The sequence below is a fragment of the Tympanuchus pallidicinctus genome, unplaced genomic scaffold (genome assembly GCF_026119805.1).
Source record: "Tympanuchus pallidicinctus isolate F22 unplaced genomic scaffold, pur_lepc_1.0 scaffold26, whole genome shotgun sequence".
Classification (NCBI taxonomy): domain Eukaryota; kingdom Metazoa; phylum Chordata; class Aves; order Galliformes; family Phasianidae; genus Tympanuchus; species Tympanuchus pallidicinctus.
Genome location: NW_026294743.1, coordinates 5248329 through 5320417, shown reverse-complemented (window position 1 = coordinate 5320417; position 72089 = coordinate 5248329). Strand labels below are relative to the sequence as shown.

The 72089-nt window shown below is 39.9% G+C and overlaps 1 protein-coding gene and 2 long non-coding RNA genes across 5 annotated transcripts in view; 1 reads left to right on the top strand and 2 right to left on the bottom strand.

Moving 5' to 3' along the window:
* PCDH18 (protocadherin 18) overlaps positions 1–7660 on the bottom strand; it is a 9898-nt gene extending 2238 nt beyond the window's left edge. The window contains exons 1-3 of one of the 2 annotated variants that reach the window (XM_052690135.1): positions 4932–7660; positions 4002–4090; positions 3710–3873 (exon numbers count right to left, since the gene is read on the bottom strand). In XM_052690135.1, coding sequence (XP_052546095.1) covers positions 3710–3873; positions 4002–4090; positions 4932–7436 — 2758 coding nt within the window. In that variant the 5' untranslated portion in view covers positions 7437–7660. The remainder of the gene's footprint in view (positions 1–3709; positions 3874–4001; positions 4091–4931) is intronic. The other variant, XM_052690136.1, reaches the window with a different exon arrangement.
* A 12985-nt stretch (positions 7661–20645) lies between these two features.
* LOC128084240 (uncharacterized) lies at positions 20646–63580 on the bottom strand. Of its 2 annotated transcripts, none has more exons than XR_008208403.1 (3): positions 63401–63580; positions 30867–30974; positions 20646–23210 (listed from the first exon to the last, which is right to left on the bottom strand). It is a non-coding gene; the product is annotated as an uncharacterized LOC128084240 (long non-coding RNA). The 2 variants fall into 2 exon arrangements; XR_008208402.1 differs by lacking the exon at positions 63401–63580 and adding an exon at positions 39678–39808.
* LOC128084239 (uncharacterized) lies at positions 59231–62213 on the top strand. The gene is made up of 2 exons (XR_008208401.1): positions 59231–59649; positions 61914–62213. It is a non-coding gene; the product is annotated as an uncharacterized LOC128084239 (long non-coding RNA).
* Positions 63581–72089: the final 8509 nt, after the last annotated feature.

Genomic DNA, 72089 nt, shown 5'->3' with positions numbered 1-72089 from the left:
CTGACTCTTTATGACACAAAGCCTCAGAACAGGCTGGAGGCTGTCTGGGTAACTGGCAGTCCTTCTGCAAAAGCCCAAGTACTGCAGAAGCCACTAACTTGAATCTGAGCCACATACTTCAAAGAAAGTTCTTAACAATGCCAGGCTTCACATTATGCATATTTTTACTGTAATTTTCCCCTAATCCCCCATGGACTACTGGTTACATTATCCCATACAGTATGTAATTTCTTTTTCTCTCTACATTTATATATTAAAGACGGAAGAAATGCCACTCCTGAAACTAAATGTCTTCAGTCATGCCCTGTAGACTTTCCTCATTTTCTCATCATGCTTCCCATTTGGCTCTGGATCCACACACTTTATCAAAAGTTCTTTTTGCAGTAGTGTAAGCAGAAGTGAATAGTGTATTTCAGCTTTGAACATACCCATGATTGATAAAGTGCTACTGTAAAACTGTCAGCGTTATTTATCTCTACGCCTTACACAGCCTATCACGCTGTTTGCTTTCCTAATGCCCTTCCCATTCCTTCAAGTACAAACTTTCTCTGCTCCTTACACAAGGGAGCATCAATTTCTTCAAGAGCACGGGTTCACGCTGCAGGCCGGATATTGCAGAAGGTATTGCAAATGGCCTACTGATCAGCATGCTTCCAACAGTAAATAATGAAAAGAACCCAGAAAATAACAGTGGTTGACATCTTGGTATGAGTGACTGCAACGCCTTAGTGCGCTTTGTTCCCATGCATGAAAAGCATACTTGTGCTGTCTTAACAGGAAATGCCTAAGAGTTAGAAAGTAAAAAAGATATCTCAGTGATCCGTTGTGCCTGGACCAGCTCTCAACTTATCCCAGGATAAGGATGAGGTCAAGATTACTCCCCTAATTAAGAAAATTCCTGTAAATTAACGGGAGACTCTCAACAGTTTAGCATTTCATTAGCAGTGGCCAAGAAGGCCAATGGCATCCTGGCTTGCATCAGAAATAGTGTTGCCAGCAGCACGAGGGAGGTGATTGCCCCTCTGTACTCAGCTCTGATGTGGCCACACCTCGAGTACTGTGCTCTGGTTTGGGCCCCAGGAGCAGCTGAGTGAACTGGGATTGTTCGGTCTGGAGAGAAGGAGGCTCAGGAGAGATCTTAGAGCTGTCTCCAACTGCCTGAAAAGAAGTTGTGGTAAAGTAGGGGTTGGCTTCATTTCACGGATAACAGCATTAAGGTAAGAGGGAATGGCCTCAAGATGCGCCAGGGGAAGTTCAGGTTGGATATTAGGAAAAATTTCTGCTCAGAAAGAGTGGTGAGGCATTGGCACAGGCTGCCCAGGGAGGTGGTGGAGTCACCATCCCTGGAGGTGTTTAAAGAAAGGGTAGATGTAGTATTTAGGGATGTGATCTGATGGGGAATATTGGTGGTAGGTGAACAGTTGGACGAGGTGATCTTAGAGATCTTTTCCAACCTTCTTGATTCCATCATTATCTCATTGTGAGTTTTGCTACTGATCTTACCGTGTTTGGTTTTGGTAAAAAAATCGTAAGTATGGACACTGTTGAGCGGAAAATCAAAAGATACTCTGAGAAAAATGAATGGTCTCACAATCTGCCCTTAAATCACCAATTTAAAAAAAAAGAAAAAGAAAAAAAGAAAAAAAAAGCACAAATTTCTTCCCTGGAACTTAAAACTTACCAGAGAAGACTAAAAAGTGACAGAAAAAACAAGTCTTTTGAGGGCACTTATTGAAACTTCCCGATCCTGATATTTTTGAAGTTTCGAAGGCTTCATTCCTTTCCAGTTCCACCTTAAAAGAACAGATTGCAAAGGCTTTCTCACAGCATTATGCCTGTGTCCAGACTTACAATGCAGAAACCTTTCAAAATGGAGAGCAGGAAACCTCCAGGAAGTTTTCTTTTCTTTCCTTTTTTTTTTTTTTTTTTTTTTTTTTGTCTGTTTGGATTATACAGCTGACTCAAAGAAGTTCACATCTCATCTAAATGAGTCGAGCACACTTATCTACTTATCTGATGGACTAATACTACACATTGTGCTAAGTGGGCATCTGGCTGAGATTAAATGCACTACACTACTTTACAGCTAAACTGAGTTGCATCTGTACGCAGCAGGAGACCTTTCCTTACTCTGAATTCAATTAGCGTTAGGGGAAGGCCAGGCACTTTTGGAAACTCTGCCCTTAGGCTTCCTGTTTAGAGAGAGAATTGCAGGAGCTGAAGACGCATAACAGCATTTCAGCTAGCCCAGAGCGTAGCACTCCTGCCTGCTGGCAGCCCTCAATCGCCTAGCAGGAAGAGGACAGCTATGCCTTGGCAGCAGCAGGGCCGGACGCCAGTGCAAACACCACTGCATTTCAAGTTCCCCTGGCAACTGAGAGCTGCAGCAGATCCCTCTAGGGGATCTGCTAACCACGGAAGACAGGGAGACATGCCTCATGCTGGATGGTGGGGGGATAAGTAATAGGAACTGGGGGGAGATTAGGATGAAAAAGGCATTAGGACACTAGATTTTGATTAAAGATTCTGGAAAAACAGTACATTTTAAAGGCCTCTGGTTTCGAAATATTGGGTACCGAAGAGTAGATTGAGGAGATAGCTGAATGTCTGGATAGGCAATACAAGACCTGGTTCCAAACCCTTGCCACGGGCAGAGATAAGCCCACTGTTGTTTTCTCTGGCAGCAGAGGGAAGGAGCTAGAACACTGCAGCCCCTCTGCTCCAGCTCTGGGCAATGTCTTGGGGTCACTGCAGGAAGGAACACACGCTGTGCCAACCTACAAAGCAATACTGCCTTGTACGTAGAATGACTTGATTAATCAGTCTTGACGTAAACTTAAACAATACTGAAGTTATCCAGCCCTGCCACTTGGACAGAGAGAACTAAATACGAGCTGAAATGGGTACAAGATTGAGGGTACGACCAGTGGCTATGTAATTACCAAAGTCATTTTAAAATTCTTATGTCTGTATGCAGCAGGATTTCCTGTATCCTCCTGTTTCCAACTTAAAACTGGACAGAAATTCACAAATTGTAACTCCATATACAAGTGTGTGTTTAGCTTGCTTTTACTCATCTTTTTCTAAAGTATCTCTCCTCTGCCCTCTACCTGAGCTGTTTCTCTTAAGCTCCTTCTTCTGTAAGTCAGGATTGCAAGATTTAGATCTGGCACATGTTAAGATGCTTCCCTTACTACTTGAACTCATTTTTCGGTGGGAAGAATACTTACTTTCGCCATCCATATTTCTTGACCAACTTCACAATTCATTTCTGAACTGTGCTAGTCTGTATCGTATCCTATGGATCAAACCCACTGTGGAAAATGTGTCCCCTTAATTATAGTTCCGTGTATTTTTAACAAACCACAACTGCCTGGCTTTAAAAACAAACATCCACCCAGTCATTAGAAGTCTAAGGATGTAGAGGAGATGATGCTTTTTGCTGGGGAATTTGGAGCCCGCTCAAGATGATGCAAATAAAAGAAAAAAAAGTATGAGTTGCTCTGGGCAGATTTTTCAGTTGCATCTGAGTTTTCATTTGCCTAGATACGGGAATGCTTCAGCTCAGTATTTGTCAAGAGGCAGAGGAGACAGAAGGAAACACAAGACTTGAAAGCTAAAGAATTTTTGCTTTCTCAGTAGTAGCTTTATCAAAGTGACAGCTAGGCAGCACTGTAAATAAACCGTTCAGCTTCCATTGTGCTCATACCTGCAGGAATTCTCCCATCTGTAAGGAAAAGGTCACTGAATCCTTCCCCAAGAAGTCTGTCAATTGGAGACTCTCTACCCAAATCATAATCGCTGTCTCCAGCTTCGCTATCACCCCGGCCACTGTCTTTCAGGCTGAATTTATCCATATCTTGAAGGGCATATCTGTAAAGAGAATGGTGGTAATGGTGGAATCAAAATATCTCCTGCGCAACTTGGATTAAAAAGAAAAACAAAAAAACAGTAGTATACTGCCTGATACAGACATACAGCACAATAGTCCAGATCCTTACCTATAGCTTCTGGAATACTTGTTTCCTCGAAAACTCGGCCTTGGTTGATACTGGCCCTGGTGAAGCATGGAGAGGAGTTGAGAAACCTGCTAAAGAGAAGGTGAAAAGAATGATTCCTCGAAATAAAAGCTCGAACTCCTAGCTCTAAAAGTACTAATTTGCTTCAAGTTGTTGTGTTTTTTTTTCCTTTTCAAGTTTAATTAAATCAAATTCCTACATAATGCAGTACAACTGACTATTAGCGTAGAGACTGCCACAGAAAATAACTGGAGACGTTTCAGAATGAGGAAATGCACTGCTGTTTTTTAGCCAGGGAATTCATTAACAAGTAAAACAACTAATTAAGCACAGGTTGAATTTTGCTTTGTTTTAATATATTACAGCCACCTCTTTGCCATTCCATAGTCATAAATCACTAGGAATAATGAGGCATGGCACTCATTTAAGGCCATTACACCAAAGCTGCAGGAAAAAGTGAAATGGGTGCTCCCAAAGTTGGGGACACTGTGTGCCATGTATCAGACACACACTGCCTTACAATATATGCACCTAACTGTGTCAGTATTTGAGCTTGGAGTTTTCCACCCCTATTAATAACTTTCCTCTGTTCTTCCGGACTCATTCTAAAACAGCTATGAGGAGGGAAAGGGAAGGCAAGGAAGGAGGAAGCTTCGTAAACCAGAGCAGATTCCTGTGTATGTTGCACTGCATTGTTTCAGCCTTACAGGGAAGAACCAAGAACTAACACTATTAATAACAGATGTAACCCTGTGGTAATGGGTCCAGTTGCTTTTGGAGTACAGCTGCAAAGCTGTAACATTTAAAGGGAAATCTGTAACACGTGGGACTTGCATCTAACTGCCTGTTGCACGAAAAGTACCCCCATACTCCCAAGAGGACCTGCGAATGCAAAACGAGGTAGGATCTTACCTCAACAGCTGGAGTAGCGTGGGTGAGCTCCAGTGAGAAGTTCTCAGGCACGTGGTTGGAGGAGATTGTCACCAGGCTGTTCAACGATTGGTGGCTGTGGTGGCTCTGCCGGCTGCTCATCTGTCCCCTCTCCAGGGTCGGGGATGAGGACGGGGAAGCTCTGTGGTGAGATCGGATGGGTAGCGTGCCGTTAACTGTTGGCACCAGTGTGATGTCCCCTTTGTGGATCTGTCTGGAGGGCCGCTTCGGGTGGTGCTGGTAGGTCGATTCTGCCACCCGGCAGTTGTAGGACCTGGTGTCCTTTTTCTCTCGATTACATCTCGTAGCAAAGATAACCATGATGACCAGCAACACGGCACATATCGATCCTAAGGATATAATTGTTATCATCGAGACATCCAGAGAGGGCTGGCTTACCAAAGTAGCTTCTGTGCTTGAAAATGAATAAACATACTCAAAAACTGTACACTTCAGAAGTGCTTTAGTACTCAGCTGAGGACTGCCTTTATCCTGGACTATGACAAAAAACTCCCAGTGCTTAGTTGGAACCGATTCTACACTCACATTGATGGAGATGTCACAAGTTTTGGGATCCATCACAAAGATGCTGTTTTCCTTGTCGGCTGCTATGGAGCAGCTGAGCTCAGAGTTCATACCGGAGTCCCGATCCGTAGCCCTTATCCTCGTGACAAGAAAGCCAATCCCAGCATCTTTAGGGATTGAGATTTCCGCCGTGCTGTTGCGCAGTGCTGGGCCCACGATGACAGGAGCGTTGTCATTTTCATCAATGATGGTTAGCACCACTGTAGTGTTACTAACAAGTTGCTGGCTCCCTCCATCCCTAGCTTGAACCATAAAGGCAATCTGATTTACCTCTTCATGGTCAAAAGTTCTCAAGGCATAGATCGCCCCGTTGGAGGGATCAATGGTCACATACGTGGTTATAGAACTTCCCAAAACAGAATTCTCCAGTATAGTGTAGGTCACCTGTCCGTTGTCCCCTAGATCTGGGTCTGTGGCTGTGACGGATGTGATGTATGCTCCCGGAGAGTTATTCTCTAAGATAACTACTTCGTATCTGTTAGTCTGGAAGCGGGGTGGGTTGTCATTTTCATCACTGATTTGGACAGTAAAGTGTTTTACTGTTGAGAGACTTGGCGTTCCCTTGTCCTCTGCTATTACAGTCAAGCTGTATTCAGATCTCTTTTCTCTATCTAGACTGGCATTAGTCAAGATTAAATAGTTATTTTCATAAGTCTTTTGCAGTTTAAAGTGGCCATGACCATGGAGCTTGCAGACCACCTCTCCGTTTACACCCGAATCCTTGTCCTGTACCCTGACCAGGGCGACAAACGTGTCCAGGGGGGACCCCTCAGAAACATAAGCCATTTCTTCTTTTTCCGGGGACATCAAATTTAAGCTGATTTCCGGTCTGTTGTCATTCACATCCACAACTTTAATTATAATTTTGCAGTGAGCTGGAATGGAATTTGGTCCCATGTCTTGAGCCTGAGCATCAATTTCATAGGACTTGGTCATTTCATAGTCCACTTGTTTCAGGAGGGTCAGATGGCCTTTTTCTGAATCTATCCTGAAAGTCTCCATAATTTTGGGAGACACATGACTGCTGAAGGAGTACACGACCTTCCCGTTAGCGCCCTCATCTGGGTCGGTCGCATTGAGGTCTATGAGCAAAGTCCCGACTGGGGAGTTTTCCAGGAGTTGAATTATATAGGACTGCTGCTCAAAAGCTGGGCTGTTGTCGTTGGAGTCGGAAATGCTGATTTTCAGGAGGGAAGACCCAGACCTCTGCGGCACCCCCTTATCAGATGCAGTGAGCTGGAGCTCGTAACTCGACTTCAGCTCCCTGTCCAGCTCCTTCACCACGATAAGCTCTGCATACTTGGCACCGTCAGTCCTCGTCCTCACCTCGATGCTGAAAAAATCATTGTCGGAAAGGGAGTAAGTGTGGAGGGAGTTGTCCCCCACATCTGGGTCAAAAGCACTGTCCAGGGGGATGCGGGTACCCACGGCAGCGCTCTCAGATATTTCGATGGGGATGAGAGCCCTGGAAAACTGAGGGGAGTTGTCGTTGATGTCCAGCACCTCCACTTCCACATGGAAGAGCTGCAGATGCTCGGTGGGCAGAGTGATCACGTCGAACTCGATGGAGCAGTTCAAGTTTTTCTGGCAGAGTTGCTCCCGGTCGATCTTAGCGCCGATGCTGATCTCCCCGTTATCCTCTCGGACGACGAGAAGCGGGGAGTTCCCCCTCTGCATGGCTCGGAAGCGGACCGAGGCGGGGTTGGGGATTTTCAATAGGACATCGGCCACGTCCTCCGCCAGCCTGGCGATGACCGAGCCGACCCGCTGCTCCTCGTAAATCCGGTACTTCAGGTTCTTGCCCAGCACAGCCTTATCGAGACACGCAACCGCCAGTGCAAAAAGGAACATAAAGTGCATTCTGCTGCCAGCCCGCCGCGTTTGTAAGTTTCTGCAATTCATTTCTCCCAGCGAGTTAAGAAGCAATTACTCAAACTTCCTCCGGTACCTCAAACCCCGCGCACATCTGCTCCTTCCAGCCGCCTCTCACAACCAGCCCGGCACGGACAGCGCAGCAGACGAGAAAACTTTTCCATACACACCGTGCCGGGACATCCAGGGACGAGCCGCCGCAGCCGCTCTCCGCGCTCCCCGCCTGCGCTCCCGCGCCTCCGCCCTTCCCGCAGCTCAGCCGCTCTCCATGTGCCGCCGGCGGCCCCGAGCTCGGCGGCGTCTCCGGGCACGCCCCTCCCTCCCTGGGCGGCGCAGCGAACGCGGGCGGCGCCGACTCCGGCCGCAGCTCCGCGTAACTTCACTCGGACAAAGCCGCAGCGCGGCCCGGCGCCGGCAGCCAATCAGTCGGGGGAGGCGTGGGCGGCGCCGCCGGCCCGCTCATCCCGCCCGAGGAGGGGGGGCAGCGCCGGAGGCGTCGCGCCCGTCGCGTTCCGAGGGGTCTCGGTCCCGGTCCCGGTCCCGCTGGCACGATGCCGTCCTCCCGTTTAGTTAAGTGCTTCGCGAGCGTCTCGGTGCCGCTCGTCTCCCTGTCAGCTGCCGCTCCGCAGTGCCCGTTGGTGCGCGGAGAGCTCCTCTCGCTCCTCGGAGTCTCCGCTGCCCGCTCAGCGACGCTGCCCGCAGCACTTCTGCCCCCGGCGCGTGTGCTGTGCTGGGTGCCGTTGCGCGGTTCCTCAGATCCGTCTCCTCCCGGCGGGTGCCACGCTCGGGCTGTGCTCGTGCCAGGCGTCTGAAAGAAGGGGCCGTGGGGCAAACGGAGCTCTCCGAAAGTGATCGTTCCCCTCAGCCTCCTTTAGTGTTCTCTTGTTTACGTGGCAGCTTGCACCGAAAAATAAAATCAGATATCGGAGGGCTGTGTCCCAGAAACCGCGCAGATGGCTGCACGAGCTCCGCGCTGCAGCCAGGTCTCCCAAGCAGACATCTCGTGTATCTGCTCATGACGTGATCCGTATTTCCCCTTTAGTTTATCATTTTAGCTTACTTCAGCCCCCCATTGTTTCCCTGCTAACTTCTCCCACTTGTTTATTGCTGTTTCACATAATCTCACCATCACTCTCTTTTACTGCTTCTTTTTTTTTCCCTCAGATATTCCCCCCACCATGTCCACAAACGTAAAAAGTAAATCTCCGATTCTTCCAATTTACTTGCTCTCTGCAGAGCTCAGCCAAAGTCACTAAGGAGGTTCTTGTTGAAAGAGAAAGCAGAGGAGGCTCAGCGTGAACTCTCCTTCTTTTTAAGCATTCAAAAGCATTTTATAAGCCATTGTCTCTTTTTTTTTTTCACAAACCAGCGCCGTGTGGCAAATTGTGCAGAATAGAAATGCCTATAATGAATGTATTTAGTACTGGGTCACGCCGATGAACATTCTGCCCCCATGAATAATACTGTTTTACAAGTTTGCAGCCCTTTCAAATCGCTGATCCCCAAACCCTATAGGCAAACTAGAAAAGCTAACACAAGCAACTGGGACTTTAGAAACCCATAGCCATCTGGCCTAAATCTCTAACAATCCGAGCCAATAATTATATCAATTCAGGCTTTAGTGAACCCCTTTGCAAACACCAAAAGAGCAAAGAAAGGAATTAGTGGCCATTCTAAGTTTTGGTGAAGAAAATTCCAAGATAATCTAATTCTATTAGTTCACGGGCAGCTTTTTTTGCAGCTCTGATAAATCTTCCCATAACATTTTTCCAAAATGCCAGTGTAAACTCTTTTCTGACGATAACTGGGGAAATGGGTTCAGTGAAATGCAGTTCTGAGTGCCAATAAAAAGTATTTTGTTGATAAAAGAAGTCACTGCCCCATTACACGACTACAGAAGATGAATAATTCATAGAAAAATAATTTCCCTGCTGAAATGCTAACACGTTTTATATATATGTATATAATATATTTAAATGATAACGTGTTCCTGTGAGTAACTGTTGGGTACATTTAGCTATGCAGAATTCACTTCATAGTGCAGTTCTTATCACTTTCCAAATAGTAATTCCATTTCATCACCTTGATCTTTCTCCGAGACACCCTCTGAGATACTCTCTCATTAATATCTGTATTAACAGATAGCAGGATGCCTATAGATGGGAAAAGCAGCGTCTCTTTTCCTTTTTTTCTTTTTTTCTTTTGGCAAGTTCCCCATCAGGTTATTTATAACGTTGTCACACAAGTCCACACTGTCATGCCACCGAGCATTAACACTTACAATGAAGATAAAGATGTCACTGGCACAGCCCTTATCAGGATTCTGAACTAAAGCAATGGGGAAGCATTCCTCTGCTTTTCTTTTTTTCCAGCATCCGCTTGAACCTCTGAGCTTGGAGAAGACCCTCCTCGCTCTGTTGGTGCAGAGGCAGCGGCGTTGGAGTGAGTGGCGCTTGGGAACAATCACAGCAGTCTCAGGGCTGATTCTTCACTCAGGCAGTGAAAGAGTCCTGTCTGAAAGTCTCTTAAACTCCCGTCCACCTTTGACATGGCAGACTTCCCTTACAAAGGGAAGGGAGAGTCCCACGTGCAGCCCGCAGACATTTCTTATGGAGTGTGGTATTTGAGTGCTGCTAGGCACGTGAGCGGAGTGCTGCTGGCCTCCTGGCTATTCCTACCCCATACCTATCTACTGACTGCAAAATCTCATCCAGAGTTGCATTCAGAATTGCCCAGCAATGCACCTGTGGAAAGAAAAGAAAGCATCTCCCAATCGGACTTCCTTTTGCCTACACTGCTGCTCCAGAAGCCACAGCTGCACAGCAGCTTAAGTAATTTTTCACTTAGCTGAAAATAGGTTTACTTCTCTGGCAGAGATGCTTTAAAGTCCGTCTTGTTTCTCAAAGGAGTTTTATTGAGCTTGGAAGCATATATCTCCTTCTAAAAGTTACCAATCCCCTAGGTGCATGGTATGTATCCAAAACTTAGGTGACAAAGAATTTTACTTGGAGGAACTGCTTTGAGAAACACTTCCTCGCCAGGGACAGGGGAGAAAGAAAATGATTTTCCTGACAATGACAGAAGCACGGTGAAATTAGCACAGTGCCATTTGGTTCATCCACCCCACCCCCAAAAAAGAAATGAGATTTTATTCACTTTCAGTATGATTTATTGCCTTATGTTGCAACATGTTACAAAATGTCATATGCACTATGCTCCAGTGCACAAGACATAGCAAGACAAAATTTGATTTGACACCTGTGTAATGAATGTGAAAGACAAGTCTTCCTAAGTCAGAAGTGTATTTTAAAAGAACATTTCCATCACAATGAATGACAAAACTGTGGGGCTGTTCTCTCCCTCTTCTCTTTCTTGTTCCTCTCCCTCTGTCTGTCCCTCTTTCCTTCCTTCTCTCCCCGTTCCTCTTCAGTGTGCTTGCTGCCCGAAGTAAAACCAAAACCAGGTCTCTCTCTCATCTTTTCACCTTACATTTCCATCTGATGCAACAGAATTGGCAAAGGGTACCCATGTAGGAAGATGAGTGTTTTACCACTTCAGACTCACTTTTGGAGCCACGTAGGAATTGGTAGAGGCCTGAAAGGCGTGAAAGGAGGCTGACATTTCTGCCTGATTTTTTGGCACGGACAACCACATTATAGAACTTATCACAGAGTAGTGCTGTATTTGTCCAATCTGTTCGCTGTCTCACCAGACATGCTAGTACCTGATACCTCTTCCAGTACTGGGATGCATTAGAGGTTGGATTGCTCTAAGAGACATTGAAGGTTGAGTGGACCACTGCATTATCAAATAGCACCTCCTGTGTATCACAGTCTTCTTAAGTAAGCCCAATGAGATTAGATGGGGCATTTATTTTAATCTTTATTTGTCCCTCAGTCGGGCATCAGTTTTGCAGCAGAGCACTGACCATCCCAACTGGGGACAGAGGCTGCTGATAGATAAATTAGAAAGGCCAAAACTCCTCTTGACACTATCAATCCTGACTTCCCATAAATCTGCACCTTAAATTACCATAACCCTGAGAGCTCTGCCCCTGTTGTGCCCCTTCTTCCCAACAGGAGCATCCTCAGTGACTGCTGTCACCTCTGAGACACCTGTAAACACAACAGCTTTATCAGAAAAATGTCTTCTTGGCCTCAGTAGAAAAACGTCCTGCCCATGATTGGAAGGATGGGGTGACCAGAGAGTTAGGTTTAGGGTTAGCCATTGAAACAGAAAAGAGGAGGGGTGAACACAGAAGTTTAGTTCATGCTCCTGATCTACGCTTTTCGCCATTTCAGGTTTCTTTGAGAAATCTAATCATTCATTAAAATACATCAAACCACAAAATTTTATACATTTGCTGATGGTTGAGAACTTTTTTTTTTTTTTTTTTTTTTTTTTTTTAAATAAGCGAGTTCAAAATTAGATCTTACATTATCATCAATCATTGTGGCAAAGGGCAGGGGAGCAGATTTTCTGCTACACGAGTAAATTTTCATGGCAGTTTTGCAATGCAGCATTGTGTATATAAATAGCAAGTTAAACTTGTACATGGTTCATGCATGGTAAGTACTGTACCAAGATATTTGGTCTCTTTCTGAACCAATAAGACATTTATCTCTCATTGTTTTACCAAGTGCAAAAATGAAAAATGCCTGAGACTCACAGCTTACTGAATCTTGATTACGAAGAAATACCCATAACACATTACAGGTTACTTTTGAATTAATACCAGCAGTCATTAACAGACAGGCACAGAATACTATGAAAATTCTGTGGTCTGATCCCTTTAAATGCATCTGACATTGTGTTTATCATTCTGTTTATTTGTAAGCTATGACGTAGAATATCTCTGCTAGCCTTTTACCTCAAATTGCCCTTAAGAGCGAAGTATGCACCTCAGTAAAACGAGGTTTTCAGCATTGTTTATGCCTGGGACATTACCAAAGGCACCTTTAAAAATATGGTACTCTTCCTTCCCTCCACACCTCAAGAAACCACATAACACTTTCTCACAAATGCCACGTTAACCCAACCGTGGCTGAGGTTGAACACAACTGCCTGTTTGCTAATGCATCATTTTTTCTGTCACCGGAACCAGATGCTCCAGAGGACAGTGGCTATAACACTTGGTCCGTGCCCAGTGAGACTGGAGAAACACTGACATAGTTGAAGACCCCGGACCCCACCTCCCCATAAGGAAAATACTGTCAAGAGCTGGGACATTCTTGAGGTGCATAATGTTTTCAGCCTTATGCACTAATATAACTGCATTGAATGTCCTATGTCTGCTTTTATTCCAGTTGTTAACAAATTGATATACTATATATATATATATATACCTATGTGTACACATATTGATATACTACCTATAATTGATGTGATGCATGTCATTGACATACTTGAGCTTGAAATAAATTTGAAATGCTTTCCACCACAGTGCTGCAGTTCTCTAGGGATGAACACCTTGCCCTAGCAGCCTAAAAACACTAGTTAGTAAAACACTAACTTGTGATGATACCTTCAGGGCCATTCTCACATTTTACAGGGCAGAAGGGCACGACATTTGTGATTCTTCACAAGGATGAGGATTTGTAAAGGAAGAGGTTGAAGTTTGGTGCAGATGTGAATTTAGCCAGGGCTACAATGCACACTTGGTTAAATTACCTGCTCAAACCAAGCTTTTTAAGCACCTTTAACTTTCTCCACTACCCCTGGGAGTTTAAAAAAGGAACATAATTGCTGCTTCAAGTGTCTCCAGTCCACACAAAGCATGTCTTCAATCTTCCCACGACAGCCTAAGCCAAACAGTCCAGATCCACTCATCTGCACCCCCTGCCAGCAGCTGCCTGCTACCAACTCACCTCGAGGACACCTCGTATTCTGAGCCTCAGAGGGCTCAAATTCTGATGACAATGGAAGACACTTGGTAAGACTTGTTCAGAAACAGATATTCTTGGGAATAGATTTCCTGCAAGAATCTCAACCTGTCCACGTGGCAGCATTTAGCAATCGTGTGTTACACACCACGGCCAGTAAGAGAACCTGGTGCTGGTGGCCTTCCCCTCTTCAAAACCTCAGGCACAGCTTACCAGCCACCCTGCTCCAAGGGTCTGGACCAAATATGCAGTTTGTTTTATTTCACAATAAATATTTATACAGCACTGTACATGGGTATCTGCATTCTATGTTCTTGATTTTGCTGGGAAAAAAAGAAAAAGAAAAAAGAAAAAAAGGAATAAAGAAATGTTCCACGCTTTTATGTCATGGGAAAACATGTGGAAATGTAAACCTCCTGTAGGAAGCAGGCACAGTGGGAGCTGTAATGGGAAAAAGGCAAGCATAGTTTATCAGCGGAATATGTAACATATACTGAACATCCGGCTTCCCAAGTAAGTTGTTAACAGTGCTCAATACAACTGTTTCTCTTTAAAGAATCAGATGTTCCTTTTTTTTTTTTTCTTTTTTTTCCCCCCCAATAGATGCAGTATGGTAAAACTGGTGCCATAAAGTCATTGCTAGAGACAGCAAACAACTTTGTTATCATAATAGGCTTTTTTTTTCCCCCTTTATTAAACAATGGCTCTGGCAGGTGGCATGTGGCTGGGACCGTGTCTATCACCATCTCCAGGGTGCCAAGACGTCCCTTAAAGTTTCTGTGGGAGGAATTTGTTGGTGGGATTTGGATTGTAAAGGCACGTGAGCATCTGCTGCCTGCTCAGTCTCATTACCATTGCCACAATTAGCTCCTGCAGCTCCTGACCTGGCAGCCAGAGCCGGGACTCAATTTTCCTGCCTCCCTGACAATGCTCACTGCCATTCAACGGAGCGCTCAGGCTCCTCTTCTCCCAATCCGGGCCAAGGGACTGTGAAAACAGTTTGCACAGAGACACACTCAGAGTTGGAAGCAAAGTGACATAACAGCCTACAATCAATGGCCTTACTACAGCATCACTGATATACTTCCAGCATTCATAGTGAACTTTTTTAGTAAAGCATAAATCACCGTAATACAAAAATAGCCTTATTTGTTTTTAGACTTTGGTACGCTTTTGGTAAGTACCTTATAAGCTTTTTCAGAAGACATTACAGAATGCTACTGCTCTTATTCCATAATCCCAGCCAGATTCAAAGTTGTGACAAACTTCTGTGGTTTTTTTCCATTATGAACAAAGTCTACTTTCTGATTTTGAGTTAACTTGGAAAACAGACTAAAAAAGAGACTTTTACTCTTTAGAATACAGGAAAAGTCAGAGTTAATTGACATCTTCCTCTGATGGCCATAGACTAAACAAAATGTTAACAAGTATCTGCAGATAAAGCCTTCGCGTTCCTTTAAGTGTCATCACCCCACATAAAACTGCAATTATTTTTCATTTTCCTACAATAGATGCTGCCTGATTCCTCCCTGCTGGCCCCATGTCCTTTTATTGCTTCAAAGAACCCCTTGCCCATAAATGGAAAATTAGAGAAGTCGCAGTTTTTTTAAATAAATCACTCAGCTAAAAGCAGGGAGGCGGGGAAGGAGAAAGAGAATGAGAATTTAAGCTGATCTACCTCCTGAATAGAAGTCAAGGATCTCTCTCAGTCTTTGAACAAAGAAAACAGAAGGGCTTCAAGACCCGAATGCGCAGTAATCTCATAGTTTTTGAATGCTGCATAGATAACAAGTTGTGACCTCACTGAAAAATCCTAGGTTTAAGCAGAAATACATTTACCACCACACGTCTTTCCTGAGCCTCTGTCTCGCTCTTTGTAACACCAGAGGATGGAAAATGTCACGCAGAGCTGGGGATGAGGTGAGGGCATGACATTTATTTTCAGATGTTTTTAAAACTCAGGGCAGTGTTATTGTTTCCATAAATCATTACTACAGGTTTATTTTCCTCAGCCCCCTCGCTGTCTTGTTAGGCAAAACGCAAGCTGGGCATTGCCACCCCACAGAGCTAAAATGAAAGAAACGGTGGCGTTTTGGTGAGCTTCTCAAAATGATGGCTGGTTCCAGGCACCTCTGCGGTTGTGCAAACCCGGAGCCCGGAGGAGAGGAGGGCCAAGGGCACCTCTCTTGCTGATACTCAGAGCGTATGCTTGTTTGCAGAACTGCCCCAGTTCTTGAGGCTTTGTCATGGAAATGCGAACCCTGAAAGAACAGTCTATTATGTCAAATTACAAATTATATTATAGGGTTTTAAGTAATTGTTTGCTTACTGTTGTCACGCACATGTGGTTTATTGAAAGTTGATGTAATCATTTTGGCAAATTTCCACTGGCGAGAATCAGGCGGGGTGAGCTCTGAAATCAGCTGTCGTGGGGGCTCGCACCAGGCAGTTAATGGATGAAAGGCTGCCACAGACACCCTTCAGAGTTAATTTGCGCAGACCCATTTTAGAAATAGTGCTCTACAGCCCAACTGTATGAAATGCATTGTGTGTGTATTAGTGTTCATAAAATTCATTAGAACCCCATTAGTTCAAGTGAAAGAGTTCTGTTGCTTTTGTACTGTAAAAATGAAATGCTTTGTGGCCAACAAAAAGATACGAAGTGTACAGAAAACATATCAAAAATGCGTTTTGATTTTCTTGAGACGTTTCAGTCTGACACAGCTTTCATCTGACAGGAAGATTTCTGCTTCAATCAGATGTCAATTCAATTAAATACGCAAGACTATTCCAAAATAACCTTAACTTAATGGAATGCATTCTCTCACCAGGCTGCATAAACATGGGTACACCCACATTTTTTTTCTCTTTCTGTGGTCCAAAACATCTATGTCAGACCCTGGAACACTTCATTATGATGCAATGAGGCAGCTGGCATTTCTTTTAACACAAAGTTTCTAAATTAGAAAATAGTAATAACTGGACTGGTTACTGAAGCAAGGTCCCCTTAACTCATAGACTTATTTTCCAAACTTAACTGTGTAGACCTTTTAATGGAGCAAGCTGCAGGTGTTATAAACACATATATATGGTATGTATTTATGTACACGTAAAATTTTTACAGAAACAAGGTGTTTAGTGAAAAGATCTTTGTAATGAATCTCCAGAAGCTACTTTTGCAATTTTCAGCTATTTGTAATCGTTGTTCAAGAGTGTCTTTTCTTTAGGGTGTCCATATTAGTAAGATGTTGGCTTATTTCAGTGGAAAACGTTTAATCATATGATTATTATTTTCATTAGGGATCACATCAGTTGATTTAGGGATGCCAAAGAATACTTCCCTCAGCTGACTGTAACACTAGCTTTTGTTTATAGCTGACAATAAGCTCCATCTTCTTTGTTGGTGGGAGCATAAGGAAGGAGCCTGTTGACTGAGGTATCCATGAGCATAGATGAGTTAATGGTTTAATTTCAGCCAAAGTGTATATTACTGAATCTAGATCAAATCTGAAAACCCCTCAGTGGAAACTCCTATATGGAAACTCCTAGATCACAGGCACGTCTCCCATTCACAGCTAATAGTATCTTAAGCGTTTAATTTTTGAAGTTATATCTTTCTAACTAAAACCTGTTCACATTCAGCTTCCAATTTCCACCCGGGTCAAACAGCCCTCAGCCGTGACAAGCAGCTGACTCGTTAGTAATTCAACATGGTTATGGTCCATAACTAGGACTTCAAGCGGACACTGTTCTCGTAACTGCGCTTCGAGCTTCATTTCAGTACATTAATATCTGACAGATCAGGATGGTTTGATTTGTTTGTACCATTAGGGAATGTGCTGCACTCTCTTTGGCACCAGTAGGCAGAAAGGGACATAGGAAGTACTGTACTCGTGGGCTCACCTGGAATGGATACATTAACTGAATTGATTGCATCTGTGAAGTCCACCTCACAAAATCCACTGGGACAAATTCTGCTGTCACCAATGAATGCATAGGGAACGCAAGTCCTCGCTTTAATAGGATTAAGCGAATGAGACAAACCATTTCTCAGTGTATGGCTCATGATGTGTGCCAGATTTATGTATCATTTGCCAGAACCGAATGTAACTGAGGGGAAATAATTTTTATAAATTGATTTGTTTCCCTGAAATACAATAGAGGTGTTTGCACTATAATTGCAACAACTCAGAGGGATTCATCTTTTTTCGGAAAGAAAAAAAGGAATATCTATCTGTCTATCTACCTACCTATCTATCTATGTATCTGTATGAGCCTGAGCCTTATCCATGTGGAAATGAGACCACAATTATTGATTTATATTCTCAACCAAGCTATACACATCGTCTAGTGATCTGTACATTTATGAAATGAGAAGGAGTCTTCATAGTCCCTTTGACAAATCTGATCGTTGTTACTACTTCTCCAGTTACTGAGTTTAATTTATGGTGCCCCCAGATCACAACAGAAAACTGGCTATTTTTCACAGATCTTCTGCAATGCATGAATTGTGAAATTAGTTTATTGGAGCTGAGCACCCTGGAAATTGTCAGGTTTCCATGATATGTATACACAGCTAGACGGGTGAGTAAGAGAGAGGAGGGAGAGAAAAGATGTCTCTGACACCTCATTGTTAGTGTTAGCATTTTGCAGGACGACCAACCTACCGCCAAATCTACTTGCAAAATATGTGGGGTTTTTACCTAATGTTGTAAAACCATGAAAGCCATATTTTCAATGAAAAATTAAAAATAATAACTACTCCAAAAGGAAAAGATACATATATATAATAAACTGAAAGTGAGCCTGAAAGTGAAGACCTATATAAATTTGCACGTGAATCCTACAAAGTCAGCATGACTTTGTGAACAGACAAGTGTTAGTAGGTATCTTTGTTCCAGACTTCGTAACAAAAATTGCACCAAGTTACTTCTTGTTGAAAATTGAAAAAAAATACTAATTCATGGTAGTTTTCAGTTCTCAGGCTCCCAGTTGGTCGGTATGCCTGCCTTGCTATGTGGCATATATCATTTCTAACAGCTGCCTTTGTGTCATTATGCAAAATTGCTTTCACGGTATTTTGGACTGCCCAGACAATAACCACCATCTCCCTACAAGCAATGAATTTTTCTGATGACCACAGCAACTGAGTATGCAATCATGAGCACTGTGCATACAAATAACAGAAGTAGATACATACCACACTATTGTGCTGAAACCCAGCATTCCCAAACTGAAAGTATATATATACATTAACTTCCACATATGCATTAAAAATAACAGCAGCAGCAGCAGAAAAAACAAAACAAACAAGCAAACACCAGAGGGGAAGGGGAGAGATGCACATTAAAAATACACAGGAAAATCTAAATGATGCATAACATTAAAAAAAAATGATTAAAATGAGAATGAGGGAAACACAGAAACAGCACTAGAATGTATCGATTTTTGACTGAGATCAAAGCAAAAAGCCAAAATCTTAGGTAAACAAAAGTTAATAACAATCTTGTTTTGCATGTTTACATGCCAGAATAATATGAGATTGGAAATGATTGGAATCCACAGTTGCTAGAAATCTGACCACAAGTAGGACCTTGGGACAGAAGTGAAGAAAGAGGGATCTTTGGAAAGAGGATGGTCCAGTATTTGAACATCAGCATAAAGGTGGTGAAGTGCAAAGAGAAATATCTGGGAAATAACAAGTGATGAACCCTGTGCATAGTGATGGCAACATCTTAATTTCCATATTAGGAAAATAAATGTAGAAGGGAGGCAGAAACAAGGAATGAGGAAAGAAAGCGAGAGATGCATCAATGCCATTCCTCTTTTGATTATACTTAACAAAAATTAGTAAACAAAAAAAAAACAAAAAACCAAACACCAAAAAAACAAAAAACAAAGATCACTTGGAAAGGACAATGTGTAAAAGGAATACAAGATTATATTAATACTTTTCTAGTTCTGTTTTAATGAGTTTGCACAGATTATACTTGCAACTAGAAGAATAGGAAGGAAGAAATGCAAGCAGTATTTGCTTCAGCTTTAGTAGGGGGATTTAAAAACTCAGGAGAAATTCTCACATGCACTCCTGACTACAATAACTTCTCAGAAAACTAACAAGTTTTTGCATAAACTCTGGTTAGAAAAACATGAGCATTTAAAACCATTTCTGTGCTTCTGAATCCCTGAAAGTCTACACATTAAAATATTGAAAGCCCAAGAGAAATTCACTCTACCCAGCAGCCTGGACACGTACGTTAATAAGAAAAATAAAGCCTTAAATCTAAGAGCAAATACCTCTGTACAAACTGTGAGAAAGAAAAGTCAAACATTTTTTTCTTGATATATCTGCAATAGCCTTCTTTTTATCATCTTACAGATTTATAGTTATTAGCATATCCACTATTGTAGTTGAAGGGATTTTATGATGCTCTCATCACAGAGCAGGCTCAGTCGTTGTCTTTCCACTTTCTGATGAGAAATAATTTTACTTCAGCATTATGCAGTCTTCATGCTTGTTACCTAGAATAATCAGGATTTCACCAATGTTTTTTTCTCAGTGTATCAGAATGAAAAGTCAATGAGTGGCTGTCCTGAGTGTCAGAGGGAAGAAATTCAGTTCTTCTGCAAACGGTGAAAGAAGCTCAAGAAATCAAATATATATCCCAGCTAACTATGCATAATGATAATCCTTAACTCCTTCTAACATTTTATGAGAAGAATATATAGATCTAAATGAAATAATTATTTAATAAAAGCTATATATTTAGGTACGAGATACAGCAAGCTTGCTTCCATCTCTGTCTGAATAACTTGGTTTTTGCAAGGCTGCATTTGTAGGGATTGACAAACAAATGCAAGCCTGAAAACATACAGCCCTAAAGTTATCTCTCAGTCCCAAATATTTTCCTTGAAGGGACCTTGCTTCTGAACGCTGTATACTTCACAAAGCAAGTGTAGTGCACATATTTTACAGCCGATACAATCTGAATTTGCTTCCAAAATTGATGGCTGAGGCAGTTCTCTCAGCTGTTTTGGGTTTTTTGTTTGTTTTTTTTTTGCTATATCAAGTTAATACTCAAAGTGTCTGATACACTCTGTTATCCCATAAGATCAAAGAGAATTACCCTTAAGGTACGCATTTTTTGTAACTGATCGAATCTAGAAAGAAATAGGATTGCATTTGTTAGTTTGGCATCTGGTTTGTGCTGGTTAAACAGATCCCAAGAAGGAATACTTCTTTCCCAATTAGCTTAACATTTTTTTCCTACCCAGTATGAATTTCACCATACAGTTTTAATTGCAAAAATATATATATATATTAATTAAAACCATTGACCATCCCCCGTAGCCAATCTGCTTTTTCTAAATTACTTTATTGAATCACAGAGCTTCGTGTAGCTTATAACATTGTTATGGCATACAAATGCTAAGAGCAACTTCTGTAGAAGAAAGAGAGAATACCTACATAGCTAGATATGAATTTCTACCTCAGCATGGAAAATACGTATGAAAACTCTACATAACAGTACTCTTTTTGAGATTTCAGGGATTGTTTTTCTTCTTCTTTTACCATGGCATTTCATCTAGATATCTTAGATACCTTTTGCTTTATCAAATGAGTCGCTTTTGCTGTTTCTCTACTGTTGAGATGGTTTCTGAAATGGCTTCAAAGAAGTTTATAAATGTGCATATATAGACATGTACACATACAAACTTCAAAATAGATTATTGTCTGTTTCTATACATTATTGTAAACCTCTCTGGTCAGGAACCACCTTCCGCCAAATCTCTGCCATTCACAATGGGTGCCACATTTGTGACTTTATCCTTTGTAATCGTGCTGGTGAAAAGGAAAGTAGATTCTCTGGAACAATCAAGAAGTTCCTGCGGATAGTTTTTATCAGGCCTAAAACTTCAGCCTTGGCATCATATTTCATGAGAATCCAAGAGAGATCGGAGCACTACAGTGCTATTTTGTCTGCTGTCTTCATAACCACGCAGGAGATTTGCAGTGTGTCATAAATTCAGTTTTGAATTTAGGGGGTCATCTGACCAGCAAATAAAGTCCTCAGAGTGTAAACAAAAAAAAAGAAAAAGATTTCAAAAAAGTACTGGGCAAGACTGACATTTTTCATGACTCTGTGCAGAGCAGGAGACTTGTTCTGCTGTTGCAGTCTGGCTGGCGCTGGGAGCCAAGACATGTGGGGCTCATTAAGTTCCAAACAAGTTACGAAAGTTTTAAGCAGGAAAGAGCTCAGTTTGAGGAATGAAACATTTGCTAGGAGCCTCCAAGTCGAGAAAATGTTTTGTTCTGCAGCTCTTTGCTTTGCCACTTAGTACTGCCAAGAAAGGAAAGGCAACTCAGGAAGTAAGGTTACCTAGTCTGAATGTACATCGTTAACGGCATGAAATTCTTCTTCAAAAGATGGAAAATTCAGCCCTAGTTGGGGGTGGAATCTATTAGAATGGATGAATCATGGCATATTTCCTGTATAACGAACTGCCCGAGACATTAAAAGAAAAAAATAAAATGTGGAAAAAGTCAAGGTTTGTCTTCAATTTGCATGGAGAAGCATAGCTATATAGGTATATGTGCATATGTGCATATAAATATATATTCATATACATGTAAACAGTTGTAAGTTTTACATTTCAGATGGAAGACTGGTTTCAGGTCTTCATCAGAGGAAGAATAAGTAATGAAATTAATATATTCATAAAAATGCAGCTGCTTAAAGATTTTTGTACAGAGTCTTGTTCCGATCAGAAGATGTTGTCAGAAGCAACACATTGGTACAAAAAGAAAAATCAGACTTGATAATCAGCATTTTTCAAAATATATGTCATTAATCTACTCCAGAATCACTGCACTTATGAAGAGCAGAAAACCAGGGAACAAGCTTTAATTAGTATAATTTTCAATCAGGATGGAAACAAACGTCACAGTGTAGAAATATCTCCACAGCCAAAACACCTCACAAGCTGGCTACAGCCTAACAAGTACAAATGATCAGGAGAAATGAAGGACATTTAGTGCTTCACTATTAGTAGCCAGCTCCCATTATCTCAGTCCACATAAAAGTTAAATCTGGCAATAGACAGTTTTTGAAGCTTATACTGCATGGGGAAAAAAAGCCACAGAGTGGCCCGATGCCTTCTTGGCCAGCCTAGAGTATGTCTTTGAAGTGATCCATTTGTGATAACTGCCATTACTCAAATACCAGTTTAGGAGCTCAATTAAAATATTTTATTCCTTGTCAAGTTTCAACAGGAGACTTCTTCCTTTCATTTTTAGCAGCTTTACTTTTGAAAAATCAATTATTTATATTTCAGATCAATTCCAAAAAAGCATCTGCATTATCATGATACAAAGCTAATTCCCACAATACAGCCGAGTCTTGTTCATGCATCCCAAGTACTCCCAGCCTTACAGTTCAATCTCTATAGCCTATTAGAACATCCACTTTTTGCTTACTATATTTCTGCAAAACCTAATAGAGTATGACCCAGTTTCTTCATGTGCACTGATATACGTTACCTTAAGGAATAAGGCGCCTGAAACAAAAACATCTTACACACCTCCTTGACAAAAACTAGCAATCTCTATGACTTCATCTGTTTCACTTGTAGGGTCCAGCCAGCCAAGAACCCACCTGGGTTCAAACATCTCTCAATATTACACAGACTTCAGTACATCATTTACACAGGAGTCACATACGTATCATTTGTACCGTACCTTTCAAATACCAACTTTTCAACAACGTCTTATTGATTTGTAAGAGAGGTATCTGACCTGAAAATCCACTTTGTTCCTCTGTGGATGAGATGAATGGCAGATTAAAAAGCAATAATTTCCTTAGAGAAAAACACAAAGCTGATGGAGAACTTCTTGTAGATTTGAAGATTTTTGTTTTACTTCCTGGGGGGGTGGGGGGGGAAAGAAAGAAAAAAAAAAGAGAATTTGTGAGAAAATACATTAAAAAAATAGATTTGAGCAAAAAAGTAGAACATGAAATACATTGCTGGAATTGATTATTAACTCTGTTAGCGTATATGATCTTAACTTTCTGTCTTAAACTGTGTTATAGAGCAGCTTCCCAGTGAAACACTAACAGGGGAAAATCTATCTTGAATTATTCTCATTACTGTGGAAAATCAAAACAAAGGCCAGTACTAGTAACAGTAATAATATATATTAGTTGCTGAATTATATATAAACAACACAGTCTTGAGTGATCTGAAAATTTTTATTTTGTCCATGAAAAACCTCGTCACAGGCTAAACATATATTTTCATTTACCTGTTGTTTCTGAACATTGCCTGCTCTTCCTCACCTAAACTACACTTAATTTTTGGTTCTGCAGTTTGGGAGATTTGCTGACAAAAGCATTACCCGTTATGATTACCTTTTCTGTATATAAGGGTAGAATACATAAATACACACATGTATAATCAGCAATGTAGGGAAGTTGATCTAAAAAAATTACATTACTAAATAGCAATGAAGCCAGAGCAGTTATATTGGTTTTATAAGTCCATCTGTGCGCTCAGGTGGACATTGGTGACAGAAGTCTACTGAATATAACAATTTTGACTACATCAGAAATTTATGTGAGTGTATATGTAGATATATATATACACACCAAGCAATTTTTGCTGTTTGTACATCGAGCTGTACTTCACAGGGCCTGCTGCATGAAGCAGCCATTTTATATTGGGCCTGGATTGATTTTTTTATGGATAGATTCATATTGCGATGTCTTACAGTAAATTTCTCAAGGCTTTTACTTGTTCTTTATTCTCTGTTTATCAAATGTAAAATAGCATTGGTCTACAAAGGTACACATAGCTCATGAAACTTGAAAGGTTTTAAAACTACGCAAGAAATTTCCTTTCGCTTTCTGGAAACGGTGGAAGTGATAAGAAAAATGTTTGAGTTGTAGGAAAGCATTCAAAGTACCTGACGTGGCAGAGGATTGTTTATGCTGCTCAGGTACAGGTGGTAGGAGGGGAGTACTGTGATAAGTCTGCATACTCATGGCAGGAATACACAGCTTACGGCAATGAGTTAGCAGAGATAGCATCACTGCAGTTACATTAAATAAAATAAAGAAAATGGCATAAAAATTCTAGTTCACAAATAACTGTACCTCAGCTTCAAACACCAGCGGTAGATTTATGAAACGTGTACATTTTGTTAAGGGAATAGTCTGAACCAGCAGTTTGGGACACTTAAGAAACACTGAGAAATCAGCCAATCTTGTCTGGAAGTTACAGAACTAAAAGCAGACTTGGGTTTAAGCTCAAGGACTTCACAGTCTGCTAGAATCTGGAGAAGACCTTGAATTTCCAAGCTCCAAAACAGTGAAAGCTCTGTGTGTCACTGAGCTTGTAAGCTCAGTTAGATTCATGAGCAGTGATTTTGCCTCACCAGTTTCTGTGCCCTTTGTAAAAAGGGGCCACAAAATGGTGGGATTTGGGGTCCCCTCTGGTCCCCCAGGCTGGCAGAGAAAAAAGAAAGAAAACAAGAGCATGTGCAGGAGAACTTTTCAGATTGCATGCAGCTCTCATGCAGTGTATTTGACATCTCAGTGGAGTGTGCACTGTAGGAAAAAAACATGTCACTGCTCTAAAACTGTCTTTTCTAATTCAGTGCATCCATGTATTGTTATAAATCGGTTTCCCACACACTGAAAGATACCGAGACAAGAGAGCAACTTTGACTGTTAGCTATCAGCTCAGATAATGAAAACTTTCTTTCAGCATTAAGCTTCCAGTATATGAAAAAAAATAAAACTAAAAATATAAATAAATGCCTTCATGCTTTGCCTGGAAGAGGTTCCTTCTAAGTGCACATAGGAATCAGGCGTTCACATTCATCCTGGTTCTGTTTCCAAGGGAGTTTTAAAAGCATCTGGAAGTCTACATTACAAATTGCTGTCCTTTACATTTCTGTATTTCTGAATCCTAATTATAGGGCTGTTGGCAGATGAAGCTGTCAGACAGTCAAGCTTGAGTACTTTGTATCTTAGTTTGGGTTCTGTTAGAGATTAATATAGAAGCATATCGAACACACTACTTATTCTGAGGTATCACAACAAATTACCTATAGGTACACACATTTCAGCAGATATACTGGCAAATTTACTATAAACGTATGTCATGATGAAAGAAACAAAGTAATTATCCAATAACAGACTTGAATATTGTACTTATCCCAAGGTCAAACATATAAACAAGGTAGTTTTGAATTTTACGGGCATTTACTGACTCTGAGAAACGCTTCCTTCCTACATATACCTGTCCACATTAGGTTGTCTGTTGAAAATTCTTAGTCTTTCTGGATGAAGAGTGATTAGTACTGAGAATATAAACAAGTCTCACTTTGTCACAATAAACAAAATGCTACTATCCGTAAGCACCGCAGGTAAACAATAGGTACTGTCTTCATATTAGCATCTCTGCACTTGACAGCAAAGATATATTTTGCCACATGGCTAAGTCTGGGGGCAGACAGCTTATTTATATAACTTTGGCTTACCAGTTTCCTTCATAAAGAATGAAACCTTCACTAAATGATAATCTTTTGACCTCCAACAGGATAGTGATTTACAGAGCCACAAAGACAACACTGTGTTTAAAAAGCTTTAAGACTCCATTTAAAGCTTTTACGGTGCAACAGTGCTTCTAATAATACATTTAGTGCTCCAAGTTGAGACAGCTTGCTGAATAAAGAAATACTTCTTACACGTTTAAAAATGAATTACTTACAATATAAATATGTTTTACTGCAATCTGTGAAAAACAGCTTGCAAAATATAGCTACAGTTTCGTAGTATCTGGTAGTCAAACAAGGAGCAGCGAGGGCAGAGTGGGAGGAGAAAGGCTGCATGACAAACCCCTGGATGTCTGATGGGAGAGAAAATGACATCCTTGATGTAAAAGCACTCTAACAATGTAAACTAGAAGGATGATGTACATAACCATTCTAGTGTAACGCACATGATTTTCACTTGGACAGATATGTTATTTAGATCCTGTCATGAAATATAAGTCTTCATTTCCCTTCTACATCCAAGTAACTGGATTTTCCACTCAGCAAAGCAGCACCGTTAAGTAAGTTAAAGACACAGCATCAGATGTTTGAAGTTTTAAGTATCCTCTCTCTTGCAGATCCATGTTATATTCAGACAGCTGGTTGTGGTGCATTTATTTCTAGAATACATTACTCACTTTTTGCGTGATCATTTCTGGGTAGAAGCTGGCATCTGCTCTGGTTTATTCACCTTTTGTGTTGGAATAAGGAGGAAGCATGACCTTGTACTGATGAATCTCTTTACACTAACAGCCAGAGCAAGCATGTTTTGATTTTTGTGTTGTTTTTTGTTTTTTTTAAAAAAGAGAAAGTTGGTTAAGATTAGAACAGGACAATTCATTGCATAGGTTAAGAGCCTAACCCAAAGATCTACGAAGTCAGGCTTGAATGTTACTCAGATCAGTGTAACAGAGAAGGAATCAGAGTGTCTGTTACTATGTCAAGATGGATTTCTTGTGCCTGCCCTTTTTCCCTTTCTACTGGAAGACGTTATTCAGACTCTGACAGGAAATGCAAGATTTCACTTTTTTATACGTGAAAGTGACTAGATATTCTGCACATTGCATCACTTTGTGGACCACTTTCCAGGACATATTTTCTCTCCCAGCTGTCAAAATAATTAATGATTTGAATTAGCATTTCAATTAGGGGCTGTATTTTGTTTCTGCTGTTTTGAGAAGTCATACCTTGGTCACGTAATGGCACATTTCTGTGAACTTCTGGGATAAAGCGTGGCTTTATTCAAGGTACTCAAAGACCAAAGTGCTGTGATTTTCAAAAGTGCACTGAGGAGCTCTGGCTGTACATTCACCTTCCTGTGTTGGACATGTGGACAGAATTATCGCTTACAGGCTCTAGCCGTGCCTTTTAGAAAGACAGTGTGAACAGATGCAAGGAAGGAAAAATTCCTTGCCAGCTGGAAAGGAATGCAGACATGGGGATCAGCAGAGCTCAAAATGAGAGCAGTTATGGGAAAGTGAAGAGCCTTCATCAAGCTGCAGGTCACCTCCAGCTTGTGCATTGTGGAACAAAACTGTCCTGAGGCAAAGGGAGCGAGACAACAAAACAATGATGCCCTGACTGTAGCTATCTGGGTGCTTCAGGTAGCCAGCAGAAAGGGGTTCCAGCACCAGTGCTCAAGACCAGGGAACGGAGAGCAGCAGAAGCTGGGAAAAAAGCTGCAGGGGGATCAACTTGCAGCCAGAGCTAGCTGGAACTGCAAAAAGAAGGAGAGAAATCTCTGGAAGCAGCAGGAGAGTTGAGCCTGACAGGACAGGAGGAGAAAGGACTTGATAAGAAGCTGCAGCTTTTTCCTTTGCTTTCCTGATGAGTTGTGCTCAAAGCAGCAGCACACTTCTACTGCAGGTACTTAAAGATGTAAAAGCTTACTGAAGTCAACAGACATAAAACAAGCCTAACAGCATGATGTAATTTTTGTGTTCCTGCTAGAGGTGGCCAAGACTTTTTCAACTAATTATAGCTTCAGCAAAATATGCAGTTTCACCTAAATTAGTAATTTTGGCTGCAGAAGGAGTATCCGCCACAATCCACTTCATTTCTCAAAACATTTGGAAGATTTTGTTTCAATTTCACTTGCTTGCCAAATGGAAGTAGATTATTCTCTAAAATTTTCACAAGGAGGAATTGCTGCCGGAAGACCAAAACAAATACAGTTCCCAGACCATTAGAAATGATGTTCAAAATCTTTTTCTTTTTTCTTTTTATTCTAATCTGTTCTCTTCATCCCAGTGCCAGGAAAGGAGCATCTGCATAAATTAGCGCTGCATGTTAGTCAGTGACTGGGTAAATTTGCCATGGGAGGGAGCAATGAAAACATGGCTACTCTCCTCTGTTTGGGTGAAAGTCTACAAAACAGCAGCATGCAAAACTGAAGAAAACTAAAAGATGGATTACAGTCATGGAAGAGCTTCTGTAATTTGTTTTCATATTGATTTATCAATACATAATATTCATTTGGCTATCACTAATCTCATTTCCCTAGACATGCACACACATTCTAGTAGCACTTTTTCATTTAAGACGTATGTGCCGAAGTTGAAAAACAATTAACCACTCTGAGGGGGAAAAGAGAATCAAACTGAGACCCTTGCTCCTTCATCTGCTTTGTTCGATAGCAGCTTTATTTTTATCTATAATTTTCTTCTTTTTATTTCCATCATTTCACTACTGTGCCTGCTATCAGTGATCTCCTGATAATATTCAATCAGGCCATGTATTCTTGCTATGATCAGTGTAACAGCGAGCATTAGGTTTGTTTTTGTAATCTTCAAATACTACAATCATTATCCACCACAAAGAGGCACAGATCACAGGAGGATGCATTTATGAACTACTAAGACAGATTTTTGGTTAAACCTGAGATTAAGTTGTATAAGATCAGTGGGATTTATTTTTAAATGTTTCAGAAAAGTTGGGTATTAATTAGGTTCCTTAGCAGAGGTAAATTAAATAAATTGATCACACAGTGACTTCTCACTAAACCAAAGAGAACTGATAGATATTCCAGAACTGCCTTAGCAACCCAGGAAATTTTAGGTAACATTTTTGAAAGATGTTTAAATATCCAAAAATCTGAATGACCCCTACAGGAAACTTTGAAAACACCCTGAAACCAATGAGTTAAGTACCTTGACACAGTTGAATTTCAATGGAAATACCAGTCTAGCTGAATATTTAGAACTAAAAAGATTTAAAAATATATGTGCCTGGCAGCTTCATTCATTATGAAGGCAAGAACCGGACCCGTAAATAAAGCACACTGAACAGTTCACACACTATAAAACAATCAGATTAATTTCTGAATAATTGGATGAGTGCAGAACAGAAAGCAAATGAGAGAATGCAGTGGTACCAAAACACACCATGCCCTCCATCCAGGGCTTGCCCTATTGTAGGGGGGCAAGCTCTGTAAGCGTAGGGACAGTCAGGATGGCTAATGCAAAGAAGGAGCTGAAAGTAGAAATGCCTACATCAGAAAAGGATGCACTCAGAACTGTTCCTCAAACAGGAGTAACTGGAAAATCTTCAACTGAAAAATCTTAAGGAACTGGTGCAAGAAAATCTTTGTATTGCAGCAAAACCTATGAACCATCCCAGGCTATAGGAACAACGCCTAAGAAATACAAAAATTGTTTAATACGGAAGGGCAACAAATTCAGCTGTTGGTGATATCATGATGAAGTAAGGAAAGTGAGATTTTGATTATATACACAGTAAGTCTAGTCCTGGAATTTACCTTGTTTAACAAAGACAGTTCAATCAGAATAAAGTTCCATTCTCATTAGCATCTCTATCTGAAAATAACCAGTGCTATGAATAAAAGAGTATATTCTTCTGAAGAGAAAGAAAGCCTGTTATATCCCATGCAGATGCGTTACTACAGTCAACACTTTACCACATTACAGCAACTCAAGGCTTTTATTTCGGGAAAATGTAGAAGTAGGATTGAATGATTATTCTGGAGACAGGAAAAAAGGGGTAAGAGGCACAAAGGACAAGTTCTGCAGAACTTCTCTTTTAAGCAGCGTATTTTTGTAGACAATACCTTTTAGGAGGGTCTTTCATTAGTGTAGTCAGCTGGTCAACTAGTCTCTTTCTGAAGAAATTGATATATAAAAGAGCCAAGAAACCTTGAAAAAAGTATGTTAAAGATTTTTTTTATGATATGTAAGGGAGCTATAAGATGAATTTAGTAATAAAGAAGTGAGTTTTAAAAGAATAATCACGTTTCACAAATTGCAACGTTAAGAAAGACACTTATAATGTCTCCATTTTTAAATTTTAAATATTATTGAACTCTAAAGCCTGGCCTGAAGAATTTTATTGCAAAGAATAAGGGAGGCATTAAAACGTTGAGTTATGTACAGATTTCTTTCTAGTAACTGCAGAAATGTGCACAAAATTACACACATGCCATGGGTTACTAAACATACCTTATATTATTACACCTGAATGTATAAATAGAGATATACCCAGTCCTCTCACATACTCTCTGCAATTATTCTGTACACAGATCACAAGCTATCAAGAGGGAAATTAATGAGGACCATTACGGAAAAAAACTAAGATGCTGATGACAGACAAATTTAATATTGTTGGAGACAGAGAATTAATTCTCGTCTTTGTACTTCCAGAAAAAGCTAAAGGTCATATCCTGAAGAATGCAAAGGTGAAATGTTAAAAGGTTTTATGATAATGCTAATGCAGACAGGCAATTAGAAGTATCAGAGGTTTGCAAAGCTTTATAAACTCAAGTGAATTAAAAGCCAGGATCAAGGAGAAAAGAACAGGAGCTTTTTGGCAGTTGTTTAATCCCTGGTAGTGTGAGCAACTCTACATGCCCAAACAGGGTTAATAATTTAGAACTGATATTACAGAAAAAAATCCTAAATGGATAGTGCAGACCTATGCACTCGCTAACACTAAAGGTGAAATATTGATAAGAAATGAGATACTTACACATAATTTAAAGCTATTTGAAACTGCTGAAAGCAGCATGGTTTCAGGAAATAAATCGTTCCTTCAGTGGCATGTGTTCTGGCCAGAAGGAAGAAGAATCGAGTTAGCCTGTGGGTAAAAGCAAAAGGGAATTTTAAGGAGGCTTTGAATTATTTCTAATCTATGGTACAACTTCTCAAATTTGAAGCTCACAAATTGTATTCTAAGCCAAGACTAGGACATTATCTTGGTAGATGAATGAAGCATTCAATGGTCATGTTCTAGCCATGACCTGTTGGCAATTCAGCCAATGCTTCACCCTTACCACTGACTTTTATTTCACGTACATTACGGAGCCATGAAAGTTGCCTGAATCTAGAGGAGAAAACATACCATGATTTTTACCAGTGATAGGCTTTTGCACGGACTCACAATAGTCATATGATACTCCGTTTTGAGGTAAACTTTGTATTTGTTCAGAAGTATTGAGGAACTGTTCAGTTCCTCAAGACAAGTGAGAGAAATTCAATGGTGAATAAGAAAGACACAAGTACTTGGAATATATAATAGCATAACCACGAACAAATGTAAACAGCAACATAGCAAAAGCCCCAGCTCAGTCCACCAGTCAGTGCCATGAACTCCATGCTGGCTGCTATTTAGTTTTCTTCTCAGTGTTTATTTCACCTTCACTTGTCTGGCACCTCCATTACAAGACCCATGCTGAAGACCATGTCTTCACAATGACCTCGCCTCCTTGATTTCCAGATAAATGAAGCACTGCACAGAACAGTTTTTAGATTAGGGGAACTAATGTTAATTTTAGAAGCAGCTACCAATTTTTGATCAGAAAACTAATTTTTCTAATAACGCTATAAAATCACAGAGCACAAGGTGTATATTTCAAGACAACCAAATGTTTTATGGCCAAAACAAGTCAGAACAGCATTGTGAAGTTTATACTGTAAGACAGAGGAGACAGAGACTTAAATATATTAGATTCAGAAAAGGTTTTTCTAACAGTCAGCACTGGTAGAGCACTTCCTAGCAATTTCTGAATATGCATGAATTTGCATTACACTTTGCAAACAAAACTGAGAACAGCCATCCAAGTTATCTTTGACTGGTCTACCCTTCTGTTGGCCAGCTGTGAGCTCTAGAGGAAGTCAAGGTACTCTCCTTCCAGTACAAATCCAAAGTCCAGACAGACTTACTGCTTGCTGTAGCTGTTGGTACTACAAAGATGTAGGCTTGGCACACTTCTGTCAAAGTTGCAATGGGACTTAAAATCAATATGCACAAAGTGACAGCTGATTTCACGATGCAAATATTCACCCTAGAAGAGCAGATAGCATTGGACAAGACTGTGTTTGGAGTAAGCAGGTGATGTTTCTTGTATCCAGCATGATAGCATGAGGCAACAGTCTTCTCTGCTAGATTTTTTATAATAAAATATTCTGTGCTTGAGGCACAGAGCAGTTAACCTGGCATGAAAACACAAGGTGCGTCTGGTATATAGTTAATGTCTCTTCAGCTCAGCAGTGGCTGGCTCAGTAATTCCCCTAATATTCCTGAGAGAAGCTGAAGAAAAAAAAACACATAGCTGCCTCTGCTGAGATTGCCATGAGTGCAATCTGCTTACTCAATTATTTGTTCTTTCACAGTAATAGTATAAACATTTGCATGTGGTTTATACATCCAATCAGATTTCCTTCTCCATATTTTTCACCTTGTCTCTCAAAAGCCAGAGATCTTGCTTGTTGGAAGTATATGTATGTCTTAACTACATGACGGACATTAAAGAAGCTGAAATTAATGAATTACCCTCATAACAGAGATTATAGATATCCCCAAAACAGCATTATTTAGAAGTATTGTGTTCTCAAATATATTAGATAGGTTGTGCTTCTCCTAGAGCTAGATGTCATGTTTTTGTCTATAAAATATGGAAATGGTTTTCAGGTCTGCAGCTGAAAATAATACCTGGGTGACATATTCAAGAAAGTGTCTGTACTAGTAATCATGTTTTATAAGGCTGTCATTATTACTCTTGGCTTGAGCTCTGTTAATATATATGTATTCTTCAGAAGAGAAGTACAACACAACATTCTCAAGACTTGCAAAGTAAACTATCATCCAATGCCTTGGTATTAGAAGGAAAGCAAGCAATGAAAAGACAGGGAGCTGCTTCTCATTAACTATTGTAAGATGTCAGCAAGATTAAGGTGTCAGGGTATAGAAAGATGAAGAAGAAAAGAATTACTTAGCAAATAGGCATAAATGAATATAAAATGTGAATAGAGGGTTCTAGCTTCTTCTAAGGGTAAAAATGGGCCAGTAGACATTATATTGTGCTACAATCAACTCATCCACTTGATTTTGACCTTCATCCTCATAGGTGAGAGGAGCGAGAGCAAAATGTTACCACATAGCCGGTGCTGGGAACTTTCAGAACCATTATTTCTGAAAAGAAATGAATATTCAAAGGCCCCCTTGACATAATGAAGGTTAAATCCTATGTGGGGTTTTGCAGGCACACACAAGTGCTGTCTGGCTTAGCTCTAAAAAAGCCTGAGCTCAGTCTGTCTGTGAGCTGCTGGGGGGCTGCACAGCCACATTAAAGCAGGGCTGAGCTCCTGCTCAATGAACTGGTGATAAAGACAGAGCATTACTTTGTCATCTCACAAACGAAGCTACACAACAGGCAATGGGTCTGGCAAAACAAAAATATCACACAGACATACATACACACAGAGAAGTCACTTGGCTGCAAATTAGTACACAACTGACTCTTAGAAACCACCTTAAGTATCACTAGCTAATAGCAGCTATCACAAGCTCATACCATTTAAATACCCGGAAGATATTTAAGTTCAATGAGTGAACAGTGCTTACCTGCCAATGAGAGAAAAACAGCCCCATTTTCTCCAAAGGAAAGCAATTCCAGCCAGGTATTGCCACTACAAAAACAGCTTTTCTTTGTAAGGGTTTAAAAAAAAAAACAACAGGCAGGCAACAAACAGGATAGTAAAAACATGGTATCACTTCAGGAAAATATTGTGCAAATTGTGGACACTATTTGAAGTTGTTTTTACTTGAATTTAATTCCCAGTGGTCAGTTACAAGTAGAATGGCCTTTCCATGCCTCAACAGCTGCTCTACAGCCATGGGCAGGTGTTGTGAGAAACCTGTATTTCTAAAACCTAGAAGCATTTCCTGTGTCATGCACTGATTTAAATTGTGAGCCAATTTATCCGAGCTGATGTAAAACCCAGTATGATTGCTTGAATCAGATTTATGCAGATAGGAAAAGATGCATCTGTTTCCTCAGCAACAGTTTCAGTCCAGAAACTGTGGAGGAAAAGCATATTAGGTTGCATCCAGCCTTCAGAAATAAAAATTACTGTTTTGAGACTGAAGCTGGCAGGAAAAGGATATATACACACCTATACACACCTTGTTCTTAGGTGACTCTAAATCACAACTTTTAACACAGATAAAATAAAGTTAGTTCCCAGATAACGTTAAAACATCAACAACCAAAACAAGCAAACAAAAACAAAGGAAGGAATACAGCAATATCTTAGGCACGGCATAAAATCTTAACCTCACACTATCATTACAGTTATACAACATCTTATGTCTATTTCTACCAGTGCCTCTGTGGTCAACATGTACATCAAGTGCAAATTTGTTTGCATTTAGTGAGATGCTGTTTGCTATATGGCTGGTAACGCTTCTGGTGATTGCAGGAAAGAGAGCAAAAGCCTGATGGCTACAGCTAAGTTCATAGTCCATTGTTTTACAAAGGTGCACTTTTTGCTATACTTTCCTCTTTTTATTCGGTAGGTTTGGAAGTATCCCTCTCTGTCCCACTGCACGATAAAAGCTTTGCTCTGGTTCCCATCTGCCGTCTTTGAGAGATCAATTGTAGAATATTCATCAGTGGAAACGTGAGGCTTTTGCCACAGTTTCTCTAAAATCCATCTCTTCAGTCATATGCAAGCTGAAATGGATCAGTTTTCACCGGCATTGGCATTAAGCCTCTGTGCTCTCCCATGTGCTCTGTTCAATAATTTAAGAGGAGTGGGAAACAAATTATGTGACTATTAATTCCAGTTTTCTTGTTCAGATGCCAGTACATCAAAAATAGATCTCACCAGGCCCGAGCACTTTGTCATGTTATCTGGAGTAATACTGGTTTGTGAATTATGTCTGGTCAGTTTAGTGTCTCTGTTTGGTCACATTAATCTCTTTGACCACTGCCTTAATCACTGAACTCTTCCATCTCATTTTTCATCTTACAGAAGGAAGCTGTCTGACTTTTTGTCTAGCGCCTGGCACAGTGACTGCTCTGATGGCCCCGCAGCAGCTAGAGGAACCCAGAGGTCTCCTGGGCGGCAGCAGGACCAGCCACAATGGGCACCATCTCACCAGGTTCAAGTATCTCATCCATTCCCTAGCGACCACACAAATACCAGAGTACCTCAGAAGGCTAGCAACTTGCTGCCCAGGAAGGTAACGGAAACTAACAACACACCCAGGCTGCATGAAGATCAAATAATTGCCAATCCACTTACAGAAAATAATTAGTAGAGAATTTTTTACTTGTATGTGTGAGTTACATCAGCCACAAGATGCTTCTCTGTATTTTCACGATGACAAAAAAGCCAGCCTAGCCCATTGCATTTACTCTTTGTATATAATCTTGGTAAGTCCATGTGGCAGATACAATTTTGAAACCTATAGTTACATATATCTATACTTCCATATATTACTTTATCATAAACTAGTAAGTACTAAAGTATAATTTCTAAATATTAATTGCATTTAAGATTTTTTTTTTTCCTATTAAATGTGTGCAATTAATACAAACAAAAATATATTTCTACTACGGAAGCCTATAAAAGCTATGGACTGGAGGCAAACCTATCTGCTTCTGCTCCAAAAGCCAACAATAAATACAAGCGCCTAGACACTGTAGTATGATATCAACTCCCTAGATATTTTATAAACTAGCTAGCATACAATGCAAGAAATATTAGGTTGTTTACAATATCTAGTTACCTATAGGTCTTTAGAATGACATTTCATCAAAGAAAATTTGTACTTTTTGTCTTTCTCTCAGAAAAAATCCCAGATCACTGGGTTTTATTTCTGCCATTAAGGAACATGGGAACGTAGTTTCTCATGAAAAGAGTTGTAGCATTGGGGTAAAATAAGGACTAACATTTCACTAAAGACAGAAAGAAAGCCTAGCCATTCCCTTCCCTCATGTCCCAGTTTGTCAGCCCTTTCCATCATTTCTCCTTTATGGTTAGCTGATTTTTTTAGTTCTATCCTAAAAACAAGTGTTTTTTTTTTTTGTTTTTTTTTTTTTCCCTCAGAAACTAACCAAACGGGTCAAGTAAATTCCCTTCAGAAAGCAGTCCCAATTAATTAATATAATCCTGTGGCTATGGATTTCCTTGAGTTTTTGAAAAAAGCAGAAGACGATAAACCTAAAATTTCTAGGGAAACTTAGTAAGAACAGAAACATGCAGTTAGAAAACAGTTTCCCAAAGACGTGCCACAATTTTGAGAAGCGTGTGAAGACTTTATTTCACCTTATGCAGAAGTGATATGATGTCTTAAAAACAGAAAAATATGTATGAGTTGTAGAAGAACGAGTTTCCAGGACAAAGAATGATGAATTACGTGCATTCATAGCGCCAGTAAGTTGGTACTATTCCCAATTAAGTCAGCTGCCTCTGAAGAATCTACCCCATCTTTACAAGAGGGACTGAAGAAGGAGAATCTATTACAGACACTGCTATGTTGCTCAAAATAGAACAGAATTAAATTATCCAAGCACTACAATTAGCTTTCTAGTAAGTATATTTTACAATACAGTATGATTGTCCCGCTGGCTTCTGAAAAAGAGAGTGAAATATCTTGGAAATAGTGCTAAAAGAAATCATTTTTCTTAGGCACGACAGATAACTTTGGAATATTATAAGCAGACCAAAGCAACTAACAAAAGTTGGTTTTCCTCATGTATTGGGCATGGATGTTCCTTTGGGTACACTAATACATGGGCCTTGCAGAACTCAGCGTTTCACCAAAAAGCAATGCTGCAATGGATATAAAAAAGAACCTAAAATATGGATTAGGGTTGCCTTCCAGGGAAATAACTATGAAGAGCTGGGATGTGAATTGAAACCAGTATTTCCTTGTCTAAAGGTCAGCTGTGTTAAAGATGGTGAGAAATTTAGAGACAACTAAGTTCAAAGTTACAGCCCTCAAGACAATGCATAGTCCATCAAGACAGTAAACCTCCAAAGGCCCTAAGACAGCTTTTTCCAGGAGTTCAGTTGGCAGAGTTCCTTTCCTCAAGGTAAGCTCTCAGCAAGCTTTCAAATGCTGTTCAAACACTTCTGAACTTCCTGTGAAAAGATAAACCACAGGTCCAGAGACAGAAATAACAAGGGTCAGTTCAAGAGTAGAAGGATATCTTAAGCTTTCTATCTTTGCTTAGCACAGTCAGAGAAAGTATTACCTTTCTGCATAAAAGGTCATAGCAACCACTGCGTTAGTGCCCTGCTATATTGAAACTACATCTGACAGCAAGCATCTGACAGCAATGCCAACAGAAACAGGAATGATATAGTGAGGAATAACTACAGTTTTGAAAGGGCACTATTTGTCACTGCTTGACTCGTTTGGCTCTGTCAGTGATATACAAGTGGAGAAAAAATTGCTGCTGAGTCCTGTTGTCAGTGCCTATAACCTCTAAAGCCAGTGACAGAATAAAAAGTGGGACCATTTTAGAAAATTGCATTATAGTCCAGTCTTTGCTCTGGGGAATTCCTTCAGAGAACAGGTGCATTAGAAACAGGGAACTGTTACTCTACCTGCCGAGAATTCTCTTGAAGGAAGGACTTCATCCCAGAGTCCATGCAGCACACTGCAGGCATTCATGCTGTCTGAAGAAGACTTGTTTATGTACAGATGCCTTATCTTCCAGACACAGCAGTAAGTGATGTCCAAAGCAAGATGGACAGATCAAGATTATCTCATTCATACAACATACAGGAACCTAAAATGCATCTAGATACAGGCATAACAAGATTACACTGCGAGTGTCTGCACTCTTGCACTCCTATCTGCTAGCAGAGGTTCTGCCTATGCTAGGCAGGTTCCCCAGACTTGTTGCTGAATTATAAAGATCAAGCATCCTTCTATAGAGAAGGCTGTGACAGATTAGAAACAAGTGTAATGTAAACGTGGTTCACACTTGACAAAGAAATGCATGTGGTTCACCAAGTTTATGTAATCTTTTTTATTATTATTCTGAAATAAATTCCTATAAGCAAGAAGTTGCTACTATCCCCTTGTTGCCCAGAAAAATCGTAACTCATTAATTAAACTCATAAGATTAATTAAACTCCATAAGAACAAAGGATTGGTTCGAAGAGACACATAAGAACATTTCAAGGATGGCTAAGAAGATGCAATAGAAAAATGCATAGGCAAGAGGCTATGACAATTCCTGTGGAGTCATAAATGAGTTCATGAGCATGGTCAAGGTTGATGAATGACAGCCATCCGCACCCTTCACCCTGGCACCTAGGAGGTGCCTAGTATACTTCCAACAGTAGTAGGTACAACTTGCATTGTAATACTAGGCTCCTGTGATTAGAATAACGAATGTCAACTACATTTGATACGTAGAGGGTTTATTTCAAGAATCATTACTACTTAAAGTATGGTCATAAATTATTTCAAAAGAAAAAGCCTTTTCCATGGTAGGGATTACAGCAATATGAGCTGAGGATGTAGGCTCACAGTCACACACAAGGGCTAAGCAGCATTGCCCACTCGTGATATGCAGTATTCCTTAGACACTCATGGTATCAGCTGAGCTCTCCAATTGGCACTGCAGTTTATGTGGGACAAAGCCACTTTAGTATCTTCTATTTGTATAGCATCTAGTACTGTCACTGGTGTTGAAAGCACATAATACTATTAATACATAGCATTATACTCCTAAAAGAAGTCCTAAATCAAACATGCCTTAAGTAACGAAATTAGATTGGACCAATACAATACGCATCACACCTCGTAATGTATGAACCACTCATAATGCCATTACTGGTATTTCAGGAGGTAACGATTTCGAGAACAGCCCATTTTCTCATTTGGTCTTGCTGGCTGAGTGGCTCTATCACACTGGCTAGGTGAATCAGGCAGCGATGTTGATTCACCTTAGTCCAAGTGACTGTGAAGTTTGTTACGATGACAGTGGTGTCTGCTTAGTTTAGCAGCTGTTCTGGCACTGAGTTCTTTAAGATTTTGAGCGAGTTTATTAATTCGATATGAAATGCATTAAAGAAGCACAGAGCGTTACTTGTTTCCTCCTTTCAGAATTGCAACTGGGCCAGTTACTATTAGTACAAAGGTAATTTAGTCAAGATACTTGAGAGCCACTTGGCTCTGTTTCTAAATTCCTCCCTTTGTCCTTGGCAAAGCTCTTTGAAGTGTTAGTCTGCGAGGTGGATGTTGTAATGAGCCTATTTCTAAGAGGATCAAAGTAGCAGAGCTGCCCAAAGCAGCATCAAAGATACACAACAGAGAGCCCCTTAACGAGCAAGAGGGACACAACTGACTTTTCCCCAAAATAGCACCCTAAAACAGGATTTAGATTAAATATTTAAAATAAAAAATTATTTCTATTGCCAGCAGAAAGGAAAAACCTCAAAGCAAAGAGAAAATTTCTCCAGCTGACACTGCCAAAATGTAACGACAGTCATTTGTTCAATGCTTCACCACCATTTAATGAAGTCCACATACCTGTGGCCTCTGCTTAAGGTGGCAGCCCTGGCTGGCTGATGCAGGCAGGATAGCAGCCTTTGCTAAAGCAGATTCCTTTCCCATGGATATGAAAATAGAAAGCAAACATAAGGCAGGAAGCTGCGGGAACACTGCAGAGCAGGCAGCTTGGAGGAGGGATGTGGGGGTAGGGTGGGAGAAAAAAAAAAGAGTGGGTGGGAGGACTGGACATGTAAATTATGTGCCAGGAAATGAATTCCTTATAATGTCGCTTGCCAGAAGCTAAATTCTAGCAAATGTAAGCTGCCTTTTTTCCCTCTCTTACAATCTTTCCACAGTTCCTCTTAGGGTCAGGGAGGAAGAAGGGGGGGGACAGGAAGAGGGGCGATTCAATATTTACTTACCTATTGTGTAACTACAGAGCTATATGATCCAGCTTGAACATAAGGAGGTATGCAGCTCCCTAACAGTGACGAACGGGATCATATCCTGCTTCTCATTACACACGGCTTTTCAACTTTATTTATGTGGGTACAGGCATCCTTCAATACGATCTAGAGCTGAAATACCAGAAGAAATGTGTTTCTGCTCAGAGGCTGGATGTGCATCTTGCACTGTGTTCTGTAATGAAGACAGAGCTTATTTTGACTTGATAGTTATCTGTGCAAATATTGCCTCTGTGGGGTTTGTGTTTGTTTAAGGAGTCACCTACTGCATCTGTCAAGACTGCAGAAATGTATGCTACTGACCTATGCTTAGCTTGGGGATAAATTGAGAAGACTTGTATTTAAGGTTAAACCTCTACGCAGGTTTTTGTTTGTTTGTCTGTTTTCCAGAATTAAGCAGAAACCATCTGGCAGAAGGTTAAAAATACTTAGGAATAAACCTTCAGCTGCTGAGCAAAGTACACTTCTAACTTATGAGAAATCAATGATATGTGAAGCAGGGAGAAGAATGACTATAACAGTACAGTGCATTAAAAAGGCTAAGCAGCCCAGACTTACTTTCTTCTTTCCAACTTGCACAACCCTAACCCTGTATATTTCAGCACAAGTAAGGCTGTGGACAAAACGAGTGCCAGTTTCCTTGAAGATCTCTGTGGGTAAAAGCACTGGACACCTCCATACACAGATAATTTTTTGTGAACTGTAAAACTACATTCATTTTGGAAGTCCATACGTAGCAAAATTTCTCTCTTCTATGTTCCCATTTCCTGCTCCAACAATTTAAACCTCAAAAGAATATGCAGAAAAGAAAAAAAAAAAAAAAGGACAGTCTTTGCAATTGGAGGTAGACGTGAGATAACACAGATACAAGAACAAAATGAAAAAGGAGATTGAAGGAGCTATCAGGCTTTTGAACTTAGATTGCTGAAGACTAATCTCCACAAAGAGCATCAGTCAAGGCTTTGATACATAGGAATTTGCGTGCAGAAATGCAGGACCTATATCCTTCAGCCTTCATCAGACAGTATGAGATATGCTTGATTTAAGCGATTGTCCTAGACTGTCCTATCTCAGTGCCAGTTCTACACTGTGTCTGAAAGGTAAATGAAGGTTGGTTTTAAAGAGGGACTTATTCCCTGAGTGTTAAATTACTTCTGAGCGAAATTATTTCTGCTGATTTCTTCTGCTTCACTATCAGGCAAAGCCTACATTACTGGGTTCAGGAAACAGCCTAAGTCATTAATAGTAATATTTACACACAAATGATTTATTTCCTATATGGGCTGGAAGAGTCCCCAAGATTTTGTTAATCACTCACCTCACATTCTGTTGATGCATTTTCATTGCTAATTGCTAATATTAACTATATTTAAAACAACTTGATTGGGAAGCAGAGTTCTACACTCCATATATACCAATACTTTCTTAGCAGAACTAGTTCAAACAGTTTTTGCTGTACGTGTAATTTGGCTACATCTTGCTCTTGGAAATGTGGGGCATGAAATTAAATGAATGTTTCTGCGATAACCATATGATTAGCTAGTGTCAAATTCTGGCGTATTGCTCTCCCAGGATTTTCATGCATCAGTTTAGTTAGACTGTATCTGAACTACTTGCTGCAGGCTTGCTGATTGAATACTGCTAAACTAAAAAGGAAAATGTGCAGCAAAAGGTGCTAAAGAAAGTGCTCCAGAAAGTCACCCACCTAATATAAAATCAACTTGCAACTCACATGTGCAATACTCTGAAGTATTTCTCACACGTGTTCCAGTAAATGTAAAGTTTTCAATATCACTACTAAGAAGACAGCTTTCAAAGGCTTCTCTGATAAATCAGTAGTCACCAAGTCTCTTCAGAGTAGCCCTTTCCTGTGAATACAGTTACTGAAGACATCTTCCTCCACAAAAACCTTCATTCAAGGCAAGACACAAACATGGTTCCAATAGGTAAAGGACAGCAAGGACTTAACTGGAGCATAATAATAATTAGCACAAGCTGTACACTTAAATACTAAGTATACAGATCTTCCTACAGATATCCCCCATGAAATCTTACTGACATTACAGTTATTGATAGGACATAATTTTCATGAAGTAATGAGGCACCTAATGATGATATTGAATGAATTTCATATAATAATATCTTCATTGTCAAAATCATATATGAATAGCAGCAACTGAAAACCAACGCATTTTGGCACATCTGTGCTACCCAGAATCGTGAACTGAAATGTAGATCAGCTCTTGCCTAATGTCCTGTCAAGTGATTTTCCAAGACTCCTTACTCAATGAAAATTAAGATGAATTCCACCTCCTCATACAGTGACAAGCATTAGTTCAGATCTCACAGCCTCAGGGACTGTAAGTAGCGGCAGTACCTGAAACAAGCCATCTTCAGTCCTTTAGCTCCCTTTTTGAAACACGTGGCCCCACTACCTACATATAATACCATTGCCATGAGTTTGTAATAGAGTTTCACAAAAGGAAGACATACTGGAAACGCTAAGGAGACTGCTAAAATATAGGGGGTTTTTTGCATCTACGTGTTTAACGTACCCTTGAAGAGCTGGTTAGCTAGCTCCCTCTCTGCTGCTAAGAATAAGAAAACGTTACCAGGCAGCCCAAATACAACATCAAGACAGTAATTATCAAAAACAAAGGAATCTGTCAAAAGTGATTACCATTTGTTCTCGTTGCATCTGATCTAAACTGAGTCTGACTCTGTATGAAAATTAGATCACTAAATGATTTGTTTGACCTTTTTAAAAACATTTCATTTCACTTTTGAGTCCTAGCTTTTGGTCACACGATACTGCACAAACAGTTTACTTTTAATACAATAAAGTGCTAAGTACTTTGACTCTTTTTAGTTCAATTCATAAGCACTTTCTTTTATGAATATTTGATCACACCTGACATTCTTGAGTGGATTAAACACATAGTTATAGCTGGCATATTTTAAAACGCATAGTAAATCTGTCAATCTGAACATCAAAACCATGCTGCAGTCAGTTTGGATCGTGTGTATAAATCCAGAGCTATTTAGCCAAAAACTGTGATTCCATAAAACATTTTGAAATTGTTGACTTGACTTATTTAATAACTTCCTTTACACTGTGAAGCACTGATTTTAAGACATGATAAGAATGCATTCTTGCACATTACTTATATTTATTTCAACTTCCTTCCTAGAGGGATCAGTAGATTGAGTATTCAGCCAACTGATGGTCACCAGGTCATCAAGTGGGTTAGGAAGGAGTACATACTTGCCCAGTCCTAAAGGAAGAGCCTGGACCGCAGTTCTGGCTGCCATGGAGCTCAGAGGACTGGTCCTCTGGAAGTATGCAGGTCTCATGCCCTTCCCTACGGCACTTCTGAGACCATTCACTGATCACTGGTCTGCTCCAAGCTGAGTATTTCTTTCTCTCTTCAGAACACATAATGATATTACAAATAAGCAAAGAAGAAAAACATATCACTTATCTGCTCCTTTGTGTAAACTTGCCTTTCTTTTCCTACTGTAATAAGAGGTAGTAGAGAAGAATACTGAATAAACATCTTTGTGAATAACAATGATTTTTAATGTGAGGTCAGAATTTAGCCCAGAAGCTGTTTTTCTCTTTTCCAAAAGCAGCAGCATTTTTTAAGGTTAGTACTTTCAGTGTCTTGACAATAAGAATCACTTCTTGGAAGGAAAAACAAAGACAAAAAATGCAACAGCAAACAAGCAACACAATAGCTCTTTTGTGACCACTACCAACTAAAAAAGAAAAAAAAAAAATCCTTTTCTTCATTTGCATACATATTTATTTGTAGAAAGCAAAACTCGACCATATAATCATTTAAATTCTTAAAGATATGAAACTTGGATGACTCAGTGGAAAATTCTCAGAAATAATCTTGATGAAGTGGTTTTATTCATCTCATTCTGCTTTTCTCAAGGGCTGACATACGCATAAAAGGGGAACATGATCCCTTGCACATGTTCTCCATGAGGACTGCGTGTAGCACAATCATTAACTTAAAACAAGCTTTGCTGACTCTTACTCAAAGGCACTACTGAATCGAAGCCAAAGGAATTCACACTGGCATGTCTCCATCTACTCCGATCAGGGAATAGGGTGAAAGGACAATCCTGTTTAACTGCACCAAGCACTGCAGGGCTCCAGTGGAGCTCTGAGCTCTGTCCATACACATCCGCTGTGTTGTGTGGGATATTTAAAAAGTGACCTTTCTTTCTTGTGCTGCTTCAGGCTGAGTACATACACTAACAGAGGGAGGGACGAGATAGCTGGGACTGCTTGCCGCACTGGGCACTGACAACACAGCGAGATCCTACCAACACCAACCATCAAAACATCAGTGACCCTCTTTTTCTGCCCCCCCACACAATGAGCCATGCTGCAGTTACATCATCTACAGTATATGCCATATATGTGTGAAAGAGACGAATGGAAACCACAGGACAGATCCAGCAGCTCCCAGAGTGACAACATTAGCTGAGAGCACAGGAATGCGCCTGTGGGGAGAACAGCTCTCCTGGGTTCTTCATAGTCATTTGGCTTTGCCTTAGCAGGTTCTCTACTGCTCCTAGTCGTTCCAAAGCCTATGCCTCCTACTTTGCCTTTGTCTACTTTCCTTACTTGTCAGTTTTACCATATGGTGCCAAAACTTGCCAGAGAAGATCTACATCAAAGTTAAAACAAACCAAACATACAGAATACTGTCTCAGAAGTGGGGATTAAAACTATCTTTAGATGATTAGTAAACCTGGCTGCTATTTTGAGTTCTTAAATTTGCAGTGATTGATAAACTGCCCAGCACTTTTTGGGAAATGAAAAATCCAGTTTTTAAGCAATAGCTTATCCTGTAATGAAACCGTTTTTTTATTACTATTATTCAAAAAGAATCTGTCTATAATAGAAATCATCTTGGCTTATAAACAATCCAAGCAGTTGATCTTTCAGAAGAGTAGTGTGCTGCTTGGAGCCTGTTCAACTTCTTTCAAAAGCCAATTGAGCTTCCCATGTCTCCTGGGAAGTGTGGATTTGAGTTTTCCCCTTTGACAGGTCTATCCTGTCTGGTAAATCTCCCAAATGCTTCAACATCTTCTCCCTAGTTAAAAATCAAAAGTGAAATATGGAAGTAAATAAATGAATGGTATCTGACAGGATAAATGGAGTAAGGACAGAGCCCAGCTTACTGGAAATGATTAATATCTTATATGAACAACAGAATAATTAAAATGGGCCAGATAAAAAGTTAATTCAGTACACGTTTGTGCCTTTGACAGTGGTTGGTAGAAAAGGCAAAAAGAAAAAAAAAAAAAAAAAAAGAGGTTAATTGCATCGTCTGGCTGATGGTTTCAGCTTCCAAACAAGTGCCATTTCTGGGACTTCCCAACCTAGGGACTGCATCCAGAGCTCTGTGCGTAAGATAAACGTTACGCATCTTCAAATTAATATTTCAATCTATTTTTTTAAAATCCATTTATACATTTGGCCTTCAGAACTTCCTGCAGCAATGAGAACTCCAATTTAACTATGCATAGGGTGAAAAAAGAGTATTCCTTCATTCACTTCAAAACTTCTATTTTAAATTGATATTGGGTGTCTTCCAGCTCTTTCACTGAGAAATAGAGAATAATGCTTCCCTAGCTACCGTGCCAATCACAATTTTGCAAACTTACACCATAACCCTCTTATTGTTTCTCTCTTTATTATCCTCTCTTCCTGTGGAAATGATCCAGATCTTTGATCTCCCAGCCCTCTCGCATATCCCATGAACTACAGATCCCATGAGTCTCTTTAAGTCGCTCAGGGAACACAGACACCAAATGAATTTAAAACAAAAATCCCAAAAATTCTACATCATGTTGTGATGATACCTAATCCTCCATATTTTAGTTTAGACCTACAGAGGTATGAAAATAATGACAGAGATTTAGAGAGTTTTCTAGGAATACAAATAGTGATTTCAATCAGTTTAATCAGAAATTTTCCTAAATGCAGTCGAAAAGTCCATTCTTACACATTTTTCTGATGCATACTGACATCTAAATTGAAGTTCAGCTTGCCTCAAAATTCAAATAATCTCCAAAATAAACTATTTTAATTCCAACTTGCATGCATGCATTGCATTCCTTTTTTTTTTTTTTTTTGACACCAAGTCTGGAATTAAAACTGACTGCAGGCAGACATAAAGCAGGCTTCCTTTTGAAGCAAAAGGCGGTGTAAGCAGAAAAAATAAAATAAAATAAAATAGACATGGTCTTAATATTCTAGAGAAGAATAAAGGTCACCTGGTAAAACAAGGTAATGTGCTGTAGGTCTGAACAAATGCAATTTCTTTTAGTGGATTTGCCCACATTTCACAGAGGAAATTATCAAGTGGCGTTTTCCTTTAAGCACTACTTCTCTACATGTCATGCTGAGGACAGGTATCTTTCAGAAACTTCCAAGGTTGTCAGACTAATGTTTGACAGTTATGCACATGTGGTACTGCAGAGAGATTATGTTCTCCAAAAAAGAAAAAAGAAAAAAAAAAAAAAAAAAGAAGTGAAAATTGCAAGCTGAAATGAAGCCAAGGCCCAACGTTAAGGCATAGGGGCTGTAAGTCATTCTCAGATAGCATTACTAAGATAACAAAAATGCGTATGTTTATTTTCAAGGGCTCTGTGTGGAGAACAAGCACACACAGCATGGCTGTCATCTGAACAGCCTGTTTGCCTGCTCGGGCGATGATTTTCTATCCCAAGGCATCCCCTCTCACCACCAGTCGCAGTCACAAGCCCCTTTTGCTCTGAAAATAAATCAATTTCATCTACTGCAGTTCAATTTCTTTCTTCTCTCTGCCTCAGTCCCTCAGTCCCACTCCCTCTTTGAAAGGCTCTTTCCACCGCACCATATGGCAGCTGGGAGAAGGGCAGAGCAGTGATCTAGCTCTTAACAAAAGAGGCTGTGGTGTCAAAAAGCCTCATGAATGCATGAGACACATTCATGTATAGAAAAATGCCTCCAGCTCTGTCAGGAAGGACTAAAGAGAAAGCTGATAGGCCTGACATTGCTTTCGAGTTAAGAAAGGCAGCAGTTCTCTCTGCGGCTCATCCCCTGCCCTCCCCCTCCCCGGGTTCATGCCAAAATCCTATTAGATCCATTAATGACCTGAGACACAAAGTCAGCGCGCGGCAGAACAAGAAATTAAATTAGGCCACCTTATTTACTCCCTATCACTCTTTTTGAGATAGACTCACACTACCAAAAGAAAAAGGAAAAAAAAAAATATATATATATATATATATATATATATATATATATATATATATATCAAACAGGCCTTAAGAGCACGCCAAAAAAAAACCAAACAACCAAATGCTGTTCCAAAAATAAATGGAATCAAGCACACTCCTGTACGTTACCTTTGTCTACAGGTTTGCAGCACAACTGCAAACTTCCAGGGCAACACTGAAAAACCGTTTCAAGCAAGCTGTCTGCTGGGTTTATTTTGCTTCCCTAGCATACTGAAGCTGCTGTTGAGCCAGACAAAGGACCTGGAGGTTGGAAAATTAGTATCAGTAGACTTTACATACAATGCTCATTTAGCTTCTACAGAAGTACTACACATCATTTCTGACTATGAGACAAATGGAAAATGGCCCTTAAAGAACATGCATTCCTTTCCCCTCTTCTCCCTCCTATTTTGCTTCTCCTTTATCTGTTTTGGAGATGTTTGGCATGCTTCAGACAGCACAAACATCTACAGAACAGGGACACAATCTTTACACGTAAACTTAACAAAATGGAAGGCCGCATGCATCCGAAACACACTTCCCACAAATCTTTTTCATTACTAGAGGAAAGGAACAATCACCACTCCTATGCACCAGAATACAGTGGTATGTATTTATAAAGAATTTTCTTACTGGGCTCTTACTGAAGTGCTCAAACTCTCAAACTAGAGCTGCATTTCTACTCCTGTTTCTTCCCCAGAAAGGCCTCAGAAATCACAAAACTCAGCATCCCCGGGGATATTTAAAGGAACCTGGGCAAGTTTCCAAATGCTGGTATATGTGACCTTTACAAGTATTCAACAATAACAGTTCCCTATGAAATAAATCAATGAACATGTGTATAATAACTCAGCAGAGGCATGAAAGTTTCAAGCTGAAATTCTGTCAACACAATGGAATCGTCTCCCTACAATCAGTCCAGAAGATGTTACTGAATGCAGGCTGTACATCATTATACAAAATCTGTTTACAGTATCTCTCCAGTCTTCCTTCTTGGAATGCACTTAATGTACAGCTATTGAGCAGCATTATGTATCCATGTATGTATTAAAGCTACTATTTATAGGCCCATCGTGAGTCACAGACAATGGAAAATGAGCTAGTTTCCAAAATAAACTACAACATCAATTTAAAAAAGCAAAAGCTCCTCTTGAAGTGGCTTTGATGGTGTCTTTCTCTAAATGAACTCTGCTGCACACAGGAAAAACAAAAAAAATATAATGTAAATACTGCTCAGGAATGCCTCGGAAATGGCTCTGGGGGGTAATGTCTGTGATATTTGATAGACTTAATAAAACTTAAATGCAGTCAGGTTTGGTGTCGGTTGTTTTTTCCACCCCCAAATGCTAACAAGCAGACTTTAAGCTCTCATCTGCAAGTATGACTTGTGCTGGTGCCTGCTCAGTGCTCTGGGAGGCAAGGAACAATGTCGCTATTCAGGCTGGCCCATTCACTGCAGCCACATCTGTTTACATGGCCTGTGCCCACCTTTGAAAAGGCTGGTCCTCCCACTGCCATTCTATCTCCCGTGGCCCTGAATGGCTGGCCGTTTGAAAGCCTTCCTACTGAAAATCTGCAGTTTCAAATGTGTTTTATGAGACCAAAGCTGAAAGACAAACTAACAATAACATTTGCACGTTTCTATAGTCTGGTTTGAATTTTATTGTCATCTGAGAAGGACTATAAAATTGTCCCAACTACCGAGGTTCAAAATAAGCCTGACACACAGGATCTTGATGCTGAACTTGTGGGGCTGAATTTTGCACTTACTTTTGGTTACGTATAGTTTTAAGGAATTTTTCCTCTAGAAATATTATTATGGTTCAAATATCTTTTGATACAATGACAATACTCACTGAGGAAATGGATTTTTATGAAATAAAACAGTTTTTGCCATACGTACAACCATGGTTAGAGTCCACTGCTTTATGTTCTTCACAAAATTGCTTGCACAGAAATATTTTGTCTACGATAAACGCCAATGAATGTAAATACCAGCACTGCATCACTATGCAAGGCAGATACATCACAGAAAGCAATATATTTAAGGAATTTTAAAATGGCTGAAGATCAATAGACTACCCCCATGTCTGAGCCAAGACTTCAAGTGAAAAGAAAAATGGAGTGTGACCTTCGGAGAGCCAAAGGAAGCCCACGTTAACTTGAGAAAGCAGAAGCAACAAAGTCATGAGTCTATGGCTGATAACCCTCTGCGTACCAGCGTATGATCCTTTTTTTTTTTTTCCTAACAATGTATAAACCTCAAGTAAACTTCACGAATTCAGTGTCACCATGATTTGTTTCTATTGATTAACTGCATTCAATGAACTTACAGCAGTTTCATCTGAATAAGAAATGCAGGCTCATACTCCTGCCAAAGCCACCACAGTAAATGTTCTGTAAAATTGCTAAGCCTGCAAGTGTGGTGAAAAAAAAAAAAATCACACAACAGCTGACATGATGGTAGACGGTATCAGAGTGTGTTGCAGAGACAAAACAGAAAAATCCTACAAGATCCAAGGGAGTTTACAAAGAGAAAGGAGGCTTCAATACTTGCAAAGTATTAAATGACAGAAAATGAGGGAGAATCTGGAAAGAAAAAAAAAAAACCTGAAAAAAAGAGACTTAAAAGCAGATTACTCGGATGCCAACAGGTATTCTCCGGTGATTTGCAGTGAACTTGTGCAATGCTTGGCGAGTCGATGTGCAGGCCCTGTTGAACACACAGTTTAGTCTGCAACTCCCTGCTTCCAGATGTCCAACTGTATTCAAGGTCAGCTAACACTAAGTTATGTATTTTCCTCATGTTGTTTTTCTACATTAACTAGCTTAGTGCGATTATAGTAAGACTCTGGGAGTAAGGAGATCTGAGCAGAAGTCTGCCTACTCAGTACTGAGCTACCTCAGCAGCGGCTGAGACGTTTTTTTGAACTTCTCTTCCATGATGCTACTCAATCTAATGATTATTTTTTGCACAAAGTAAGGATTTATTGAAAGGTCCTGGCAGAACCAAGAACTGTTGTTCAAGCTGAGCATTTCTCTCTTCCCCTTTCTTATTTAATATAAATGGGATGGCCTAAATATGAACAGGCAAAAGACAGACAAACCACCTGTCTTGGTCTTGATGTTTCTAAGATGTGCAAGCTCCTTGACTCTTTGTAACATATGCTGTAGCTAAGTAAGGAAGGATTGTCCATGTGCTCTAGAGTTGTACAAATTAGCAGATCTGTACCCTTTCCAAATTAAGGCTGCAGTGGTATCAGCTATATCTTTGGGAGTAAAGAAAGGGTGCGGTGTATAGCAACAATCTGTAGCCTAAACAATGTTAGTTTGTGCCTTATGACAGTCAACAGAGATTAATAGTCCAAACTTTGTCCCTCACATGTGCCATTGTACCCAAATATTGCTGCGCAGCTAGTGCCTAAGTACTGCTATCTGAGACACAACATTCCAGAGAGAAACAGCATGTACTAGTAGGTCAGACCAGAAACAGTGTGAAATCACAGGCAAATGGTCCCATTCTGAGCTCACTTGGAGCATTACAGCTTTACCACAATGACATCCCTGAGGGTAACCTCCTCTCTGTTGAAATTCCAGCAAATTTTGCCAGTAACTTCAGTGGGGCCAACATATTTTCTTGAAAGGTCAAAATCTATGAAAGAAAATTTAACATAACATTGTTTGCCTGAACATAAAAGAAAATATTTTAGCATCTGAAATACAAATCATGCATTTGGTGGGAGGAGAAAAAAAGGCATCAGAAAGGAAGCAACAAAGCAAAAGGAGAAAAACAGTTTTATCCAAGCTGAGCAGAAAATCAGATCATTAAACTCAACTAACATTTTTATCTTCTGTGTTTATCTTGCATAGAGGCTAAAATGTTACTTCTATTGAAGAAAAGATAGAGAATTTAAGTCTGTAGCTAAAAGTCAGCAGACCAGCTGAAAATCCAAGCTGCAGATGTATTTTTTGAATTAAAAAAGTGCCACACAAAAACAGATGGTACTGTAGTATGAGTGAGATTCACGTACAGGCTTCACTAGCTTTTTGCCTTACTTTTTTTCTCCTCACATATATGTCTATATTTTACTATCATCAGTATTATTAATTTCCATCTGGAATATGACCAATGGCTCTGATTATTGCTTTTCCTGCTCATGAAACACAGAAAACCTACGGCCCTCAAGACGAGGATTGAAGTCTATTTATTTACTAAGCAACTACTACAGATATAAGAAAAAAAGAATTCATCTTCTAGCTCATATCCTCAAGAAATGACTTAAAGTGTTGCCATTAGTACTAAGTAGTCTGCTAAGATTTCCTAAAGAATTTTCACTTATTACCCCTCATGATGGTGCTTTTCTCGTATGCGTGTGTGCTCTTGTGTGAAAGTACAATGTTTGAAAGATCAGGAAACATTTCTGACAACACTGCGTGCTGAAAATTAAGATCCCCCTGTCCATGTTTACAAATTTATGTTTTATGTCTAGCTCTTTCTTCCTGATCAGCGAAAATGTGATATCTGTAGGGGTTTTTGAATGACACAGTTTTCATTTCAGAACAACAATTTTGTTCCAAAGTTTACAAAATGGGCATAAGCATAATGATGTCTTTTAAAAGAGCCTGAAAGAAAACTGAAGGCTTTCAATGTGTACCAATCAAATGTTTTCATTTCATCAACAACAACAACAAAAAAAAGGGCACAACTCTAACATACAATTCTTCTCACAGAGATAGTGCTATGAAATAGTGACAACTTTTACCATGCTGCCTGTTGCAGATGAAGACTCTCTAAGCTATGCTTGCGTAAATCCTTACATTACTAACTCAGATATTTGAACTTGTTGCTGGAAGAGGAGGGTGAAAAGACCATATAGCATTGTTAATCCCTTGAGCCATCTGGTCACTTGAGGCCATGCTTTAGTTTACGCTTATAGTGAAAACCTATTCCTTTCATTCAGTTCCCTTCCCTGTGTCAATTTATCATCGGCTTTTTTTGCTGTGTTAGGATTTCTTGCAGTTAATCATAGCGAGAATCAATTGTCTTTTGATGCCACAGTAAATATTAGCGCACTGGAAAGAGATTATTTTTTTCTTTACTCATTTCTTCCCCCCTCCCTCAGCTTGCTGTGATTTATAAAAGTTGCTGGTACGTTTTGATGAAATGGAGATGAAAAGAAGGGTAACCTTTCCTTTAGCAAAGAGGAAAATAAGTAATTCCATCACCATTTCTGTGTAACTTGAGAGAGTTCTGCTGCATGACAGATAGTGAGATACCCATATCACAGAGGGTTCAAAAGAAATGAGCCTAGATATCACCTTATAACTTGTCTGTCAGAGGTAGCATTTGCATGTTCTGTTATCTAAGAACCAATCTTCACCTACACCTGTAAGCCACAAGCCTCTCAAACCTCCTACATTTGCATCTATACTGTACAGCATTCTGCACTAAGCCTGCTCAAACAGTTCATCATTTTCTAGGCCATATATGAATTTTTGACTTATTGACATACAGAGTTCTATATGAGGCCAAATCAATTGCATCTCTGACACGAAGCAGCAGTGAGACTTCACAGCTATTTGACTTAATTAGCTTTCCTGCACACTTGACAAAATTACTCTTCTGGACTTCACACTTAACTTACAGTGAAGTGCAGTCTTTTCCACTACTGCTTGTCTCATGCATAAGATTATTTTTTACATTGTGGTCCCTAAGGTAGCTGCAAAGCAATTCTGTCATAAATGTGCTGGCTCACTGCACTCAAAGTAAAATCATTTTCTTCTGCATGCTTCTTCCATCTATTAATTAATTCTTTGTAGCACTCTTCTGGCTAGATGGCAGCTCTGATCTTCTATAAAAAAATAAATTAAAAAAAAAATTAAAAAAAAGGAAAAAAACCTGTCCTTTTCACTGTTATAACTGTTTCTGAACAGCAAAACTAGAAGATCGTAAAGCACAGCACAGGTAGGAAAAGGAGATCAAAACATCTGAGAAATGAGCAGGACCAAAAGGCTGAGAGCCTGAGTCATTTTTAAAGTGAGCCAAGGAGGAAGACAGCTTTCTGGGAAGGGTACTTGAGATGTTAGCTGTTGTTTCAGTTCCTGATTACTGAACCTCGCTGACACACAGCTTAGCTAGAAAGGTGGAGTTACACAGCTCTGCCTGTCTACCACATGCTAAATAATTCTGAGATACAGAAATTCTGAAATTCTGGAACAATCCTCAAGGCCTGAGAGAAACAGCACATCAAATTTTGTCTCACAAGGCACAAAGGTTCATCGTTTTGTCGTCAAAGAGAAAACAAAGGATAAGAGATATGGTGAAGAGCTAAAAATAGCAAGTTTAAATATACAAGCCATTACTAACTGAGAACATCCCACTGCCTGGCCAGCACAGTGCATGGTAACACATCTGTTGGAAGTGACAGCTTGAAATGAACTCAGTCTGTGCTTTTTCCTATTTGTTCCTGCGAATACTGAAAATTGGAAAATACTTTTAGATAGTTTCTACTGCAATAGCACTAAGAGGTGCTAATGAAGGTATCACTCCTTCATCTCACAGGCTGAGATCTACAGAGCTTTTGGGATCCAAAACATTAAATGTACTCTGTAATCCTGAATTAGGAATCAGTGTTATTGTCTCTGCCCCTGCAACTAAGCAGGGCCTGCCCAACTGAACCCCTTTTATATCCAGCTGTGGTATTCATTAAGATTTTTTCAAGTTTCGACTCCTGTCACTACAAGAACAAAGCCCCACTGAGCTAGGGTGAAATAGCAAGTCACAGCTGAAGAACATGACAGCCTCTGGAACAAATAATGAATTAACTGAATTACTAGTTATGTGTCCAGAATACCTATACTCTATAGCAAATTTCCTTTAACTCATAAAAAATAGTATTGAACAACTGTAAAATTAAGATTATTGGATAACGAAACGTATTAGAAATAACAAATGCTCATTTTATAAGGCATAAATGAGCCACTAATTGACAAGAGCTAAAAAGAAAAACTCCCCTTGTTGGCTGGTTATTCGGCTGTAGATTCTGCTGCTCTGCTCTGTGAAGCATCTGGTACTGGCCATTACCAGAGATCAAATACAGGACCAGATGGTCCGTTGGTTGACTCATTATAATGGTATGACTGCTGAAATGTAAAAGCTCTTCACAGAACCAGAAGGAGACCATTTACCTCTGAATGCCTCTTAAAAAGAAAAAAAAGAAAAAAAAAAGAGGACTTCCCATACCTCTGTGAATCCAAGGGAATAGCAATCCAACTTACCCCAGTGACACTTGCATAAGAAGTCAAATTACTTAAGAACTTTCCTCACTGTGGAAGACCTGGCCTCAGCAAGCCTTTTGACTTCAGAGTTTATATCATCACTAAATCAGGGACTCGAGGTGATTTGGGGAGCTCAAGCTGAAGCAGCAACTCAGTGGTGTAACCTGGCAGGACGTTACCGTATCACCTCGTTAGGATTGTGCTGGATCCCTGCATGCTAATTAGAGTGTCTGTGATATAAAACAGGAAAACAATTGCATCCTGTGGAATTATTTTGCACCAGAGGACTAAAGGACTAATAGGAGTTCGGTAACTGAAGCAATCATATCCAAGAGGAAAAAAATATCCAAGATAGAAAAAAAAATCAAACAACATCATTTTGAAGAAGGGAAGTAGGAGAGACTCAGCAAATGCCAAATATTTTATTCTGCTTTCCCACTGCCAGTTTTCAGGGCCTTTCTGACATCCTAAGCATGAACGCATGTTTCTAATTTTAATTCTCCTTAAAATTACTGTGAAAATGAATGTTAGGGTTCTGATAGAAGCATTATAGTTGACATGAAGTAATTCAGTATTTGTCCTTGTTTTGCCATAATCAGTCTCTAGAACAGCATCTCTTCCCCTGTTTCCATCTCTGTAAAGGTAGATCTCAAAGTGTCTGCTACTAAATGCGCCATTCACCTTAGCAGCAGTGAAGTACAAACACAAATACAACTGTGCTTCTGCATACAGGATTTTCAATATATTTCTTTTTCATATTCTCCATTTTTTACCCCTTTCAAGCTTCTATCAAAAACTTTTTGTACTTTGGTTACTGTTTTCTAAATTAAAATACCAAGAGTTTTAAAATAGAATAGTTGAGTTAGCTATTACGCAGCCACAGTAAGTATCTGGAAAGATGCTTTGAGAAGAAAAACAAATGCAGACTTTTCTTCCTTGGGTTCAGGAACAGGATACATGGTTCCTCGGTTATCACAGTGATTTATAAAGGAGAACTGCTGTCTAACATCATAAACCTTCAATATGCCAAACCTACATAACCACTGGTTTGCATCTTAAGATATCTTCAAGCAAGAGCCAAGAACTTACCACCGCTTTTGCCTTTATTTCCTCCTACTATCTTTGTGAGTCCCCTCTGAGACCATTTTGTGTACAAAAGGAGCCTAAAGCTAAACTGAAAAACTGATTCCCCATAAAAGAAAAAGGATCCACAAAAATCTCACTCTAACAACACGAAAGAGAGAGGGAACAAGCTATTACATTACACATTAACAACAATACACCTAAATTAAATATCAACATCATGTAGAAAATTCAAAGTCTTCAGCAGTTGTTTTATTTTCCTTCTGTGAAAGGAGAAGCTTTTCTGAATAGCAATGGCATTATTTTAAAAAAAAAAAAAAAAAAAAAAAAAGGAAATGACACAGGAGCTGTGAGGCACACCAGCCTTCTTGGAAAGCTGCTGTGATCACATGGAAGGGCTGGGGCTGGGCCAGCTGTACCGCGATGCATCCTATTTTCTTTCAGCAACAAAGAGGAAATGTACATATGAGGACACTCACACAAACCTAACCACTCCTCAGTCCAAATTCAGACATCTAGTTTTCCACAAGAGCCAAGAAAAGACTAAACAGAACACAGAGAAAAGTGCATTTACTCTGAGATTTTTCCTACGGGTTCTCCTTTCCGTGTTTGTTCACTTACTGGTTGTTCCAGTTTTCAAGCAAAACCCTGACCAATTTGTGGAGCTTAGGGCAGACAAAAGTGATTGATGCAGTGAAATAAAAAATAACATGTCTTAAAAACTGCTAGTACCCTAGATGGAAATGTTATCAAACTACTTCATGCTGGATTCTGTCTCACTGCATCCTATTTCATTCTCAGAAGGCATGAAAAAGAGACTGAGTATTAAAAAAACTCTTTAGAAAAGTCTTTACTGCATTCGTTAATTATGGCTTCTCCAATAGACCAGGGGAAGTATAACAATTTCTATTTCCTGTGGGTGGCAGGAGGCTATTTGGAAATCTATGGCCAAATACGATTTTCCCACTACATGAAAAATCCCAAGAGCTATAGTCAGGACCAACAAAGAATTCAGGTCCTATTCCTTCGATGGAAAATTGAAAGAGTACAAAGAAACAGTGAAAAATGGCTAACATCTGCTTTTTTTCTGGGCAGCCTCTTGAAAGGAGACAGGATTCTGCTTTTCTTCATCATAGCCTGCTTGCCACTTGGGACTTAGTGCCAGTCAAGTGGCCAGTAGTCTGAGTGGATCTTTCAACCAATGATCCTGGCTTTTGCTTTATATAAATAGAGGGGAAGCTGCATGAATTACTACACTTCACATTCAATATCAGCTCCTAAGGTTCCTTCACTGGTTGCTTAGAAAGCCTAACAGAAACCATATGAAGATACTGGGTACATTCCCAGTTTCTCAGAGACAATGTCTTAAAAATAAATGAGCTGAGGAGGTGACTCCTTCACCTCCTCAAATTAAGGAAGTTTTCTTTCCCACCCACATCATCACAAAAGTGAGTGTTTTTCCCAAAGTTTCTGTTTTGCTCCACAGCAAATCCATAGAGTTAAAATATCATTTGAAAAATAACATTCCTGGTGTGGCAGTTAAAAAGACCAAAAGGTGTTTATATTCTTAGGAAGATGTGCTTGTTTTCACTGAGAAAATTAGTTCCTTTGTATGTATTATAACATTTGCCACATTCTTGTAAGTATTGTTTTCTGGTGAAGTCATGATCAGCTAATTAAAGATGGTCATAAAACACTGTTTATTCACTCATACTCTGTGTTTTCCTATCCAGCTGTGCTTTATGAAGCCTTAACTGGGTATGGCTCTTCTGTTTCTGTCACTAGCAAACAAACAGTTGCCCAAGAAGGCTTAAAAAGAATCTCAGAAAACATTTTCACTGCATTGTTTGTCAGTGAATGCTCACTTGATTAAAAAATAAATATCTCCATCCTTAACCATTTCCTGTTTGACCCTTAGAGCTACAGATTTTCCTATAGGCTTCCAGAGAAACCAGGCTTTGGATTTATCAGAGGCCCAAACTGTAACTCAAAATGGCCCTCTAACTTTCAGTGAGGCAGGTTTTCCCCCTTTCTTACACCTAAGGAACTGCGCTGAGCAGTATGGCCCTTTGTCAGGAAGCCAAAGTGAGAGCCCTTCACAGAAGAGCTTGGGGCATTTTGCACCTGGAGGGGCCTTTTGTTATTCCACATAAATGAAGTCACAGATGCTAGCCAGAGCTTTGACCAAATCAGCTAATAAGCCCTCTGCAGCCAGCCCCATGCGCCCTCAGCACCAGTTCCCACATCTGGGCATATGAGAACACAAAATAGGCAGCTTTCAAGTCAGTGTAGAAAAAGCTTCATAAACAACCAATGTGACAACGGGCATTTCCAAAAGTCCAGAAAGCGCCAGACCAGCAGATCCATTTGGAGCAGAGAAACTTGCCGTGCCAGCCTTTCAAATGCAGTTCACACAAGCATTTTAAAAACGGAATAGCAGAGATACATCTGCTGTTCCTATCATTTGGAGTGGGATCTGAGTGCACAAAGTCTCATGCGCAGAAAACATACATTTGAGGTGCCTGCTTTTCCATGTGCTCTAGATACAAAAACAGCGGTCACGTAGGGAAACCCTGGGAACTTTCACTTGGCTTCCCTTTCACTTGGCTGTATGTTTCTGGAGAATGCCATGCAATTTGGACTGTGACTGTCAAAGGCGGTCAGTTAGATCATCTTGTGAAACTGGGGGTGATAAAACAAAGAGGAAAAGAAGCAAACTGAAGCTTTAAAAAGTAAAATCAGTATACTGCGGGACTGCTTTATATGAAGCTCAGTCAGTCAGAGGAATGCATTTCAGAGGAAGGAGCTGCACATCAACTTCTTTCAAAAAAGACTTACGCTTTAATTATTAAAGCAGTGCTATCATACAGAACGCTTATAGGGAATAGCTTAATTTCATGCTTTTCTTTGGTGATTAGGGACCGCGTTATAAAATATAAATGTGTTATTTTTATTTCTTGAATGCGCCTTGTGAAGGACCCTTACTTTCCACATCATTTCCATTCTGCCCTCCTTTCTCTGTGTTTTTGTTCATGGTGGTAGGGCTGTGGAGGAGAGGAAGTATTACTTAAATTTTTTAGCGAGGCTTTTCTCAGACCTGTGCCAAACTCATTATTAAAAGGGATCTCTCCTATTTGAGTTCTCACAGGAGGACTCATAAATAAGAAGCAAAGATTCTATTACCTGCCCTCATTCTGGGGGATGCAACAGCCAGAAACGTATAAAACCATATGTAATTTTCAGCTAAACTTCCTAATGGGATGCATCTGCAAGTGACTGTCATTTCCTTGCAGCCTTTCAGAACCAGGAAATCCATAAGGTGTTACGCAAGAAATCTGTGTTCTTGACTTCCCTGATATATAGTATCTTTAAAATAGAGCTTATAGAGCAGAAGTGAGACAACATCGTGGCGCTTTCTCTGCAAAAAAACAGCATTTCATCATTCACCCACCCTGAGTGATTCTTCCAGATTTGGGCAAAAGCAAGTTGCCTGAGATCATAAAGTCACTAAAACTCTGACGTTACTTAGGAACTGAGGAACCACTTTCGAAAGGGATCTGTGACATGCCTGGACTACAGCATAAACTCAGATAATTGACACTGGGGCCCAGGCATCTGGGCTGGCTTAGCAGCAGATGTTCACAGTCACTTTCTAAAGCCATCTTCGTGCTTCTGAGTTCTGGTGTTGCGCTTCTGAGGGAATGCTGCTGAATTTCTGAAGACGTCTCCTGCATGTTGTAAAGCTCAGCTGCTCTCTGCTTAGCCCCCAGGCTGTCCTTGTGGGGATGTGGCAGGGAAGGGAGGATTTGAAGGAGGTGACTAGAGGAGCGTTAATTCTTGTTGGTTTAATATGCCTCAGTACTACAAAGCGAGGACGCACAAACAGGAGCAGAACCAAGGTAAGCCGGTGAGACAATATTAATACCTGCTGCTGACATGTACCTCAAGACATGAGTGGGAATGGGGGAAGCAAGACTAAAAAAGAGGGCTCTGCTAAGACTGTGGTGAGCGCTTATCCCTAAGGATTTCTATCTTATTGTAAATCAAAACAGTTTGGCTGCCTAATCCTCTGAAACAATGTCTCCAATTACTCTAAATTCCTCTGAAATTTAGGAGCACTGGAAATGCTGTTCATTTGTTTGAGAAGATACAGCTGTTAGGGGTATCAGAAGGGTAAAAAGTGAGGAGCTAGAGCTAACTGCCTCTAGAATTTTCCTTCAAATCAGAAACTGGGAGAGATGCATATTTCCATCTTAACTATCTTTTTTATTTATACATATATTCCATTGTAGTAATTTCATAATATCTCACTCCTGGATGAGAGAGCAGGGAAACTGAATCTACTCAGATGGCAAAGATTTCTGACCTGTTGACAGCTTGTTTCCTTCTCCATCGCTGTTATCACCATTAGGGGGATCATCAAGACAAAGATGCTCATACTATAAAAAAAAAAAAAATGCCACTTCTGTAACGCATCAGTCATGAAACTATTTCAAAGGAAGTTCACAATTAAGAAACTAGAAGTGTCTTAAAGGAAATGACATTAAATGGAGAAGTCAGGCAAAAAGATGAGGTACAGATCCATTGTGATTATGAACACGGAAAAAAACCATTACTGTTACGGACAACAGTGCAGAAACCTGTGGTTGATAAAAACAACTGGATTTCTATTGAAAGTTACCAAAAATCAGGCCCAGCCATGCAGGCATGTCAGTTTACAAATGAACACAGCTGCTGCTGATTAGAAAAGCATCCAGTTAGCCATGTGCACGTCTGTGCTTAAAGTGGTGGGCAGTGCTCAGAAGACATCACATGCTATCAAAAGCAGAGAGTAAATTAAAAAAAAAAAAAAAAAAAAAAAGGATTAAAACTTAAAACTAATAAAAAGATGCATTTAAGACAGCACATCCCTACTAAAAGTTATTTAATTACAACTAGAGGCACAGTTCCTCCATGTGACAGGACAGATACGTTTTGACAGCGCAGTGTTTAGAGGAAAAATAAAATATGCAGCCACATACAAGTTACTCGCTAGACTGCACATTTCTGTGTGCACAACAAGGACAAGGAGAACCCCCTTGGGTGACTGTATAATGTAACTTTGCCACTCCATAGCTGGATTCATTACTCTGCACAGTATTCAGCAAAAATGAAATAGCCTCTGTCAGCACTGGAGACAGCGTGATTTCATAACAAACTTACTTTGGAACAAGAATGCGCTTGTTACAGAACTTTTGAGCCTACTAACTCCTCTGAGCCTGAAATAATGTCTCTGTACTCGAACAAGTCAGCAAAGCGTAAGGTGGCAAAAAGCTGAACTTAAATATTTGCAGTATTTTGGACATGCTCATAGGAAAAATTTGGATAAAGGCTAGTTGTGACTCTTTTAATCACAGAGGAAAACTATTGTCTCTCAAGACACATCAGATTATATACAAGAGCCTAAACGGATTCTTTACCTCCAAAGATCTCAGGAGCATTTCCACATGTCAAGAAGCAGGGAGATAACATAAAAAGACCAGGTTTTATGCCTCAAGAAGGAAAGGGTACTTTCACACTGGCAGTTTAAGTATAAAAGTCACTACCGTGAGAAGCTGCGGATGCCAAACTAAAATGAGGTGCATAAAGAAGCTAGACAAATTCATGGGGCAAAAAGTGAATTAGTGACTATTAAGCAGTAACTTTGGATTTTGATGAGTTGTATCTGTGGGAAGAGGATCTCCTTACTTCTCTTGAGATTTTCTCAGTTTCTCTGCTCTTACCTGCCTTGTTATCCTACCTTCCAAATCTCCCTAGCAGCTGTTTGAAGCAAAACAATTTCCCTTTACCCTTTCCCAAAATTTCTACCTGATCCACATTTCAATTAAAAAATTCACAACAACTAGAAACAGAACAGAAAAGCTCAAATTAAATGTATCAAGCATAAAGTTTGCATGGTAAGTTGGCTTCCTACAGGTGTGCTAGGGAAGGGAGCACTGCATCCCTCCCTTCTCCCTCTTTATACCTTCTAACATCATCCAATACCAAACGGTTTTCAGTGGCAGATGATTGCTGCAGGATGGATCAAGAAAAATAAATAACAAGTGCCATCACTTTCTCTAAAATACCCACTGTATCACTTTCCTTGTAAGTTTATCTTTAGCTTTTTTTTTTTTTTTTTCAGCCACCTAGAACGTGCAGCTTACAGTGACCCCTGACTGAAAGAGACTGTCAAAATCCCAGTCCTTATCTCTTCTAAATGGACACAGCATCACACAGAGGTTGTTTTCCTGTCATATTCGGTCCTTCACTGAGGCTTCAATCATCTTGTGTTGTGGTACTCAGCTGTCACTGCTCCATTTCAGTGTGCCTGCCTTTGAGAGCTGCTGTACCAGACAGTGTGTTACTTGGTGCAGTCCTTTGAGGGCCTGTGGAATAGCCAGTGTGACATAAGAGCACATTTAATAAATGCATTTGAATTTAACTTAGCTATGCTGAGGATGATTTCAGATTCCACTCCTCAGCCCACTCCATTCAGCTGTGTAGGAAGTATTAGCTGTTTAAAATTGTTCAGTATTGCTATGGCAACCCTCACTCTCCAGCAGCCTCTTACCAGACTACACAGAAATGCATTCATTTTTCAGGCAGGCTGTGCACTACTCTCCAGATCTGGGGCTTTCTCCCTAATGAAACACACATCTAATCCCAATTCCTTTTAATTTGCCTCATGAGCACATACCAGTTTACTCTGTGAAATTTGTTTCATTACCTGCCCTACTGTACAAGGCCAGATCCCATAGACATACATACAAATCAGCTGGTTTAAGAGCAATTAAAGACTGAGACCGGAACTATGTGGCTTCACATATGTGATTCAGAGGTTCCTACATCAGACCTCACTGTCACTGAAAGTCATTTCCTTCTTCTTCACAAACTTGGGGCGAGGGGCAGGGAGATTAAAGGAAAGAAGGAATATCACACGCTGTGTTTATCAGTCACAGAAGGAGCACTGGAAGACGAAACTGCAGAGTATCACGATGACTCTGTCTTGCAACATTCACAGACAGCAGCACAGTACATGCCCTTCAAATATTTGGATATATGCTATATGTGAACCCCTGCACTAAAATATGGTGTCCTCAGAATTGCCCAATAGAGAAACATAACGGACCATAAAGTAGCTCTTAAGAAGTCAGCAGATGGTTTCTTGAACTGGCAGGCCCAAGCCTTAGCTGTAGCAACCCAAGATCTTGATGGCTTATGGTAATGCCTGAATGTTTCTATGAGCCAAAATTCACCTCTGCTACATCTGTGCCATTGCATCAAGCGCCGTCACAAATCAACAAATACAAAACTCTACAACTTATGGATTTATTTTCCATAAAGAGCACCAAAATACATAGAAAAGAACTTGTGAAGACTCTTCTCCTAAGCATCTTCCATGTTAATGAGAAAAAACAACAAAAGACAGAACATCATCTTTCTTACCAAGGAGGAAAAAGAAAAGTTATTTGCCAGGCACAGAAAAATGAGACTGTGCCCCCAGCAGAACCATAATCATCTCTCTGAGGAGTAGGCTCAAAGATTGTTACTAGTCTGAGAAGGTGTTACAGCTGAAAAGATTATCACAGTGAAAATGGGAAAAGAAACAAACGGGTAAGGAATGCTCACCTGTATCTGAAGATCTCGGATTGCAGGAAAGACTCCACAGGGGAGGGATCTCCAGAAAGAGAACCTTCCCCAGTGCCAGTCAGCCCTTAAATGGGGTCTGGGAGATCACACAGGAGAATTACTTTCACCTGTGCTCCCACGGCTGACTCAGTCCTTTCCTCAGGTGATCAGTCAGTGGTTCAAGGCTATGACTCAACAAGTCCCATACAGGAGGAAAGGAGTATCCAATTGTCCACTGACTGCAGCCCCATTGCTTGGGACTTCATATAAGCAATGAATTACAAGCTCTTATTCTCAATGCACTGTTTGAGTTCTCATCCCCACCACTGAAAATTTCCCTGAGTTTTCTTTCAATAACCACAACATAACACAAACGTTATTGTAGCTTCTCCTCAAAGGGTAATGGCATACTCGGCCCATCACAGGGTTAGCAATTACAGCTTCCTCCCTCGCAGCTGGAAATGTTTCTGCAGCTGTCTGAACTCTGAGCCAGCTCAGAACAAGAAAGTAGAGGCTAAAAAGCAAGACAAAAATTGTTATTTGCCTATGCCATGGAGAAACAGTCATCAATGAGCTTGAGCAGATGTGAGAATGTATTGACTAGCTCATCCACTACCAGAGAATTCTACATCAGTAAAAAACCTCGACTGATATTGTAAGTGATGGAACAAGCTGTTTAAAAAGACATCATCAAAATAGTTCTCAGAGATGGGGATAAAGTTTAACAGTTTTTCCCAGATCAGATTTTGAAAATGCATGTGAAAAACTATTGCATCCAGGGGTCTGTCTTGCTCTGGTGAGCAGATGATTCTCTTCCCAAGCAGAGCTGGCTGTACAATTTATTTCATTTTTCTGCTTCTTGTTCTGTTCATAGTCATCTGAGAGTGATCTAGCTTCAATAATGGGAAAACACTGCAAGAAAAGTGTTTTCTCTTTCAGATGTTTTCATTATTGGCTATTCTGTGACATCAAAAATGTTCACAAGCATGTTTGTGAGAGGATTAGCTATTGCAATAGCCACTTCAATAACGCTTTGCTTTAAAAAAAAATGCCCCTGGACTCATGTTTCAATAAATGACAATTGTGTCCCTCCATACCTTCCTAAATACAAGCACATTTGAAAATCTAACTTATAATATTTTAATATTTTAGTAGCTGCAGTTTAGCACCCCAGGACACCTCTGCCAGCTATATTCCCTGAGCCATGCAGCCTTCGTTTCCACTCTCCTAGGTGGAGACACAAAGAATACCTGTTATCTCACCTGATACACGTGCCTTTGGCAAGCCTGTCACACACAACCACAGTGTGACCAAGTGAGAACTCAACTGCACTGCAGAGGGAAGGGTTGTGCCTTCCTGTCCCACAGGCTTGAGGCTGCTGTGGTAAGCAGCCTGCAAGGAGCCCGGCTCCTTCGCTCCTGGGAGAATCGTGTTGGAAAATATCGACCAGCAGCAACAGTCAGAAGGGAGCATGATAAGGGTGCAGCAGTACCCTTATTCACTGCCAATCTTTCCAGGCATTGATAATGTAACTAACCCCTTTTCAACATATGGCTGTAAATACTCAGCACGTTTTCACTTGCACCTCATCAGTTGTAGTCACATCTTCCAGTGCCTTTCCTACAGGCTGGTTGGGTTAGATCAGAAGCAATTATTAGAATTTATGACTTGAATTCACTCACCAGTGAGCGTGTACTGAACAACACTGCAGGTTACACCACCGAGGCAGCCAAGGCATCCTGAACCCTGCCTAATGATATGCATCCCTGTTCACATTTCTCCAGTGAATGCACCCATTTTGAGTCTGACAAAATAAAATGGGACAATAATTTGGCACTGGGCTTACTGGAGGAGGATAGAAATTGCATCAGTCACAGGAAGTACTGAAGGAGAGACTGCCTCCCACTCAGAGCAAGTGATCTGATTCCCATTACCAAGAAGGATGCATTTATTTCTTTTTGAACTGCAAAGATGCAGACCATGTTATCCCCTCCCCCTATACGAGTGATGTGAGGAGTTTATTACTGCACAGTGAGTTTTGCTGCTCTGATTTATTGGAGACGCAAGAACAGACAGGCAGACTCAAGATAGGAAATAGCACGTATCACCCACTCTTGAGTTTCCTCTCTGCAGCTCCAGTAAGTGTGTTTTTTGGCATGCACACTGGAAAAAAATATTTTCCATTAATCTGGACTAATGCGTTAGCCCAGTGCTCTGCCTTCCAAGATCTGTGAGATCCAAAACATGTTTTATTTAGTCTAAATAGAGCTCCTATGATCTGCAGTACTTCCTGGGTATTTGTATATGAGTGTCATTCTATAGAAACAGGTACAGACATGTGGCTTGCATTTTCCTTTAGCTAATTATTTTTTCAGAGATTCAGCACTAGAAGTGATCAGAAAAACACTGACAGAACTATGCTCTGTTGGGAAATGCAAGTGTCTTCAAATGGGGGGAAAAGTATTAAATTCATCACAGAAATTTGCATCAAAACCTTCATTCTGATCCAGCAAGGGATCAGACACATTCTCTGACCTGTGTTTCCAAAGGAAACAATTTGCATATCAAATACTTGCAACTGCTAAAATGCTTGTGAGCAAGAAGCTGCAAATTATTCACAGAAGTTATTCAGCTAGCAAGTGTGAATGAAGACGTTGCGCAGTCCTGTGATGTGATGGCATGCCACTTGAGAGCCAAAAGAGCAGTGAAAATCTTTGCTAATTATTATCCCCGCCTATGAACTTGGACTAAAGGCATGCACTGAGATCTGAATGCATCCCTCTCTCTTTTTGTTAGCTGAATATTGCCATAAGATGTATTTTCCTCTTCAGAGTTTTAGCCAGGTCCCACAGCATGCTTTTAGACTGCACATGAAACACAGCATGAAATAATCTGTCACCTTTCTTTAACAGGCCATTATTTGCAGTCTTCCTGGGCAGCTTTGAATCAGATCTGCCACTCCTGGCAAGCCAAAATGTTAATATCCCTTTGATATTCAACTGCATTTTTGCCAAGCTGGATGAAATAACTTCTACCCGATAACAACTGTCTGCTGAGTATTAGGGTGTCCACATAAAACAGGAAAAAAGCCATAGCTGGAGAAATTCCAGGCAATCACTATTTCTAAATGAAAAATAATAATAATAACAATAATTAAATACTGCACTTTTAATTTATGCGTTTTAATTTGTCTGACAAAAAAAAAAAAAGCCCATCAACTCTTGAAGTACGCGGGGGAAAAAAAGGACTACAGATGTAACCACTAAAACATAGCAGAAAACTGGGAAGAAGAAAAAATGATGCTGCATTTTAGAAACAATAAGTAAAGCAGGAATGGCAAATCCACTCACCTCCACACAAAAAATATGGATATTCTCATTAGCCAGATTGAGTTTACTTGAAAAAGAAAGAGTCATTCCCTGGGAAGACACACAAAAAAATCTTTTAATATTTGAATACAAAAGAAACACAAGCTGACATTTTTCCTTATAACATAGCAGCGTTTTACTTGCAGCTTTTTACAAGCATTTTTTATTAAGACCCATGCAGGTTTGAATCACTAAACGTCTGCGTATTTTTTTTTTTCTTTTCTAACTCCTTATGGAGGAAAAGTTCTGGCAATCCAGCCCTTCTGATTTGCTTTACATGAGGAGAAACAAAATACTTCTCTAAGAAAGCAAGCCTGGTTCCCAGCAAGCCCATCTACAAAGCACCCTGAATTTATAATAACAAAGAAATGACATAAGATCTCAAGAATGTTATTTTTTTTTTTTTTTTAAGTCCAACTGTGGATAGGTAGAAGTTGCCAAATACAGTATCCCACAATTAACATTCAGACAAATGGTCTTTGATGTACATATACCAGTTTCAACATTTCCACTGTTTTTTTCTTCTAACTACCACTTTAGTCTAAATGGAAATATTTTAAAATATTTTTAAATTAAAAAAAAGTGCAGAGATTTGCAGTTCAGGCTAGATGGTGGGTTTTAAAGGAAAGCAACTCTGGTTTACAGTGCAGCCAAAGCATCAAGCAAACACTCAAGTTCTTAATCTTAAGAGCAGTGACATCAGATGGATTGGGCCAATTTCTGTATTCTAAGTTTAGCTGCTGAAGTTCTGGAAGGTGGAGTTACATTGGGCAAATGGTGGCAGAAAGAAATTGAAGTATGTGATTTATTGCTTATTGTTTGGATTAACTGGATTGTAGTAAGCCGTGAATATAAAGTGTGTTGGAAGGATGCAGAAGGTTTGCTCTTGGATCTTGTAACAGTCCCACATGAGCCATCTGCAAATGATCAAAAGGCGTCAAGTAGCTGAGAGCAAGAGAAAACCTCCAGGAATTTATTTAGGTCTTTGACTAAACAAAACTTTATCAAAACTGCAGTTCTCTTTTTATTTGGCTCTCCAAGACCTTTCTTCCTGTAATAAACAAATGGCATTCCAAATCTCACTGTATGGTCAACCGTAAATATCCTTCACATCCAGTCTTGCTCTGAACATGCGGTTTTTGTTCTAGAAATGTATTTATAAACAAATATTCTCAGATATTCTCTAGACATTTAGAAGTGAATGCTTTCTGAGCAGGAAATGCTGGGAGGTCGGTTTCTCTGCTTTTAAGACACTAACAGGGAACACATGGAAAGGATGTAAAGTAATTCCTGCATTGTTTGAAGTAAAAAATTAAATACTGATGTGTGCCAGCATAGAAGCGATACAAAGGGAATAACTGCTGAGTTAAGAGGTAAAGTACGTAGGGTAGAGGTAGAAGAACAGTTTGATTCGGATAAAGCCATCATGTTTTGGATAGCCCTTTTAAAAAGCCTCGGATGTGTCTGAACATCCTGATGTCCTGCCTTTTTCAGTGCTAAGCGCCCTTCTACTCCTACTTAACTTGATGCATCCACTGTCAGAACCTCTGATATTTCCCCATTTCCATTAAAAAATACAGAAGTGTCCTGATCCTACTGCCCCACACTCCATAATGAAGACGTAAGATTTAGTCTTAATACTTTCTTGTTTAACTTAAAGGTTAAATTTTGAAGTTTAAATTTCATCAGCAGATAAATGTGCTATTTTGTCTCCCACAGTTCCCCTTTTGCTCTCTGTCTTTGCAGTGAATGCCTTACCCAGGTCATTCAAAACTAACATGTCTGTGTCTTGCTCCAATCCTAGTTAGAAATGTACACACACAAATACACACTGGAGAGATTTTAACATGTCCATATCTGTTAGTATTATCAGTTTCTAATGCATTCCATTTGAAAACCGATTAAAATTCACAACCTACTGCTCAGTTACTGCATTACCAAATTAAGATCATTACATCAAGATTTGGAGTTTGGTTTTTTTTTTCCCCTTCTCTACAGATTCTTCTAAAAAAGTTGACTGATCAGAAATTTTTCCACTTTTTGCAAGTATTTACAATTTTGGCCTGAAATAGCAGTGCCTTCCCCAGCCCTCACATTCATCACACACTCCTTTCTGTGGCATCAGCACCACTTTCCAGCTATACATACCTTCAGCTGTTTTTATTGCAACTGCTTACTGTCCTTAGCCTGAAAATAAAAGTGGAGCGGATTCAATGCAAAATAGGCAGAACATAGGTGACAGGAATTCTATCATTCTAAGATTTATATTGCTCTCCCAGAGAATATTAGAATTCCTCCAGGTTTCTCATGGAAATGCTCCATCCAATATTGGCAGTTTTACATCACTGTTTCAATGGAAAGGAAAACATTAACAGATTGAGAAAATCCGCGATAGAAAAGACAAAAAGTATGTATGTGAATGCATATGCTTTTCTCAACATCCATGAACATTTCTTCCCAACCTTAATGTGTCAATGCACGTGCAGACAGAATGCAAAGGAGTAGTAGGATGGAAAACATGAAAAGGGGTAAAGTCAGTGTGAAATAGCAAAATTTATCCCAACAAGCTCATTCCTCTTACTTTCCCTCAGGCAAAGCATGTTACTTATCGCGAGAGCCCAGCATAGGCTGAACTAGCCTAAGGAAGCCTTCATTTTAGTGGTCACCCCTGCAAGAACATGATTCTTTGCCTCAGGAATCTGAACATCTGGTAGCAGAAGGTGCTAATCATCCCATTGGATCAGTGTAACTCTAATCGCTATTATTCAATGCAAGTTCACCCAATTTCTTGCCACATGATTTTACTTAAAAATATATTGTACAATACAGTATAAAAATATTTTCCAATGACTGAACTTTCATTAGTCTATATATGTCATTTTTCCTTTGAGAATCACTAATTGATATTGTTACTGCCATGTAAGAGATAACAGTACTCACTGGGTTTATGTCAAGACATTTTGCCTTAGAACATAACAGTGCTCTCTCAGACTGTTTACAGCACACTTAAAGAAAAGAAACAAGAAAGATTTCTTTCCATAAGCTCCTGTTAGGTGTTCGGAGAAAACTGCAGTTAATGTCTGTTAGTGCTGTGGAAGGAAATGTTTAAGCTCCTTTTTCACATTAGCTTTCCAAAAGCAGCAATTAAAAGTAGAACAGCAGAAGAGAAGCTGAAGGCAATGGAAAGAGAAAAAAATTGAAAGAGGCATAGGGCATCGAAAACAAGAAAGAGAAGTGTAAAATCAAATAGAAAGTCTCCAATTCAAGAGAAGTCAAAAACTTCTGAGGGCAAAAAAGGAATTTTTAAAAACCTATAACTAGAAAATTGCAAACAATGACTCCACCCCAAACATGGAAAGATGCTTGTGAATGGGAATCAACCATGCAGGGAAAGTCCTTTAGGTGAGGTGCCCAGCCATAATAGAGTTTTTGTCTACAGACCTAACCCATAAACAAATTAGTCCCATCTTCATGATAGCAGTTCCTTTTTGAAGCTTCTTTCCTATTCTTTGTTTCTTATTCTTCCTCGATTATTAGAAGCAGATAATATATATATATTAGGAAAGTATTGCACTGAAGACGACCTAAATCTATCCTGACAATTTCAATCCTCAATTCTTTTCCATGCTAGGTTATTCTTGAGTTTGTGCACTCCTTAGGCATTCATATACAAGTAAGCAAGGGTCATCAGACCCATATAGCAAATGTCAAATTCTTCACTGCTAAAGAAATGGAAATATAGTATTCTGCTTCTCAAAGAATAGAGCTGAGGGCTAAGTACCATCATTTTATTTCAGATCCTGACATTTTTCCAGAAAGTCAGATGTCTGAAAGAGTCATCAGTTCTGACTGGTTACTGAAGAGGCGGTTGTGAAGACATTCAAAGCCTTTCAATAGCAAGGCATTCCTCTTCTGTCATCAAGTAAGCTTTAGAAGCAATTTGGTCTAGATAGATACTTCTGTCCGTTGATCTCTTGGAATAAGACAGCCCCTAGTTCCTCAGAAATATGTTTGAAATGTGAATTCTTCACTAAAGAAAAGCATATACAGACTTACAATTGAAACACTTCTTGAGAGTTTGAAAGGCCTTTTCAGACTTGAAACACTGCAAAGGGAAATGCATTCTTCATTAGGTCTGTTAACAAGGCTTCCTCAAAGAAACCTGACGCAGAAGAACTACAAATGGAATAGCTTATGTCTGGTCCAAAAAGTCTACCAAGTGACTAAGAAGATCCTGCTGCTTGGTTTTCTTTTTATTTATAGAGATAATTTTATGAAACTAAGTTTTCCATAACATGTAGATTTTGCCAGACGTCCAGTTTCAATGACAAATACTTGTGTGAATGCCAGATCTCCACGAAATTCTATTAATGGAAATATATCTACCTAGAATGAAGAAAAATCTGTTTTCTCCTATGTGTCTGTCACAGCCAAGCATGCTTTCATATATATATAAAGTAGCTGGTGATTCAACTCAAAGCTAAGGAGCAAGGTATGAATCTGAAGAAAAGCTGGAGCCAGAAACTCAATAGCAGGAGAGATGCTTTTCTCAGCTTAAGCTTAATTAACTCAGCAAACTGATTTTGCTCTCCTCTCAGATTCTGGAGCTTGTTGACTCAGAATTACGTGGCATCCCGCTCTAATCCATCACAGCTTTTGGTCAGATATATATTTTCCTAGTAGCTCAGATAAAACTCTGTGCTCTATTAAAAAAAAAAAAAAAAAAAAAAAAAAGTTTTTTGCTATGCACTTTGAGTGCCTGCTTTTGGTTTTGCTCTGGCATGCTGCTTTCTCTTGAGCCAATGCTATTTTGAAGTTTTCTGTCTACCCTGCAGTTTTCACCCTCTTATTCTGTAGCTTCAAGCTACTCTACAGGACAATTAGTGCAAATTCTGCCTTACTGTCAAAACACACTTAGGCACATGTAGAGCAAGCCAAACTCTAGAAGCAGTGTGGAAATGAAGTCTGAAGGTGCTTTGAACTGGGAAGTGTTGAGCAGTTCCTGAGCTGCACGTGGGTGGTGAGAGATTAGTATGTGGTGACTGCCTGCTCTCAGCACAGCATGATGTAAGCATTGCCAGTTTCATTGCAAACCCATAGGAATTGAAGTAAGGAAAACTGAAATGATAACAAAAGTCGTTTTTCCTTCCTTAATGACTTGAACTTCAGACATTGAACTCTAATCCTTCACAAAATCTCAGCCCTGAACTTCCACACCACGGGAGTGCGCCTGTCAGAGTTAGTTAGCTGTCAAAGCACAGGCTGGGCAAAGGGAAGAGGGGAAAAAGCTGAACTGAGGAATGTTATTTCACAAATGCCCT